General features: G+C 43.3%; 1 protein-coding gene across 4 annotated transcripts; it reads right to left on the bottom strand.

The window, feature by feature from the left end:
• Window positions 1-20,117: 20,117 nt before the first annotated feature.
• On the bottom strand, window positions 20,118-26,576 carry LOC109740848 (protein LAZ1 homolog 1). 4 transcript variants are annotated; one of them, XM_020299898.4, is made up of 9 exons: window positions 26,344-26,576; window positions 24,007-24,419; window positions 23,783-23,839; window positions 23,156-23,264; window positions 22,502-22,686; window positions 22,323-22,411; window positions 21,899-22,154; window positions 20,863-21,105; window positions 20,118-20,777 (listed from the first exon to the last, which is right to left on the bottom strand). In XM_020299898.4, the coding sequence occupies exons 2-9, from the start codon at window positions 24,220-24,222 to the stop codon at window positions 20,499-20,501; spliced, it is 1,434 nt and encodes a 477-aa protein (XP_020155487.1). In that variant the 5' UTR covers window positions 24,223-24,419; window positions 26,344-26,576; the 3' UTR covers window positions 20,118-20,498. The 4 variants fall into 4 exon arrangements, with proteins under 4 accessions (XP_020155487.1, XP_020155485.1, XP_020155488.1 ...); XM_020299896.4 differs by having other exon boundaries at window positions 24,811-26,567; XM_020299899.4 differs by having other exon boundaries at window positions 23,783-23,861; window positions 26,344-26,505.
• Window positions 26,577-72,089: the final 45,513 nt, after the last annotated feature.

Consider the following 72,089-nt stretch of genomic DNA (forward strand, 5'->3'; position numbering starts at 1 on the left):
GGCACCCTGCCGGAGGGGGGATCCCTCACCGGTGGCCATCTTCATCATCCCGGCAATCTCCATGACGAGGAGGGAGTAGTTCACCCTTGGGGCTGAGGGTATGTACCAGTAGCTATGTGTTTGATCTTTCTCTCTCTCGTGTTCTTGAGGTGATACGATCTTGATGTATCGCGAGCTTTGCTATTATTGTTGGATCTTATGATGCTTCTCCCCCTCTACTCTCTTGTAATGGATTGAATTTTCCCTTTGAAGTTATTTTATCGGATTGAGTCTTTAAGGATTTGAGAACACTTGATGTATGTCTTGCATGTAGGTATCTGTGGTGACAATGGGATATCACGTGATTCACTTGATGTACGTTTTGGTGATCAACTTGCGGGTTCCGTGACCTCATGAACTTATGCATAGGGGTTGGCACACGTTTTCGCCTTGACTCTCCGGTAGAAACTTTGGGGCACTCTTTGAAGTACTTTGTGTTGGTTTGAATAGATGAATCTGAGATTGTGTGATGCATATCGTATAATCATACCCACGGATACTTGAGGTGACATTGGAGTATCTAGGTGACATTAGGGTTTTGGTTGATTTGTGTCTTAAGGTGTTATTCTAGTACGAACTCTATGATAGATCGAACGGAAAGAATAGCTTCGTGTTATTTTACTACGGACTCTTGAATAGATTGATTAGAAAGGATAACTTTGAGGTGGTTTCGTACCCTACAATAATCTCTTCGTTTGTTCTCCGCTATTAGTGACTTTGGAGTGACTCTTTGTTGCATGTTGAGGGATAGTTATATGATCCAATTATGTTATTATTGTTGAGAGAACTTGCACTAGTGAAAGTATGAACCCTAGGCCTTGTTTCCTAGCATTGCAATACCGTTTACGCTCACTTTTATCATTAGTTACCTTGCTGTTTTTGTATTTTCAGATTACAAAAACCTATATCTATCATCCATATTGCACTTGTATCACCATCTCTTCGCCGAACTAGTGCACCTATACAATTTACCATTGTATTGGGTGTGTTGGGGACACAAGAGACTCTTTGTTATTTGGTTGCAGGGTTGTTTGAGAGAGACCATCTTCATCCTATGCCTCCCACGGATTGATAAACCTTAGGTCATCCACTTGAGGGAAATTTGCTACTGTCCTACAAACCTCTGCACTTGGAGGCCCAACAACGTCTACAAGAAGAAGGTTGTGTAGTAGACATCAATCACCGTGTTCAAATTTGGCATTTTTCGAGCTCATTTACCATATTTAGGAGATTATGTGCATTTTCTAGGAATTTAGCGCATATAAATCCAATCCAGCTATAGCTGCACGGGTGTGATGTGAGGGACGTGGATTGTCGTTCGATCATGGTGCATCCTACGGTGCACACGCGGGATCCGTGTGGCTGGGGTTTCGGCCAATCATAACGCAACACATAATAGGCTCAGCGCACATTGTTGCCAGAGGCGACGGAGATGAATCGTGTGCGATAATGAACGAGCAAAATTGTAAGGGAAGCCAAATTTCCTGCGTCGTTTGTCGTTGAGCTCTTAAAAACCACCGCACCGTACGGCTGTCCGGCCACTCCGTCCCAGATCTCTCTCCAAGCGTCATTAATGGCACCGCGGCGCACAGTAACTGGTAAGGAAGCGATGGCATCCCGCCACGCCGCGTTCCTCGCCGCCCGCGACCGCGCACATAGTAAGGAAGCGATGGCATCTCGCCGTGCCAAGTTCATCACCTCCGGCGGCCGCACAAGTACGTGGGCGGACTTGGTTGCTGCCATGGCCGAATGGGGGTGGATCTAGAGGCGGCCAAAGCCGCACAGAAGGAGCAGAAAAGGCAGAAAGCAGTCAAGAAAAGAGAGTCCCGCCGCCGCAAGAAACAAGAGGCCGCACACCATGCTGAGGAGAGCTCGACGGAGATCGAAGCACGGTGGGCTGCCGCCTACAAGGCGGGGAAGGAGAACGACGGCGTCTGGCCAGCATGCCCGGTGGCAGCATGTGAGAACTAGTTAGTGCATGTGTCGCCCGTAAGTTGTATAATTAATTACGAGCATCTACCAGTACTACATACGTACTAGTTTTAGAGCAAATTACCAGTAGTACTTTAAGTTGGTACTATCTATTATTAACGTACAATGTTGCTAAGCGCATCCTTTGAGGGCTTCGAGCGTTCATTAGCATGTGTTCACTGAAGTTTTGTAGCTGCACCCCGGCCCTAAATACTCCCAAAACGTCTGCCCGCAGCCACCAGAGACTAGAGCTGGCCGTAGCTGGTTTTTAGTCCCACCTCGCCGCGTGAGTTGGCCGCACCCTGGCTTAAATTGATGCGCCGGTGGATGGCAGCAAGCTTCTCTCTTGTTGCATAGGATCAAATCTGGCTATGCGAGCGAGGCAGGTTGACACTTGATTGCATTTCATAAACCGATGATTGCTCATCGGGTATCACCTTGCTTCGTTCAACTACATTGAATAATCCTGATACAATGAAAGAGATTTTTGAAATTAGGTGCGGTTGGAGATGTTGATAGATACAAGAATTATTAGAAGATCACAAAACATACGGTTTCTATGGCGTACCCGTGTGCGTTTTTTTGCGTTAATGATCCATTTGTCAGTTACCTGTGCGATGTTTCCTAATAAACCAAGCGTACCATTGACCGAAAAAATCAACTACACGTGTACATTTTTTTGGAGACGGGATCTGCCAGTTTTCTCTTTTCTCGCACACGAGTATTTTATGCGCTTCGTCTGTGTTGTGTGTTTCCCCCGCCCAAGTTTCAAGTTTCACAGCGAAATTTTCATTAGGCGCGCGATTTCAGAATTTATACCTCCCACCACATCCCCACCCATCAAATTTCCTCAGTATCTCCCCCCTCCCCCCTATCGGTAGCTCAAACCGCCGCCACCACAACCACAGCTTCAACCACATCTACATTCTGCCCGAGCATCGTCGATCCAGTCAAGTAACCCACCGATCTCTATCATGGCCCCGGCCTGATTGCTTAAATGGCGCCTGCGAAACATCCTCATGCCTCCAAATCCCCACCGCCCCTACCTCCAGAGCATCAACGCGCAAGCCCAACCACATATCACGTGGAGGTCGAGGAGCTGATGGCGGTCAATGGCACGATGGCCGCTGTGCGTGTTGACCCAGAGGAACACCCGCCTCCGCCGCTGCCGACTTGGTGAAGGCTCTGGCCTAGATGAAGTGCCCCAGCAACTACCTCTCAGGGCTTACCAGGTATGATCTAACCAGCTCAATCTTACCACTACCACTTGCAATGGTTATGTTATGTATGGTTGATGTATTAAGCATGTTCGTGCCTTGTTTATTTCAGTACTGCACACTGTGTGATGTTCAAGTATTAATTGTCTAGCTCAGTTTCACCAATACCAGCAACAAACTTACAATACATGACTCAGGATATCACTAGAGATGCTGCCTATTTGCTATTTTTGGTGGATGCTAACGTTGTTGTACTTAACATGCATGTTCATGTACTTACGCAGGGTCATAACAGGCGATGATGTTGTTTGCCATCGAGGTTAGCTGCATCCCATGTATTACAGTATTTCACATCATTTGTGCAATTGCAGTTTAACTTCTAACATTTACTGGTTGCCTGTAGGTACGCATGTCAGCAGCACTGATCCATGCTTCGACCCGGAGGAACAGCTCACCTCCGCCGCCGCTGACTTTGGGCGGGCTCTGGCCAAGATGAAGTGCCCCAGCAACTACCTCTTAGGACTTACCAAGTATGAACTCACCAGTTCAATCTTACCAATACCATTTGCAATTAATGGATATGATTTGTACGGTCAATGTGTTAAGCATGTTGTAGTAAACATGCCTAACACGTTTTAGCTATTTTCCCTACCTTTTTATAGACAACTGGGCCATTCTCTGCTTTGGCAGCACCTGCCTTGCGATGTTTAACTCTGCCAATTGCATTTTTATCAGTACCGGTTTCAATGGCTATTAAGCATGTTGCAATTAACAGTTGTATCCATTTTTAAACAATTGTATTTCAATGGCTACAAACTTACAAAACATGACTTAGGATGATGTTAAGCCTGTTGCAATTAACAGTTGTATCCATTTTTTAATCTATCCCTTTGCTACCGTTCTGCTCTCCGCAATGAAGATATACTAGAGATGCTGCCCATTTGCTATTTTTAGTGGATGCTAACCCTGTTGTACTTAACATGCCTTTCCATGTACTTACGCAGGGCCATAACAGGCGATGTTGTTGTTTGCTGTCGAGGTTAGCTGCATCTCATGTCTTACAGTATTTTACATCATTTGTGCAATTGTAGTTTGGCTTCTAACATTTACTTGCTTCTTGTAGGTACACATGTCGGCGACACTGATCCACTCTTCGATCCAGAGGAACACCTCGCCTCTGTTGCGGCCAACTTGGGGCGGGCTCTTGTCCATATGAAGTGCCCCAGCCACTACCCCTCAGGACTTACCAAGTACGAACTCACTAGTTGAATCTTACCAATACTAGTTGCAATGGCCATGTTTTGTACGGTTCATGTATTAACCATGTTGTAGTAAACACGCCTAGCCCGTCTTATCTATTTTCCCTACCTTTTAATAGACAACGGGGCCATTCTCTGCTCTAGTAGCACCTGCCTTGCGATGTTTAACTCGACAATTTCATTTCTATCAGTACCAGTTTCAATGGCTATACTAGGTTGTCTGTTGCAGTAAACAATTCTATCCATTTTTTAATCCGTCCCTTTGCTACCGTGCTACTCTTTCGCAATGAAGATATCACTACAGATGCTGCCGTTTTATTACCATTTGCCATTTTTTGTGGATGTTAACACTATTGTAGTTAACATTGGCTTTCCATGTACTTACACAGGGCTACAATGGGCGATGTTGTTGTTTGCCGTCGAGGTTAGCTGCATCCCATGTCTTATACACCATCTGTTCCTAAATATAAGTATTTTTAGAGATTCCAATATAGAATATATACGGACAAAAATGAGTGAATGTAGATTCTAATCTAAACTATATCTATAATTCTATATACATCCGTATGTAGTTCATATTGAAATCTCTAAAATACTTGTACTTAGGAACGTAGGTAGTTGTATTTTACATCATTTGTGTAATCTTGGTTTAGCTTCTAACATTTACTGGTTGCTTGTAGGTACATATATGAGCGGTACTGATCCACGCTTCGATCCCTTTTGCGTATGGGCAATGAGATATTCATGAACAAGCGTCAAGTGAGGAAACTAAGGAAGATTGTTAGGCAAAACAAACGGGTGATGGGAATTAAGCTCTTTACTTACACTTTGTCCAAGACAACAGTGAACTTTAGGATGGTAAGTAATGTGTTGCCTTTTCCCCTGCCCACAACAAGTTACTCTATTAAACCTCAGTATCTGAAATTTTTCTCTTTTTAGTGGTTTTCGAAGTTATTTACTGATGATTACCTGGCAAACTATATGACCAGAGTGGAGGCAACTAAGCTTAAAGTACATAATTCATGCTACCATGATAATGCTCTAGAAGTCTTCCTGAAGGCGGTGAAGGATAGGCGGGCGATCATCACAAGGGGTTGGACAAAAGTTGTTCGTGCCTATGGCATGCAGGAGGGCACATTATGGGCATTCTGCTTCTTCAACACCATCGACAGCCAAAATGATTTACACTTGTCTCTTCACCTTTACCGCCTCTAAATATTGAGGTTCATCATAATTAATTGTTGTCTAATCCTGTAATTACTGAACATATTGTACTGAGAATTTTATTTATGGATTCGTTGTTGAACCATTGTGCTGAGAATTTGAATTCCAAGTTTTATATTTCAAAATTTCCAATTCGAATAATAAATTACAGGGGTAAATAAAATTATACAGGAGCGAATAAAATAATGTGCACACGGTTAGAAACAAAACAACGTGTGTGATGAAAAATAGAGAACAAACAGTTCTTTGACGTGAAACATTTGCGATGCTCGACGGACGCACACACGGTTTTGGCTCATATGCGTGTGCGATTCATGGTAATACGGCAAACGTTTCAAACATGTGTGCGTGTGTGATAGGAATACACTAGCAGGGAAAAGCTTATAGCTAGGCAGACGCTTACTAGTAGCGCGGGTTTATACCCCTCGCTACTGCTACTTACTAGTAGCGCGGGTTTTTACCCCTCGCTACTACTAAGTTGATAGTAGTAGCGCGGGTTTTTACCCCTCGCTACTACTAAGCGGTCTCTACCGTGCCCCCCCCCCAGAACATGCCATAGTAGTAGCGAGGCGTATAAACACGCGCTACTACTAAGTTTATAGTAGTAGCGTGGGTTTATACCCCTCGCTACTACTATGTACGAGGTAGGTGAAGTCCTCATATCCTCGGCCGAATCCCTCCTCTCTCCCTCACTCTCCCCCTCTCTCCATAGGCTCTTCGGTGGTTAGGTGCTCCTGCCCAAGTACATCTCCTCCTCCATGGCGCCCAACAAGTCCGCCTCCTCGCGTCGCTGGCGTCCAGGAGCTCGCCCGTCTTCCCCCTCGCCTCCACGCCCCCACGAAGGAGCACCTCACCACCGGTGAGCAGCCCCGATGCGCCCTCCATCTCCTTCCTTTCTCCCTTGTTTCTATTTTTCCCTCTCCCTCTCCCTTCGATTTTACTCACCTCCCATGCCCATGCCTGCGCAGGTCGTCGACATGGCCAACCAGGAGCTCTCCGCCTTGACTGCCGAAGAGGATCCTCACACCGTTGTCTTGCTCTACACTTGATCTGGTCTGCCGCTACCCGTCCGCGCCTCCGGCGACCCCGGTCGTCGCTGGATCGAACCGTTGACACCATTGACAGCATGCACGGGGTCGAGATTTTTTTTGGTTTTTGAAATTAATAGTAGTAGCAAGGGTCACAAACACGCGCTACTACTAACACGTGTACTAGTAGCGCGGGATGCACCGCGCTACTACTACATGTTGGGGAACGTAGTATTTCAAAAAAAATCCTAAAATCACACAAGATCTATCTAGGAGAAGCACAGCAACAAGCGGGGAGAGTGTGTCCACGTACCCTCGTAGACCGAAAGCGGAAGCGTTTAGTAACGCGGTTGATGTAGTCGAACGTCATCGCGATCCAACCGATCAAGTACCGAACGCACGGCACCTCCGTGATCTGCACACATTCAGCTCGGTGACGTCCCTCGAACTCTAGATCCAGTTGAGACCAAGGGAGAGTTTTGTCAGCACGACGGCGATGATGAAGTTACCGACGCAGGGCTTCGCCTAAGCACTACGACAATATGACCGAGGTGGAAAACTATGCAGGGGGGCACCGCACACGGCTAAGAAATCAACTTGTGTGTCTATGAGGTGCCCCCCTCCCCCGTATATAAAGGAGGGGAGGAGGGGCCGGCCGGCCTCAAGGGGCGCGCCCAAGGGGAGGGAATCCTACTCCTACTAGGAGTAGGTTCCCCCCTTTCCTAGTCCAACAAGGAGGGGAAGGAAGGAGGAAGCGCAGAGAAGGAAGGAGGGGGGCGCCGCCCCCGCCCCTTGTCCAATTCGGACTCAGGGCGTGCGCCACCTCCTGGCCGGCCCTCTCTCCTCTAAGGCCCATGGTGGCCCATTAACTTCCCGGGCGGTTCCGATAACCCTCCAACACTCCGGTTTTATCCGAAACTCTCCCGAACACTTCCGGTGTCCGAACAACATGGTCCAACATATCAATCTTTATGTCTCGACCATTTTTAGACTCCTCGTCATGTCCGTGATCTTATCCGGGACTTCGAAAAACCTTCGGTACATCAAATCACATAAACTCATAATACCAATCGTCATCGAACGTTAAGCGTGCGGACCCTACGGGTTCGAGAACTATGTAGACATGAACAAGACACTTCTCCGGTCAATAACCAACAGCGGAACCTGGATGCCCATATTGGTTCCTTCATATTCTACGAAGATCTTTATCTGTCAAATCGCACAACAACATACATTGTTCCCTTTGTCATAGGTATGTTACTTGCCCGAGATTTGATCGTCGGTATCATCATACCTAGTTCAATCTCGTCACCGGCAAGTCTCTTTACTCATTCTGTAGTGCATCATCCCGCAACTAACTCATTATTCGCATTGCTTGCAAGGCTTATAGTGATGTGCATTACCGAGAGGGCCCAGAGATACCTCTCCGACAATTGGAGTGACAAATCCTAATCTCGATCTATGCCAACTCAACAAACACCATCGGAGACACCTGTAGAGCATCTTTATAATCACCTAGTTACGTTGTGACGTTTGATAGCACACTAAGTGTTCCTCCGGTATTTGGGAGTTGCATAATCTCATAGTCATAGGAACATGTATAAGTCATGAAGAAAGCAATAGCAATAAACTAAACGATCATAGTGCTAAGCTAACGGATGGGTCTTGTCCATCACATCATTCTCTAATGATGTGATCCCGTTCATCAAATGACAACACATGTTTATGGCTAGGAAACTTAACCATCTTTGATTAACGAGCTAGCCTAGTAGAGGCATACTAGGGACACTCTGTTTGTCTATGTATTCACACATGTACTAAGTTTCCGGTTAATACAATTCTAGCATGAATAATAAACATTTATCATGATATAAGGAAATATAAATAACAACTTTATTATTGCTTCTAGGGCATATTTCCTTTAGTCTCCCACTTGCACTAGAGTCAATAATCTAGATTACATAATAATGATTCTAACACCCATGGAGTCTTGGTGTTGATCATGTTTTGCTCGTGAGAGAGGCTTAGTCAACGGGTCTGCAACATTCAGATCCGTATGTATCTTGCAAATCTCTATGTCTCCCTCCTTGACTTGATCGCGGATGGAATTGAAGCGTCTCTTGATGTGCTTGGTTCTCTTGTGAAATTTGGATTCCTTTGCCAAGGCAATTGAACCAGTATTGTCACAAAAGATTTTCATTGGACCCGATGCACTAGGTATGACACCTAGATCAGATATGAACTCCTTCATCCAGACTCCTTCATTTGCTGCTTTTGAAGCAGCTATGTACTCCGCTTCACACGTAGATCCCGCCACGACGCTCTGCTTGGAACTGCACCAACTGACAGCTCCACCATTCAATATAAACATGTATCCGGTTTGTGACTTAGAGTCATCCGGATCAGTGTCAAAGCTTGCATCGACGTAACCATTTATGATGAGCTCTTTGTCACCTCCATAAACGAGAAACATATCCTTAGTCCTTTTCAGGTATTTCAGGATGTTCTTGACCGCTGTCCAGTGATCCACTCCTGGATTACTTTGGTACCTCCTTGCTAAACTAATAGCAAGGCACAAATCAGGTCTGGTACACAACATTGCATACATGATAGAACCTATGGCTGAAGCATAGGGAATGGCCTTCATTTTCTCTCTGTCTTCTGCAGTGGTCGGGCATTGAGTCTAACTCAACTTCACACCTTGTAACAAAGGAAAGAACCCTTTCTTTGCTTGATCCATTTTGAACTTCTTCAAAACTTTATCAAGGTATGTGCTTTGTGAAAGTCTAATTAAGCGTCTTGATCTATCTCTATAGATCTTGATGCCCAATATATAAGCAGCTTCACCGAGGTCTTTCATTGAAAAATTCTTATTCAAGTATCCTTTTATGCTATTCAGAAATTCAGTATCATTTTTGATCAACAATACGTCATCCACATATAATATCAGAAATGCTATAGAGCTCCCACTCACTTTCTTGTAAATACAGGCTTCTACAAAAGTCTGTATAAATCCATATGCTTTGATCACACTATCAAAGCGTATATTCCAACTCCGAGAGGCTTGCACCAGTCCATAAATGGATCGCTGGAGCTTGCACACTTTGTTATCACCTTTTGGATCGACAAAACCTTCTGGTTGCATCATATACAACTCTTCTTTAAGATATCCATTAAGGAATGCAGTTTTGACATCCATTTGACAAATTTCATAATCATAAAATGCTGCAATTGCTAACATGATTCGGACGGACTTAAGCATCGCTACAGGTGAGAAAGTCTCATCGTAGTCGACTCCTTGAACTTGTCGAAAACCTTTCACAACAAGTCGAGCTATGTAGACAGTAACATTACCGTCAGTGCCAGTCTTCTTCTTAAAGATCCATTTATTCTCTATGGCTTGCCGATCATCGGGCAAGTTAACCAAAGTCCATATTTTGTTCTCATACATGGATCCCATCTCAGATTTCATGGCCTAGCGCCATTTCGCGGAATCTGGGCTCATCGTCGCTTCCTCATAGTTCGTAGGTTCGTCATGGTCAAGTAACATGACTTCCAGAACAGGATTACCGTACCACTCTGGTGCGGATCTTACTCTGGTTGACCTACGAGGTTCGGTAGTAACTTGATCAGAAGTTTCATGATCATCATCATTAGCTTCCTCACTAATTGGTGTAGGAATCACTGGAACTGATTTCTGTGATGAACTACTTTTCAATAAGGGAGCAGGTACAATTACCTCATCAAGTTCTACTTTCCTCCCACTCACTTCTTTCGAGAGAAACTCCTTCTCTAGAAAGGATCCATTCTTAGCAACGAATATCTTGCCTTCGGATCTATGATAGAAGGTGTACCCAACAGTTTCCTTTGGGTATCCTATGAAGACACATTTCTCCGATTTGGGTTCGAGCTTATCAGGTTGAAGTTTTTTCACATAAGCATCGCAGCCCCAAACTTTAAGAAATGACAACTTGGGTTTCTTGCCAAACCATAGTTCATATGGCGTCGTCTCAACGGATTTAGATGGTGCCCTATTTAACGTGAATGCAGCCGTCTCTAAAGCATAACCCCAAAACGATAGCGGTAAATTAGTAAGAAACATCATAGATCGCACCATATCTAATAAAGTACGATTACGACGTTCGGACACACCATTACGCTGTGGTGTTCCGGGTGGCGTGAGTTGCGAAACTATTCCGCATTGTTTCAAATGAAGACCAAACTTGTGACTCAAATATTCTCCTCCACGATCAGATCATAGAAACTTTATTTTCTTGTTACGATGATTTTCCACTTCACTCTGAAATTCTTTGAACTTTTCAAATGTTTCAGACTTGTGTTTCATCAAGTAGATATACCCATATCTGCTCAAATCATCTGTGAAGGTTAGAAAATAACGATACCCGCCGCGAGCATCAACACTCATCGGACCACATACATTAGTATGTATTATTTCCAACAAATCTGTTGCTCGCCCCATTATTCCAGAGAACGGAGTCTTAGTCATCTTGCCCATGAGGCATGGTTCGCAAGCATCAAGTGATTCATAATCAAGTGATTCCAAAAGCCCATCAGCATGGAGTTTCTTCATGCGCTTTACACCAATATGACCTAAACGGCAGTGCCACAAATAAGTTGCACTATCATTATTAAACTTATATATTTTGGCTTCAATACTATGAATATGTGTATCACAACTATCGAGATTCAATAAAAATAGACCACTCATCAAGGGTGCATGACCATAAAAGATATTACTCATATAAATAAAACAACCATTATTCTCCGATTTAAATGAATAACCGTCTCACATCAAACAAGATCCAGATATAATGTTCATGCTTAACGCTGGCACCAAATAACAATTATTCAGGTCTAAAACTAATCCCGAAAGTAGATGTAGAGGTAGCGTGACGACGGCGATCACATCGACTTTGGAACCATTTCCCACGCGCATCGTCACCTCGTCCTTAGCCAATCTTCACTTAATCTGTAGCCCCTGTTTCGAGTTGCAAATATGAGCAACAGAACCAGTATCAAATACCCAGGCGCTACTACGAGCATTAGAAAGGTACACATCAATAACATGTATATCAAATATACCTTTCACTTTGCCATCCTTCTTATCCGCCAAATACTTGGGGCAGTTCCGCTTTCAGTGACCAGTCCCTTTGCAGTAGAAGCACTCAGTCTCAGGCTTAGGTCCAGACTTGGGCTTCTTCACTTGAGCAGCAACTTGCTTGCCGTTCTTCTTGAAGTTCCCCTTCTTCCCTTTGCCCTTCTTCTTGAAACTAGTGGTCTTGTTGACCATCAACACTTGATGCTCCTTCTTGATTTCTACCTCCGCAGCCTTTAGCATTGCGAAGAGCTCGGGAATTGTCTTATCCATCCCTTGCATATTATAGTTCATCACAAAGCTTTTGTGGCTTGGTGGCAGTGATTGAAGAACTCTGTCAATGACACTATCAACTGGAAGATTAACTCCTAGCTAAGTCAAGTGATTGTGGTACCAAGACATTCTGAGTATATGCTCACTGATAGAACTATTCTCCTCCATTTTGCAGTTGTAGAACTTATTGGAGACTTCATATCTCTCAATCCGGGCATTTGCTTGAAATATTAACTTCAACTCCTGGAACATCTCATATGCTCCATGACGTTCAAAACATCGTTGAAGTCCCGGTTCTACGCCGTAAAGCATGGCACACTGAACTATCGAGTAGTCATCAGCTTTGCTCTGCCAGACGTTCATAACATATGGTGTTGCTCCTACGGCGGGTTTGGCACCTAGCGGTGCTTCCAGGACATAATTCTTCTGTGCAACAATGAGGATAATCCTCAAGTTACGGACCCAGTCCGTGTAGTTGCTACCATCATCTTTCAACTTAGCTTTTCTCTAGGAACGCATTAAAATTCAATGGAACAGTAGCACGGGCCATTTATCTACAACAACATAGACATGCAAAATACTATCAGGTACTAAGTTCATGATAAATTAAAGTTCAGTTAATCATATTACTTAAGAACTCCCACTTAGATAGACATCCCTCTAATCATCTAAGTGATCACGTGATCCATATCAACTAAACCATGTCCGATCATCACGTGAGATGGAGTAGTTTTCAATGGTGAACATCACTATGTTGATCATATCTACTATATGATTCACGCTCGACCTTTCGGTCTTAGTGTTCCAAGGCCATATCTGCATATGCTAGGCTCGTCAAGTTTAACCCGAGTATTCTGTGTGTGCAAAACTGGCTTGCACCCGTTGTATGTGAACGTAGAGCTTATCACACCCGATCATCACGTGGTGTCTCGGCGCGACGAACTGTAGCAATAGTGCATACTCAGGGAGAACACTTATACCTTGAAATTTAGTGAGAGATCATATGATAATGCTACCGCCGTACTAAGCAAAATAAGATGCATAAAGGATAAACATCACATGCAATCAATATAAGTGATATGATATGGCCATCATCATCTTGTGCCTTTGATCTCCATCTCCAAAGCACCGTCATGATCACCATCGTCACCGGCTTGACACCTTGATCTCCATCGAAGCATCGTTGTCGTCTCGCGAACTATCGCTACCGCTTAGTGATAAAGTAAAGCAATTACATGGTGAATGCATTTCATACAATAAAGCGACAACCATATGGCTCCTTCCAGTTGCCGATAACTGTTACAAAACATGATCATCTCATACAACAATTTATATATCATCACGTCTTGACCATATCACATCATAGCAAGCCCTGCAAAAACAAGTTAGACGTCCTCTACTTTGTTGTTGCAAGTTTTACGTGGCTGCTACGGGCTTCTAGTAAGAACCGTTCTTACCTACGCATCAAAACCACAACGATTTTTCATCAAGTGTGTTGTTTTAACCTTCAACAAGGACCGGGCGTAGTCAAACTCAATTCAACTAAAGTTGGAGAAACAGACACCCACTAGCCACCTGTGTGCGAAGCACGGCGGTAGAACCAGTCTGATGAACGCGGTCATGTAATGTCGGTCTGGGCCGCTTCATCCAACAATACCGCCGAATCAAAGTATGACATGCTGGTAAGCAGTATGACTATAATCGCCCACAACTCTTTGTATTCTACTCGTGCATACAACATCTACGCAAAGACCTGGCTCTGATACCACTGTTGGGGAACGTAGTATTTCAAAAAAAATTCTACGATCACGCAAGATCTATCTAGGAGAAGCATAGCAACGAGCGGGGAGAGTGTGTCCACGTACCCTCATAGACCGAAAGCGGAAGCGTTTAGTAACGCGGTTGATGTAGTCGAACGTCTTCGCGATCCAACCGATCAAGTACCGAACGCACGGCACCTCCACGATCTGCACACGTTCAGCTCGGTGACGTCTCTCGAACTCTAGATCCAGTTGAGGCCGAGGGAGAGTTTCGTCAGCACGACGGCGTGGTGACGGTGATGATGAAGTTACCGACGTAGGGCTTCGCCTAAGCACTACGACAATATGACCGAGGTGGAAAACTGTGGAGGGGGGCACCGCACACGGCTAAGAAATCAACTTGTGTGTCTATGGGGTGCCCCCCTCCACGTATATAAAGGAGGGGAGGGGGCGGCCGGCCTCAAGGGGCGCGCCCAAGGGGGGGAATCCTACTCCTACTAGGAGTAGGTTCCCCCCTTTCCTAGTCCAACAAGGAGGGGAAGGAAGGAGGAAGGGGAGAGAAGGAAGGAGGGGGCGCCGCCCCCACCCCTTGTCCAATTCGGACTGGGGGGCGCGCGCCACCTCCTGGCCGGCCCTCTCTCCTCTAAGGCCCATGGTGGCCCATTAACTTCCCGGGGGGATTCCGGTAACCCTCCGGCACTCCGGTTTTATCCAGAACACTTCCGGTGTCCGAACAACATGGTCCAATATATCAGTCTTTATGTCTCGACCATTTCGAGACTCCTCATCATGTCCGTGATCTCATCCGGAACTCTGAACAACCTTCGGTACATCAAATCACATAAACTCATAATACCAATCGTCATCGAACGTTAAGCGTGCAGACCCTACGGGTTCGAGAACTATGTAGACATGACCGAGACACTTCTCCGGTCAATAACCAATAGTGGAACCTGGATGCTCATATTGGTTCCTACATATTCTACGAAGATCTTTATCGGTCAAACCGCACAACAACATACGTTGTTCCCTTTGTCATCGGTATGTTACTTGCCCGAGATTCGATCACCGGTATCATCATACCTAGTTCAATCTCGTTACCGGCAAGTCTCTTTACTCGTTCCGTAGTGCATCATCCCGCAACTAACTCATTAGTCACATTGCTTGCAAGGCTTATAATGATGTGCATTACCGAGAGGGCTCAGAGATACCTCCCCGACAATCGGAGTGACAAATCCTAATCTCGATCTATGCCAACTCAACAAACACCATTGGAGACACCTGTAGAGCATCTTTATAATCACCCAGTTATGTTGTGACGTTTGATAGAACACTAAGTGTTCCTCCGGTATTCGGGAGTTGCATAATCTCATAGTCATAGGAACATGTATAAGTCATGAAGAAAGCAATAGCAATAAACTAAACGATCATAGTGCTAAGCTAATGGATGGGTCTTGTCCATCACATCATTCTCTAATGATGTGATCTCGTTCATCAAATGACAACACATGTCTATGGCTAGGAAACTTAACCATCTTTGCTTAACGAGCTAGTCTAGTAGAGGCATACTAGGGACACTCTGTTTGTCTATGTATTCACACATGTACTAAGTTTCCGGTTAATACAATTCTAGCATGAATAATAAACATTTATCATGATATAAGGAAATATAAATAACAACTTTATTATTGCTTCTAGGGCATATTTCCTTCACTACCAGTTAGCTGCAGCGTCGTAGTAGTAGCGCGGGCACCCGCGCTACTACTAGCTGTTTAACCCGCGCTACTACTAGGCTTTTTCCTAGTAGTAATACCTATCGCACACAATTATGAAAATGGACACGTTGGCGTTAGTAGAGGCACCACACATATTTTACATTCTTGAACTGTGTGTGATAACGTACCTATCGCAAATATATGGGTAGATTAAATGTTGATGTCCACCTTTTTCACACGACTATAGCGGCGTAATCGTTTGGGATGTCTCTCGGATCAGAAACGTAACATCGAGAAATAACGTGTGGGACTGGGGCGACTTCTCATACGTTTATTCTATGGCGATCGTCAGTAGCCGCTCGCCTATCCCCGACAGTTCCTGGGTCGTGTAGGAAGGACCCCCTATCGCAGTCACTCACTTGGCGACGGTTCAAAATGTCGTCGCGGAAAGGGGTTAAAAACCATTTGTATAGCACGTTACGGTAGCAGTGTTGGTTCTCCTACTGGATTGATACATTGGTTTCATAACTGAGGGAAATACCTATCGTAGTTGTGCTACATCATCCCTTCCTCTTTGGGGAAATACCGACATAGTTCAAGCGACATCAGGGGGAGGGGGCTCAGAGCCGAAACAAGGGTTTGGTGCCTTCCATCCATGGCATAAAGTTCACTAAGGTCCTTTCTCATCCCGGTGGCGACTTCTGCGATGCCACTGGTGGGCTTGTGGAGGTTGGGTCCTTTGGATCCGATGTAGATCATGGAGTTCCTGTTGTTGGTGGAGTGCCCAAAAGCTTCAGTGGATCAGGAATAATCTGATACTTCAGCATGGCGCACTGGAATGAGTGAGCTGCTCTTGGAGGAGCAAGGAGTTCGTTGTTGGGGTCACGGGTACCGCGAAAGAGGGATCTGGCCATCTCGATGAAGGTGGAGTAGCGTGCCCCCAAATCTGGAATTGAAGAGGTTCAGAGAGCATTTTCGAGAGGAAAATCGCCTCTGGCCAAGGGACTCAAATGGTGTTTCAGATCCTAGCATGTTCGACGGTGACAGAGGGATTCCAAGCGTCGTGGAGCTGGCTCATGCGGAGGTACCCAAGACTTGCAATGTAGATCTTGTTTGGTTGCATGCATCACCCCCAAACATGCCCGGTAGATGAAATAAAAGTATGTTTGGTTGTGTACATGATGTGTTGGCCCATAGGCGCACAAAACTTAAAGCACTCCAAAGCCTGGCTCGCTAGGAACGCTCGAATCGGTCGTTTCCGCGAAGGCGGGCATAAGGTGGGGAACGACGTATGCGAGGGTGCAGACATGGAGATGGTAGGAGACCAAAATATGCAACATGGGATGGGGCAAAATCTAGCCTCACCCTCCCCCCTCTCCTGTACTTTCTTGCCTCTACCGACAAATTAGATCCAAACTCAGTTCTTGGCACCAGCAGTGACTTAGATTTGTGGTATCAATGACGACGATGGCTTATAAATCCGGCACTAGGACGTGCTCCTCCCCTCCATTAGCTGCTTGTCCACTTCATCTTCGTCTCCATCTCGTCTGCCTCGTCTCTGGCATGGGCGCGTCGTCGGCTGCAATGGAGGTAACCAGCATACATACACCCTCCAATGTTAGGTCGTTGGGTAAGGTGTAGGGTCAATTTCGCCCTTACTTACCACAACATTGATTTCACTAGGACGAGCAGATCAAGTTGCTTGTCACGCATCAACACTCATAGTTATGATTTAGGTCTAGGTCATGTTGGTCCACAAGAGAGCAATTCATCGCAATTCAAAGCATATACACGATGCATTGTCTAGGATCGCAAGTAGGTCTAAAAGGGGAGGTGATTAGACTACTTGACCAATAAAAAACTAGCATTTTCCCAATTTTAGTTTTTGACGGATTTTAGCAATTCTACCAAGTCTACTAGCACCCCGCACATGCAAGTCTAATATAGTGGTAGCAGAAAGTAATGACTTCGCATATGAAAGTAGAGGAAGGGTTTTGGAGATAATCAAACACAATGAAGACACGATGGTTTTTCTCGTGGTTCCGATAGGTTGTGCTATCGTACATCCACGTTGATGGAGACTTCAACCCATGGGAGTAACGGTTGCGGGATTCCACGAAGGGCCCACGAAGAAGCAACCTTGTCTATGTCATCATGGCTTACGCCCACGAAGAACTAGCCTCACTCGGGTAGATCTTCACGAAGTAGGCGATCTCCTTGCCCTTACAAACTCCTTGGTTCAACTCCACGAGCTTGGAGGCTCTCAGGTGACAGCTAACCAATCTAGGAGACACCACTCTCCAAAAGGTAATAGATATTGTTGTTGATGATGAACTCCTTGCTCTTGTGCTTCAAAAGATAGTCTCCTCAACACTCAAACACTCTCTCACATATTTTGGCTATGTGGTAGGGGAGGGATTGGAGTGGAAAACAATTTGGGGAGGCTAGAGATCAAGGATCAAAGGTTGGAGTGCAATCCTCTTGATCTCAACACAAGGGTAGGTGGTTCTCTCTCAGAAAATGGATATAAGAAGTAGTGGCTTCGAACTGGTTGCTCTCTAAGAGTTGGTGCAATGGGTGGGGGTTTATGTAGGCAGCACCAAAAATTCAACTGTTACAAACCTTTATGCACTATTCGATGGACCGGGTGAAACCACTCGGCGAGACCGACTAGTGCAAAAGATCTGAACTTTGGTTTTTCAGTGAGATCGTATGAAACCTCGTTGTGGGATCGAATGCTGATGAAATAATCACTTTCCACACTTTGGTATCATCGATTGAAACCACTCAAAAATTCTGAAGTGAAACCAATTGGTTATAGAAGGTTGGCAAATGTTCTTCGGTGGGACCGAATGGTCATCTCGGTGAGACCGAGACGCTAGGGTTTAGGGAGTGGCTATGTCAAGTGTATCTCGGTGAGTCCGGTTGTATGTGTTTCGATGGGACAAACTTTAGGGTTTTGGACATCGATGAATGTGAGAGTGTGACTGAGGGTTTTGGAGCGATATCTCTAAGCACTAGAGCAGTTAGACCATGATCAAAACCTCATCACCTTTTAATAGTATTGACTTTTCTATGGACTCAATGTGATCTTGGATCACTTAACAAAAAATGTAGAGTCTAGAAGCTGTGCCAACACATGTCATCTGCATTTTGAGGGGTCCACATTCACATCCCATTGTCATACCTAAATTGAACTTTCCTGAAACATTCTTTAAGTAGGCATTAGTTCAATGATGTATATGTTGTTATGAATTACGAAAACCATTCAGGGATTAGTTGTACTTTCACATTATTAGCTCCAGATAGGGAGAGGTCGGCGAATCTAAAACCATGCACAATGCATAGGACTACCCCCCCCCCTTTTCAAATTTTGCATTTTAAATACTTCAATTATTTTTTTAGTCCTTTTAATTGACATATTCTTAGAACAAACCCCTTTTATATATACAAGAAAAAAAAGTTTTGTTCAGTATACTATGTGCTAAGTCTTCTTTTTCCTATTCATAATTTTCATCTATAACAATAACAATGTATAGGTTGTGAACATGCTTGGAATGCTAGAGCACCTTTCGCCAAGCTTGTGGGCACGTTTAAGGAGAGGGAGTTGCTAGAAGATAGCATCCACACCTCCGTGGAAAGAGGAAGTACCAATGCTCCTTCATATTGTGGGTCATAACCAGCCCAGTGGGATTCACAACACGTTGAGGAGATCCAGTGAGACAATTTTCTAGTATTTCAAATAAGTCTTGTATGTGATTAAGGAGCTTGGAGGAGAGATGACCAAGTAACTTACTGGTCAAACTCATTCGAAGATACACAAGAGCCCTAGATGCTATCCATATTTCAAGGGGAACAATACTCTTAGTTCATTCTATGACATGCTTGTGTTCTTGTGAGCTATAACTGTTCTTTTTATGCCATCACATGATTATATTGGCACAATAGATGATGCTCATGTGACTGCTAGATTGCCGATGTCACAAACTGCAACATACATAGGTAGAAAACACTACACAATGCTAACATTTTTGACAACAATATAAGATCAATATCCCCGATGATCTACCTAGGATATGTTGGATATGCATGTCGGTCTAGTGTTCTTGCATCCTTCAAGAAAATTCTTGACAACAATATAAGATCAATATCCCCGATGGTCTACCTAGGATATGTTGGATATGCATGTCGGTCTGGTGTTCTTGTATCCTTCAAGAAAATTCTTGACAACAATATAAGATCAATATCCCCGATGGTATGTTCTACCTAGGATATGTTGGATATGCATGTCGGTCTGGCGTTCTTGCATCCTTCCAAGAAAACCAAGTACCATGTCAACTTCCAAGAAAACCAAGTACCATGTCAACGAGTTCTCTTCTAGGAATTATCATAGAACTGCCGCCGAATTGTTTCACTCTTAACTTCACAATTGAGAGGGCATTTGGTTAAACAATAATTTTTAAGATCCATGATCAGAAGGACAGTTTACGCCTTACGAATGACAATATGAATCACTTCAAAACCAAAGGTGCTTTAAGGATTTCATTGAAAAATGTTCATCCAGTCGTACAAATATCTTCCTTCAGTGTTCTCCCTTCAGTGTATGTTAATCCAAAGAAGCTTGGGGGTTGGTTACATCAGTAATTATCGGAGCCTAATTTTTTTGCCTGTACCAAACAAGGCCACTCCCATAGAAAAACCCATGTAACAGCACCTCCTGAAACTGAGCCAGGGTCAGCTATTAAACAGAAGGAACCAGGGAAGCTCCGAAGCCATCCTGCAAACTATTAGTCACCGGAATTGCCTTTCTTTTGCCTCAGTGTGTCCTAAATGATGTATAAACTTCTACTTCTGGGTAAAGGTTAGCCGCCGTGGTTAAAACCCACCACCAGACTGCTAGAACCACCTGCGGAGTCTGCGAAATTTGTTGTACCTTCTCCTAGCTAATCCACTGTCACTAAAACTACCACCTTGAACCTGATCTTGAGCTTCTGAAAATTCCTCTGACCATGATTCCAGCGGAATAAGATGGCTGTCGTCCTTTGCCTTCCTCTTCTGCTTCTCAATCTGCTTCACATTCTCAGATATTTGGTGGAGTGTCTTATTTATCTTCGTGAAACTCCTTTCCATGGGCTCGACGACATGGGAGACTGTGTATCTGACATCATCGACCATCTGAGAACGTACCATAACACAAGTGAGACGAATGTGAGAGAATGATAAAGGAGGTACAGAAAACTGACCACTATTAGAAACTTACAATTTCACCACTTCCTAACACAACATCACGAACACTCTGAGGAAAACTCAACCGCCTGTCTCTGGAATCAGGGCGAGAGGTTTCCATGATTGTTAAATTATCAATCTCTCGTTCTTCTTCAGGATCTGGAGCCCCCAGGGATGCATAATCAGACATGACAGCAGCATTATAAACACTTCTCTCGCCACGCCTGTAGGGCTTAGCTGGGAATACTTTCATATGAACCACTGCCGCCACCCCCATCTGTCATGCAAGGGACACAAAACGTTGTGGGAATAAACTTAAACAGAGACTCTTCTTCTTAAACAATTAGAGAGCAGAGTAGCATCGTTGTCTGCAGTAAATCCATCATCGGTTGTGAACACAAGTTCACATACAAAATCACTGGTACAACAAGCGCATTGTATATAAACTTCTGATAGTACAAGACAATTCAAAGCAACACATGAACCAACCAATATTGGAAAAGGGATATGGGAACTTCCCATAACAATAACCTCCACATTTGTGAACATGTAACATAAAAAATGTAACTCAGAAACAATCTACAGTAAAACCATTCACTAATATGCAAACTACGAAGGCACTCTAGGCATAGGCAATACATGGGTTAAGAGGTTAATATGGATGAACAGAACTGTACTTCTATAGTGCAAACTATCAGAGCTAACTTGTTTCCAAAGTAAACTACATCGTGAATGAAAAAAAATGAAGCATAGGCATGTAACAGTTGGACAAATGTTTTGCATGTACTCCCTCCGTTCCTAAATATAAGTCTTTGTAGAGATTTCACTATGAACTACATGCGGATGTATATAGATGTATTTTAAGTGTAGATTCATTCATTTTGCTCCGTATATAGTCCACCTAGTGGAATCTCTACAAAGACTTATATTTAGGAACGGAGGAAGTATTCTGCATGCTCCTATGAGGGTAGATAAAGCATAGAGGTGACTTGCTGAGAAAACAAGTAAAAGCAAGTGAATCAACCCAAGACTAGAAACTGTAAAAAAAAAACATAATGGATAAAACATACCTCCAGACATATTATATAATCCTGGATACGTGTTTGCAAACTTTGTGCCAGATGTCCATTAAAAAGCCCAGTTGAAAACAGAAATGCAACAGCAATACCTTGCCACCATGTCAAAAATATAATAGATTTGAAAGTTAGAAACTTGGACAGGGGCTTAATAGGTTCCAGCTTCTCCTTTGTAGCAGTGTAGAACTGTACAAGACAGTACAATGCCCATGTCTGGCTGAAATTTAGGACAACAGCCAAATATGGGTACCTGCAAAGGGATTGACTGACACTGAGAACGCCAAACTTGAAATATTTTGCTCATTCCCCAATGCAGAATCAGATTAATTATGCATAAAACAATGAGCATCTTTAAGTTTGCGACCAATATTCAAGAGATTGCTCAGGAAAAACTACAGGCAAAGGAAACGACTCCTACCCATATCTCCATGCAAATTTTCCTTCTCCATAGATACCCAGAAGTTCTAGCAAAATTGCCAAGATAGCACAAATAGGCTTGAGTATCATCTACAGAAAATCATAAACTACATCAGAGCTATTACATACATGAAGCAAAGAGGCACAAAGGTAAAAAGCTTGTCACCATAAAATACGTACGTATTGCACAATCCCAATCTTCACGGCATAATAAAAGTCAGGACCGAGGTACCAGTTTCTCATAAACCAGTTCAATGGGAATGGATGTTTCACAATACCATAATCATAATCAACGTCTAGCAGAGGAGAACTATCACTGGGTTGAAACTGATCCTCCATGTATCTGATGGTACTTTCCTCCCCGCCTAAAATGATAAAAGATAAAATCAAATGAACAGTATAGAAAATAAATAAGGAAACCTGAGAGCTGTAGGCTAAAAAACTAGGTATTTGGCATATTGGCCCTCACTCCAATATAACAGGTCTTATGCACTGACCAAACTAAAGCAGCAAACAGAATAAGGTGCTTCATCAGCATCGACATTCTTATGATTAAAAACTGAAAATGTAACTCCAAAGTCAGAAAGGCAATGCCAACTCAAATTGTAACTTTTCTTATAATTAAATTCCTCTTTTGACGATTGATATTTCTGCATTACCAGAAAAAAAAAACATGTATTACCCGAAATAAGATTAATCAAGTAATCAATCCAATAACTAAAAGGTTAGTTGAAAAAACAGGTTAAAAGTCACAACCGTGTACAATTTGACTTCCAACTATTGGTAAAGAAGACAATTTCTTATAGGAAGGATCCAAATGGAGAAAGTACCAACCTAAGCATGCTATCAGATATCTCTCAAAGCAATACATTGCGAATGCCTCATAACAATCCCGCATCATCTCACAGATGAAAGCAACCTTTGAATTCAGTAATGAGAAGAACTACAAAAAAATAAGAAAGATCTGTTGGCATTGAAGGAAATAAAATCATAGTAACCACATACACAGAAAAATAAGTTGGTGAAAGCCAAAAGGAGGTACAAGAAAGGAACAAAAGCACTAAAGAGTAATATAACTTATCCTCAATAAGCACATTTTAAAATGGAATTACAGGGTGTTATATTAAATATAAAAAGAATATCTAGACTTACTAGAGTACAAACACTCACAGGGCATACTTAAAATAGTGGAAGTATGTAACAATGCTACCAGGTATATGTTTATAAACTATACACATGAATTATGATTACAGAATTATACTAGCAAAGTATCGTTAGAAAACGGTCACAAACATGATATGGTGAGCACAACATTGATGCTGTCAGTTTCCAAAATATTGATTGTCCATATGCTCACTCCAAGTATCAGCAATGTGACATCGACACTGAACTAAGAAGTGCAATAGCAGCTCATTGTACAAAAAACTGGAACAAAAAACAAGAACAGACAGGTCTACTTACTGATTGAACAGCATATACTGGAACCATCATAATGAGACCGATCAAGAACTTCTGCTCCTGCAATGGACAAAGTAGACAACTGAAATTGAAAGTGCAGCAGTCGAAAAGAACAGGGTAGATAGTTGAAAACTTAGAACAAATGCAGCCCAGGGAGGTATGAAATCTTTCATATCAGAATATATTCTTCTAATAAACCGAAAACTGAAATTCTGATAGAAAGCTACCTCAGGTTGATGGTACGCGCAGAGATGCTCGAAAGTTAGAAACAAGGACAGAACAAGTGCAACAGTTACAGATATCCCTGCACTGAAAATTGGCCAGCTTGACAATGACTGCGCCACTGAGATAAAGCTAGGAGAAAACATTTTCCCTGATCTACCCAAACAACTGCTCACATGGATCAGCACCAAGATGAAACGGATCACGTTTTTCGGAGCCATACTGCCAAAGACTGTATTTAGGTGGGCAACTTGCTTGTGGTCTGTCCTCTATCTGTAATTCCGGCTTTCTTCTTCTACAAGCTAGAGAATTCAGGATTCAAAAACTGAGGGGTAAATCTTCTTTTGTGCTTCTTCGATATGCTCAAGCTCTCTTTAGTCTTCTGCAAAACTTTGCTGCGGAGCATACTGGTCCTTCCCTACAGATTGACAACGATTGTAAGATAAACACACAAATATTTGCTCTTAAGATATAGTGACAGAACTTATGGCAAAGGAAGGCATGCAAGATAAGAGCACTTTTAGCTTATAAGTATCAGCAATTGTACTTATAGCACCAACGACATGAAAAAACCAACGGCATGAACAACACCCAGGAAATCACAAGAGACCCATCTTTTTCTAATAATTACGCCATGGAAGGTCGCACGTCTTAGATGCCCATCTCCATTGTGGAAAAAATGGCAATAATGAATTAATAAATTTCTTCCTTTTAGTGTCATGTTCCCTTTGATTCAGTAGGGCATACCCAGTGCTGAAAGCTCCCACACAAGGTGGGGCCTGGAGAAGGGAATTTCTAGATAGCCTTACCCTTGCATAACATTCTGCAAGGAGGTTGGTTCGAACCCAGGACCTCCAAGCCACAAGTGGACAGATTCTACTACTGCACCAGGCCCGCCCTTCATTCCCTTTGATTCAGTAGAGGTAACAAATAATCCAAGGAAAACTACTCAACCTTACACAGATACAACCGTTCAATTACTCTGTGAATGACAAGCCATCCCTCTTGCTAAATCTTCTACATATTCATACAGAACTTCGTATAAATAATTGACAACAATCATCATTATTGGAACCAATCTGTTTTAGCTACAAGGTGGTAAGAAGCCAAAATCGTCAATAATAAATCATTTCCATCGTAGTAAAACAAAATATGAATGTAATTTTCCTCGAAGAAAAGTAGCAATGCGGCACAGAATTCCAAATAACTCGCTTAAAATAAAATTTTAGGCTATTTGCCCCAATTGTGAAGACCATAGTTAAACCCTGAAATTAATGTAAGATCTATTCCAACAGACATAGGCAATCAACCCAGGAATCAATAGAACTCTCTTTCAGTTCAGCAATGGTCGCACAAGGTTATGGTAGCTTTTACTGAGGGGCTAAGTCCTTTTACTCTTGTACAATGGAGTGGAAACACAGTTCTGGGGATACATCACGACGAAATGTTAAGAGGGCATAGCACGGGTAGAACAGGAGAGATAGGTGTTTCCTGCTACAATGACTGGAGTGCAATTGTATTTGCTTGATTGCTTGATCTTTTAACGTGTGGGAAGATAAAGAGTTATTCCGTCCACAAGTCAAAACTAAGATAGAACGGGAGACTCGAACCTGGGCCGATGGGCAGGGTCATAAGAGAAAGACAATGCTGGCTGCTCTCCTTGGCCCTTGGGTATATTGAGTGACAGAAAAACACACTGCCAATTACATGACACGATGTGATGCATGTATAGCATGAAAAACTCGCATAAGGTCCACCTACCCTTCCCAACAACCAGTCGAAAGCTGAACCACCAACCAATTTATCCACATCACGAATTAGGAAACAACACAGGCAGCCGCAGATCAATGGGATACCCAGTTTCCAGACTCTGCACTGCTAAGTGCGCAGAGTAGCAATCTAGCGAGCGACTCGTCAGTAATAATATAACAGCAGCAATAGAACGGGGTCAAACATCCCCGCCGACTAGAATGGATAATTAATTACTACTCGTAGTTCAGTCATCTCACCGGGTGGAAGCAGTTCGTAATAAAACAAAAATTAATAATAGCAGAACCGAGTAAAATAAAAGTGAAGCAACCGGAACCACCCAGAACTACAGCGACGCACCTCGCGATTTACCCCCCACCACAACCGCGCGGACCACCCAGCATTGACGGGAAGTATGGATTAGCGCAACCTGGTGCCCCCTTCCCCGCCGCCCAGATCATCATACTCCAGAGTCCATACAAACAACACCGATTTCTCGCAGCAGAACAACTAGCGCATCTATGGTATGAAATCAACCGCCTCCGACGGGTCAAACTGGAGGGGGAATCGCACTAAGACGAGGGATTCGGGACCTTTGGAGTGGGAGGGGGGCGAGCAGATCGCGCCCAGGCGGCTAGGCCCCTCGGCCTCGGGCGTGGAGAAGGGGCCTCGCCTCGCCTCGCCTCGGGCTCGGCTCCCGCTTCCGCTTCGCTTCCAACGAGACGAGAGAGACGAGACGTGTACTTGTTTTTGTTGGAAGAAGAAAAGAAAAATCTCTGGGTTGGCCTCGACTGGGACTAGGGGAGTCGAGAGCGACGGGGTTTTTGCACTTGCACGCCTCCGCAGCTGTTTGTATCTGCGTGCCTGTGGGGATATGGGCCCGCATGCCAGTGGGAACAACAGATGACGCTTGGGGCCCCTCCGAGCAGGTGGTGGTGCTGGTTGACTCGTGGATGTGCCTACTGCGGATGCGCACAAGCGGTGGCGGTGGTGGCGTGAATAGGCGGCCATGTCGTGGGCCCATCAGCCAGCCGCGGGAGACCTGGACCCGGATCGGATCGTCACTCACAAATTTCTCCTCTTTTTCTTTTCTTTTTCTTTTTCTTTTTTTATGGAATAATTTCTCCTCTTTAAAAAACGAGACCAACCCGGGCTAGACTAGTCTGTTGGCATTTTTTATAGAAAAAAACTCCGTGAACACCAAGCGTCCGAGCCGAGACTCGAACCCTGGTAGGCTGGCTGCGAACTCCCGCGCCTTGTCAACTAAGCTACGCTTCGTTCTTATTTCTCCTCTTTTTCAAGGAACAAGATATCAAGAGATCCAGGCTCCGAGATGTTTACCCTACCCACCCATAAGAACAAGGGAAATCTGCCGCCCGATTAAGCGCGGGGTGTCCGCCGCCTCCCTTGCTCAATACGTGGCCTACTGGACCACGTCTCATTCATTTTATCTCTGCAACGATGGTGGTGTTGCAGAACGGTGACAGCGAACGACTACTGCGCAAGTACGCGACATGGTGAGAGATGTTTCAAATTTTGCAATATGGATCTTGTTGTAGAAATTTAGATGCGTCAGATATGCGTTTGTAACATTTACAATAAGGTTTTGCAATATGGGTCTTGTTGCAGAAAATTGAAGAAGAGGTTTGTGTAACATGGGTCTTATTGCAGAAATTTAGATAAGAAGAGGTTTGTCTAACATGGGTCTTATTGCAAAAAATTAGAGAATAAAATGTTTTGCAACAAAAGTCTTATTACAGAAAATTAAAGAAATAAAGGTTTTGTGTTGCAAGAGGAACGATACATACAACTTGCATCAACACATCCGACGGCTCGCTGACAGCCAACGCGTAGCACGCCTCTAAAAACAAAACATATGACTCCTTGTTTTGCTTCTCTAACCCCACATAAATGATCTCTCAAACTGTTAGAGGTGGAAACAAAAAATAACAGCCCGCGGCAAAAGGTAGCCAACTCTCTCAAATATACTCGACCAATCCCTCTCAAAGTAAAACTTCAGGTCCTCTGCCTTCCCGCCCAAATGGCCACCACTTTCTGCCCGCTGCCGCTGCCAACATTGATGCCTTCGATTTTGGTCGTAATGGAACCGCAAGATCCTTCCGCCACCCCGCCAGTCAGCACTGACACGATGTCATCGAAAACAACCCACGCGCCGTCGCCCACACCAAATAAGAGGCTGGGAAACAAAAACCTCTTTCGGGGCAACCACATTAGCAACAAAGGCCCGTGGCAAGGTCGATGCAAGGCCACAAACGACTTCGGGCGACAACTGGTAGTCCTCCCGCTGCTCCAACCGTCAGCAACCGCGATGGTGCTCGTTGAGGAGGAGGAGGAGGAGGAGGAGAAGAAGAAGAAGAAGAAGAAGAAGAAGGTAGCTCCGATGCCTCGTTCTCGCCGACATCTCGTACCCTGTCTCCGTCCACCCCTACGCCCGCTCGTCCGGCGCGACCGACCGTCGCTGCCATCACCGTATGTGACCACCAACTGGTCAATGAAATGCCATTAAGGTAAAAAAAATGTCTTTTTATTTCCGCTGGTGCGGTGTCCCGGCTAAGGGGTCTCTCACCATGTCAACTCCCTGCCTAGTGGGCGGGGTTGAGGACCCCTTGTCGGTACCTTCTTGGGCCGCATTGAGCAGCACATGAAGCGTAAAAGGAAGATCCAAAGACTTGGCGTATACTACTATATGCTAGATTCATGGAGGTTTCTATGTCCTCGTAAGTAGCCGACGGTTTCCTGGCCTAGCTGGTCTAGTCCATGGGCCAGACCGACAACCCGTTGATGAGGAAGGACTCCGGAGGCTTCTAACCTATGGCGTTAGCATATCGGGCTTCACTGAGGACTTGGTGTGTACTCCAAGTATATCTATTAGGATTGGCGTGTAACCCTTAGATGGCAACCGACGATGTGTAATCCTAGATACCCCTGGTGCCTATATAAGCCGGAGGGTTTAGTCCGTAGAGACACATTGATCATCGTCACCATTACCCTTAGGGTTTAGTCCACAACTTATGTTGTCGAGGTAGATCAACTCTGTACTTTGATACATCCACAATATAAACAAGAGCAGGACGTAGGGTTTTACCTCTTCAAGAGGGCCCGGACTGTTGGGGATCGTAGCAGAAATTAAAATTTTCTACGCATCACCAAGATCAATCTATGGAGTTTACTAGCAACAAGAGGGGAGGAGTGCATCTACATACCCTTGTAGATCGCGAGCGGAAGCATTCAAGAGAACGGGGTTGATGGAGTTGTACTCGTCGTGATCCAAATCACCGATGATGCAAGCGCCGAACGGACGGCACCTCCGCGTTCAACACACGTACGGAGCGGTGACGTCTCCCACGCCTTGATCCAGCAAGGAGGGGGGAGAGGTTGAGGAAGAAGGCTCCAACAGCAGCACGACGGCGTGGTGATGGTGGAGTGACAGTTCTCTGGCAGGGCTTCGCCAAGCACACGCGGAGGAGGAGAGGTGTTGGGGAGGGGAGGGGCTGCGCCTTGGATGTGGTGCTGCAGCCCTCCCCTCACCCCTCTATTTATAGGGAGAAGGGGGAAGGGGGCCGGCCCCTCTAGATGAGATCTAGAGGGGGGGCGGCGGCCAAGGGGGGAGGGAGCTTGCCCCCCAAGCAAGGGGGGCGCCCCCCTTTAGGGTTCCCCCCCCCCAAACCCTAGGCGCATGGGCCCTAGGGGGGTTGGCGCCCAGCCCACTAAGGGCTGGTTCCCTTCCACCTACAGCCCATAAGGCCCTCCGGGGCAGGTGGACCCCCGGAACCCCTCCGGTGGTCCCGGTACAATACCGGTATACCCCCGAATATTTCCGGTGACCGTATGGTGACTTCCCATATATAAATCTTTACCTCCAGACCATTCCGGAACTCCTCGTGACGTCCGGGATCTCATCCGGGACTCCGAACAACATTCGGTAATCACATACAAACCTTCCTTATAACCCTAGCATCATCGAACCTTAAGTGTGTAGACCCTACGGGTTCGGGAATCATGCAGACATGACCGAGACACCTCTCTAGCCAATAACCGACAGCGGGATCTGGATACCCATGTTGGCTCCCACATGTTCCACGATGATCTCATCGGATGAACCACGATGTCGAGGATTCAAGCAATCCCGTATACAATTCCCTTTGTCAATCGGTACTTTACTTGCCCGAGATTCGATCGTCGGTATCCCAATACCTCGTTCAATCTCGTTACCGGCAAGTCACTTTACTCGTTCCGTAATGCATGATCCCGTGACTAACTACTTAGTCACATTGAGCTCATTATGATGATGCAATACCGAGTGGGCCCGGAGATACCTCTCCGTCATACGGAGTGACAAATCCCAGTCTCGATCCGAGCCAACCCAACAGACACTTTCGGAGATACCTGTAGTGCACCTTTATAGCCACCCAGTTACGTTGTGACGGTTGGTACACCCAAAGCATTCCTACGGTATCCGGGAGTTGAACGATCTCATGGTCTAAGGAAATGATACTTGACATTAGAAAAGCTTTAGCAAACGAACTACACGATCTTGTGCTATGCTTAGGATTGGGTCTTGTCCATCACATCATTCTCCTAATGATGTGATCCCGTTATCAATGACATCCAATGTCCATGGTCAGGAAACCGTAACCATCTATTGATCAACGATCTAGTCAACTAGAGGCTCACTAGGGACATGTTATGGTCTATGTATTCACACATGTATTACGATTTCCGGATAACACAATTAAAGCATGAACAATAGACAATTATCATGAACAAGGAAATATAATAATAACCATTTTATTATTGCCTCTAGGGCATATTTCCAACAGTCTCCCACTTGCACTAGAGTCAATAATCTAGTTACATTGTGATGAATCGTACACCCATAGAGTTCTGGTGTTGATCATGTTTCGCTCGTGGAAGAGGTTTAGTCAACAGATCTGCGACATTCAAATCCGTATGCACTTTACAAATATCTATGTCTCCATTTTGAACATTTTCACGAATGGAGTTGAAGCGACGGTTGATGTGCCTGGTCTTCTTGTGAAACCTGGGCTCCTTGGCAAGGGCAATAGCTCCAGTGTTGTCACAGAAGAGAGTCATCGGCCCCGATGCATTGGGAATAACTCCTAGGTCGGCAATGAACTCCTTCATCCAGATTGCTTCATGTGCTGCCTCCGAGGCTGCCATGTACTCCGCTTCACATGTAGATCCCGCCACTATGCTTTGCTTGCAACTGCACCAGCTGACTGCCCCACCATTCAAAATATACACGTATCCGGCTTGTGACTTAGAGTCATCCAGATCTGTGTCAAAGCTAGCATCGACGTAACCCTTTACGACGAGCTCTTCGTCACCTCCATAAACGAGAAACATATCCTTAGTCCTTTTCAGGTACTTCGGGATGTTCTTGACCGCTGTCCAGTGTTCCATGCCGGGATTACTTTGGTACCTTCCTACCAAACTTACGGCAAGGTTTACATTAGGTCTGGTACACAGCATGGCATACATAATAGACCCTATGGCCGAGGCATAGGGGATGACACTCATCTTTTCTTTATCTTCTGCCGTGGTCGGGCATTGAGCCGTGCTCAATCTCACACCTTGCAATACAGGCAAGAACCCCTTCTTGGACTGATCCATATTGAACTTCTTCAATATCTTATCAAGGTATGTGCTTTGTGAAAGACCTATGAGGCGTCTCGATCTATCTCTATAGATCTTGATGCCTAATATGTAAGCAGCTTCTCCAAGGTCCTTCATTGAAAAACACTTATTCAAGTAGGCCTTTATACTTTTCAAGAATTCTATATCATTTCCCATCAATAGTATGTCATCCACATATAATATGAGAAATGCTACAGAGCTCCCACTCACTTTCTTGTAAACACAGGCTTCTCCATAAGTCTGTGTAAACCCAAACGCTTTGATCATCTCATCAAAGCGAATGTTCCAACTCCGAGATGCCTGCACCAGCCCATAGATTGAGCGCTGGAGCTTGCATACCTTGTCAGCATTCTTAGGATCGACAAAACCTTCCGGCTGCATCATGTACAATTCTTCCTTAAGGAATGCCGTTTTGACGTCCATTTGCCATATCTCATAATCGTAGAATGCGGCAATTGCTAACATGATTCGGACGGACTTCAACTTCGCTACGGGTGAGAAGGTCTCATCGTAGTCAACTTCTTGAACTTGTCGATAACCCTTAGCGACAAGTCAAGCTTTATAGATGGTAACATTTCCATCCGCGTCCATCTTCTTCTTAAAGATCCATTTATTTTCTATCGCTCGCCGATCATCGGGCAAGTCTGTCAAAGTCCATACTTTGTTTTCATACATGGATCCTATCTCGGATTGCATGGCTTCAAGCCATTTGTTGGAATCTAGACCCGCCATTGCTTCTTCATAGTTCGAAGGTTCACCGTTGTCCAACAACATGATTTCCAGGACAGGGTTGCCGTACCACTCTGGTGCAGAACGTGTCCTTGTGGACCTACGAAGTTCAGTGGTAACTTGATCATGATCGTCATCATTAACTTCCTCTCTAGTCGGTGCAAGCACCACAGAAACATTTTCTTGTGCTGCGCTACTTTCTGGTTCGAGAGGGGTCATCTCATCAAGTTCCACTTTCCTCCCACTTACTTCTTTCGAGAGAAACTCTTTCTCCAGAAAGGACCCGTTCTTGGCAACGAAGATCTTGCCTTCGGATATGAGGTAGAAGGTATACCCAATGGTTTCCTTAGGGTATCCTATGAAGACGCATTTTTCCGACTTGGGTTCGAGCTTTTCAGGTTGAAGTTTCTTGACATAAGCATCGCATCCCCAAACTTTAAGAAACGACAGCTTAGGTTTCTTTCCAAACCATAATTCATACGGTGTCGTCTCAACGGATTTCGACGGAGCCCTATTTAAAGTGAATGCGGCAGTCTCTAAAGCATAACCCCAGAATGATAGCGGTAGATCGGTAAGAGACATCATAGATCGCACCATATCCAATAGAGTGCGATTACGACGTTCGGACACACCATTACGAGGTGTTCCAGGCGGCGTGAGTTGTGAAACAATTCCACATTTCCTTAAGTGTGTGCCAAATTCGTGACTCAAATATTCCCCTCCACGATCTGATCGTAAGAACTTTATTTTCCTGTCACGTTGATTCTCAACCTCACTCTGAAATTCCTTGAACTTTTCAAACGTCTCAGACTTGTGTTTCATTAAGTAGACATACCCATATCTACTCAAGTCATCAGTGAGGGTGAGAACATAACGGTAGCCACCGCGAGCCTCAACGCTCATTGGACCGCACACATCAGTATGTATGATTTCCAATGAGTTGGTTGCTCGCTCCACTGTTCCGAAGAACGGAGTCTTGGTCATTTTGCCCATGAGGCATGGTTCACACGTGTCAAATGATTCATAATCAAGAGACTCCAAAAGTCCATCTGTATGGAGTTTCTTCATGCGTTTGACACCAATGTGACCAAGGCGGCAGTGCCACAAGTATGTGGGACTATCATTATCAACCTTGCATTTCTTGGCATTCACAATATGAATATGTGTAACATCACGTTCGAGATTCATTAAGAATAAACCATTGACCAGCGGGGCATGACCATAAAATATATCTCTCATATAAATAGAACAACCATTATTCTCGGATTTAAATGAGTAGCCATCTCGCATTAAACAAGAATGTTCATGCTCAAAGCTGGCACTAAATAACAATTATTGAGGTTTAAAACTAGTCCCGTAGGTAAATGTAGAGGTAGCGTGCCGACGGCGATCACATCGACCTTGGAACCATTCCCGACGCGCATCGTCACCTAGTCCTTCGCCAGTCTCCGCTTATTCCGCAGCTCCTGCTTTGAGTTACAAATATGAGCAACCGCACCGGTATCAAATACCCAGGAGCTACTACGAGCGCTGGTTAGGTACACATCTATAACATGTATATCACATATACCTTTGGTATTGCCGGCCTTCTTATCCGCTAAGTACTTGGGGCAGTTCTGCTTCCAGTGACCGTTTCCCTTGCAATAAAAGCACTCAGTCTCAGGCTTGGGTCCATTATTTGTCTTCTTCCCGGCAGCTTGCTTACCGGGCGCAGCAACTCCCTTGCCGTCTTTCTTGAAGTTCTTCTTACCCTTGCCTTTCTTGAACTTAGTGGTTTTATTCACCATCAACACTTGATGTTCCTTTTTGATCTCCACCTCCGCTGATTTCAGCATTGAATATACCTCAGGAATGGTCTTTTCCATCCCCTGCATATTGAAGTTCATCACAAAGCTCTTGTAGCTAGGTGGGAGCGACTGAAGGATTCTGTCAACGACCGCGTCATCCGGGAGATTAACTCCCAGCTGAGACAAGCGGTTGTGCAACCCAGACATTTTGAGTATGTGTTCGCTGACGAAACTATTCTCCTCCATCTTACAACTGTAGAACTTGTCGGAGACTTCATATCTCTCGACCCGGGCATGAGCTTGGAAAACCATTTTCAGCTCTTGGAACATCTCATATGCTCCGTGCTGCTCAAAACGCTTTTGGAGCCCCGGTTCTAAGCTGTAAAGCATGCCGCACTGAACCAGGGAGTAATCATCACTACGTGACTGCGAGGCGTTCAGAACGTCTTGAGTTGCTGGGAAAACAGGTGCATCACCTAGCGGTGCTTCAAGGACATATGCTTTCTTGGCAGCTATGAGGATAATCCTCAGGTTACGGACCCAGTCCGTGTAGTTGCTACCATCGTCTTTCAGCTTGGTTTTCTCTAGGAACGCGTTGAAGTTGAGGGCAACATTAGCGTGGGCCATTTGATCTACAAGACATATTGTAAAGGTTTTTTAGACTAAGTTCATGATAATTAAGTTCATCTAATCAAATTATTAACGAACTCCCACTCAGACAGACATCCCTCTAGTCATCTAAGTGATACATGATCCGAGTCAACTAGGTCGTGTCCGATCATCACGTGAGACGGACTAGTCATCATCGGTGAACATCTTCATGTTGATCGTATCTGCTATACGACTCATGTTCGACCTTTCGGTCTCTTGTGTTCCGAGGCCATGTCTGTACATGCTAGGCTCCTCAAGTCAAGCTAAGTGTATTGCGTGTGTAAATCTGGCTTACACCCGTTGTATGCGAACGTTAGAACCTATCACACCCGATCATCACGTGGTGCTTCGGAACAACGAACCTTCGCAACGGTGCACAGTTAGGGGGAACACTTTCTTGAAATTTTAGCGAGGGATCATCTTATTTATGCTACCGTCGTTCTAAGCAAATAAGATGTAAAACATGATAAACATCACATGCAATCAAATAGTGACATGATATGGCCAATATCATTTTGCTCCTTTTGATCTCCATCTTCGGGGCGCCGTGTTCATCATCGTCACCGGCATGACACCATGATCTCCATCATCGTGTCTTCATGAAGTTGTCTCACCAACTATTACTTCTACTACTATGGCTAACGGTAAGCAATAAAGTAAAGTAATTACATGACGTTCCAGTTGAACGCAGGTCATAAATAAATTAAGACAACTCCTATGGCTCCTGTCGGTTGTCATACTCATCGACATGCAAGTCGTGATTCCTATTACAAGAACATGATCAATCTCATACATCACATCCTTCTGGCCATATCACATCACATGACACTTGCTGCAAAAACAAGTTAGACATCCTCTTATTGTTGTTGCAAACTTTTACGTGGCTCCTATAGGTTTCTAGCAAGAACGATTCTTACCTACGCCAAAACCACAACGTGATATGCCAATTTCTATTTACCCTTCATAAGGACCCTTTTCATCGAATCCGATCCAACTAAACTGGGAGAGACAGACACCCGCTAGCCACCTTATGCAACTAGTGCATGTCAGTCGGTGGAACCTGTCTCATGTAAGCGTACGTGTAAGGTTGGTCCGGGCCGCTTCATCCCACGATGCCGCCGAATCAAGATAAGACTAGTAACGGCAAGTAAATTGACAAAATCGACGCCCACAACAACTTGTGTTCTACTCGTGCATAGAAACTATGCATAGACCTAGCTCATGATGCCACTGTTGGGGATCGTAGCAGAAATTAAAATTTTCTACGCATCACCAAGATCAATCTATGGAGTTTACTAGCAACGAGAGGGGAGGAGTGCATCTACATACCCTTGTAGATCGCGAGCGGAAGCGTTCAAGAGAACGGGGTTGATGGAGTCGTACTCGCCGTGATCCAAATCACCGATGATCCAAGCGCCGAACGGACGGCACCTCCGCGCTCAACACACGTACGGAGCGGTGACGTCTCCCACGCCTTGATCCAACAAGGAGGAGGGAGAGGTTGAGGAAGAAGGCTCCAACAGCAGCACGACGGCGTGGTGGTGGTGGAGTGACAGTTCTCCGGTAGGGCTTCGCCAAGCACACGCGGAGGAGGAGAGGTGTTGGGGAGGGGAGGGGCTGCGCCTTGGATGTGGTGCTGCAGCCCTCCCCTCACCCCTCTATTTATAGGGAGAAGGGGGAAGGGGGCCGGCCCCTCTAGATGAGATCTAGAGGGGGGGCGGCGGCCAAGGGGGGAGGGAGCTTGCCCCCCAAGCAAGGGGGGCGCCCCCCTTTAGGGTTCCCCCCCAAACCCTAGGCGCATGGGCCCTAGGGGGGTTGGCGCCCAGCCCACTAAGGGCTGGTTCCCTTCCACCTACAGCCCATAAGGCCCTCCGGGGCAGGTGGACCCTCCCGGTGGACCCCCGGAACCCCTCCGGTGGTCCCGGTACAATACCGGTATACCCCCGAATATTTCCGGTGACCGTATGGTGACTTCCCATATATAAATCTTTACCTCCGGACCATTCCGGAACTCCTCGTGACGTCTGGGATCTCATCCGGGACTCCGAAAAACATTCGGTAATCACATACAAACCTTCCTTATAACCCTAGCGTCATCGAACCTTAAGTGTGTAGACCCTACGGGTTCGGGAATCATGCAGACATGACCGAGACACCTCTCTAGCCAATAACCGACAGCGGGATCTGGATACCCATGTTGGCTCCCACATGTTCCACGATGATCTCATCGGATGAACCATGATGTCGAGGATTCAAGCTATCCCGTATACAATTCCCTTTGTCAATCGGTACTTTACTTGCCCGAGATTCGATCGTCGGTATCCCAATACCTTGTTCAATCTCGTTACCGGCAAGTCACTTTGCTCGTTCCGTAATGCATGATCCCGTGACTAAGTACTTAGTCACATTGAGCTCATTATGATGATGCAATACTGAGTGGGCCCAGAGATTCCTCTCCGTCATACGGAGTGACAAATCCCAGTCTCGATCCGAGCCAACCCAACAGACACTTTCGGAGATACCTGTAGTGCACCTTTATAGCCACCCAGTTACGTTGTGACGTTTGGTACACCCAAAGCATTCCTACGGTATCCGGGAGTTGCACGATCTCATGGTCTAAGGAAATGATACTTGACATTAGAAAAGCTTTAGCAAACGAACTACACGATCTTGTGCTATGCTTAGGATTGGGTCTTGTCCATCACATCATTCTCCTAATGATGTGATCCCGTTATCAATGACATCCAATGTCCATGGTCAGGAACCGTAACCATCTATTGATCAACGAGCTAGTCAACTAGAGGCTCACTAGGGACATGTTATGGTCTATGTATTCACACATGTATTACGATTTCCGAATAACACAATTAAAGCATGAACAATAGACAATTATCATGAACAAGGAAATATAATAATAACCATTTTATTATTGCCTCTAGGGCATATTTCCAACACGGACCTGGGTAAAAAGACGGTGTCCCTTGTCTCATGTTACCCATCGATCCGATCTCACAGCTCGGGCCCCACTACCTGAGGTCTGCCGGTTTTGACACCGACATTGTTGCTTTCATTGAGAGCTCGTTGTTGGATCGCCGAGGATTGATGGCTCGCTTGCAGATTGATAGTAGTATTGGTTGCGGTGACATCTTTGTCCCCGGCCAGCTTTTCGCCTTTGGCAGCATCGTGTTGCACGCTGATCCGCCCGGCCGCTTGGGTCGTGTTGAGAATTTCGCCCTAAACCAGGTCGTCGTGTTCGGAAGCCTGGAGTACATCACGGACACCCGAGGTGATCTAGTCCTCTCGGGATGGATCTTAGATCGGCTCAAAGATCCCTCCAGCGCAGGAACTCCGGAATAGATTTCCGACATGGTCCTCGAATCCAACCTCCCAATGGAACCAACCCTGGAGATAGATCCGGTAGTCACCACCACTGACCTAACCCCTACCTCCTAGGATGACGACCTTGAGCCGAACCTGTCCTCGGACCCGGCAGCGGCCTCTGATGCAGCTTCTCCGCCTGTTGACCAGGGGTCAGCCCTGAGCGACCGAGATGATGGGCCTGCATCAAGTGGCCCGAACAAACTGTTTCAGATTATCCCGACTTATAGCCAGGTCCTTGACACCAAGGATCTCTCGCAGATAAATGAGGTGCTGGATCGAATCCAAAATCTGGCTATCTCGTCTGTTGTTTATGATCAGATCGGATGTAAAGCCGATGACTGGGAAATTTTCATCCCGCCCACCACCCACCTAGTCGCCACGGTCGAAGACCTGACCGATACACTTGACTACGGCTCTGACGAAGCCACTGGCATGGAAGAGGATGTCAATGGCGACACCGGAACAAAACCATCCACGGTCATATCTTGTATGGGGAATTGGCCCGCAACGTCTACCTATGACGTCTACATGGTCGACACTCCTAAGGATAATTCCTAGGAGAAACCCAAGGAAATCCCTAAGTATCGTCGCCCTAAGAGGCGACCGAAGGGCAACAACGGAAGCAGAAGTACGACCAACACCACTGGCGCTGCCGATAACAGTGTTGCCCCCGACGCTGCTGAGAACCTAGGCGAAGACGATCAAGCCTTGCCCGCCCAATGGAATGGGCCCGTAGGGACACCCGTGGAGGATGATCCCGAGGACATGGGCACCTTCGATGATGGGTCGGACAAGGATTACCTCCCCTAGTTCGAGGACGATGTCAGCCTCAGACCCAAAGACTTCGTGGTGCCCATAAACCCATCCGAGCAAGCACGGTTCCAACGGAAGCTAATCGCAATTGTGCAGAGCATGAAAAAGAAGCAACAAGAGCTGTACACTCACAAAAACATATCTCAATGAAAAATGGACAAAAGTCCTCACGGCCGAGGTAGGTCTCTAAGCTCGATGTGCGGCAGCCAGATCATTTCCACGACGACGGCTGCTGTCCGACTTCGACGACGAGGCAGCAGATAATGAGCTGTGAAAGTGCAACTAATCCCTGGGTGGTTTTGGTAATTCATAACAACATATAGCTCATTGAACTAATACCCATTCAAGTCTAATATTTCCGAAAGTTCAATGAATGGCATGGAATGGATCCCTCAAAATGCTAAGGACACATATTGGCAAAAGCTCAAGACTCTTCATTTATATTTTAGTGATCCAAGATCACATTGAGTCCATAGGAAAGCCAATACTATTAAAAGGGGATGAGGTGTTGCTTAATGGTCTACATGCTCAAAATGCTTAGTGGCATTGCTCCAAAGCCCTCAACCATCTTCTCATTCCAAATATGTCCAAAACCCAAAGTCAAACTCAGCCCCATCGAAATCTTCTATCCGGTGCCACTGAGTTCATATGATATAGCCACTGCCAGAAACCCTAACACTTCGGTCACACCGATACGGATCTCAGTATCACCGAGATGTGCTACTTCTTGAGCTTGCGTTGGTTTTTCCCTTGAAGAGGAAAGGTTGATGAAGCAAAGTAGAGATAAGTATTTCCCTCAATTGAGAACCAAGGTATCAATCCAGTAGGAGAAACAAGCAAGTCCCCAATCTATGTACCTGCACAAACAATCAAACACTTGCACCCAACGCGATAAAGGGTTGTCAATCCCTTCACGGTCAGTTGCAAAGGTGAGATCTGATAAAGATAGATATAAAAGATTACTAAAACATAAAACAAAAGTAAATAAATTGCACCAAGGTATTTTTGGGTTTTTTGGTTTATAGATCTGAAAACATATGATGGAAAATAGACCCGGGGGCATATATTTCACTAGAGGCTTCTCTATTAAAGGAAAATAATATGGTGGGTGAACAAATTACTGTCGAGCAATTGATAGAAAAGCGCAAAGTTATGACGATATCTAAGGCAATTATTATGAATATAGGCGTCACGTCGGTGTCAAGTAGACTGACTCCTACCTGCATCTACTACTATTACTCCACACATTGACCGCTATCCAAACATGCATCTCGAGTATTAAGTTCATAAGAACAGAGTAACTCCTTAAGCAAGATGACATGATGTGGAGGGATAAACTCAAGCAATATGATGAAAACCCCATCTTTTTACCCTTGATAGCAACAATACAAATACATGCCTCGCTAACTGATACATCTCCAACGTATCTATAATTTTTTTATTGTTCCATGCTATTATATTATCAATCTTGGATGTTTTATATACATTTATATGTTGTTTCATATGATTTTTGGGACTAACCTATTAACCTAGAGCCCAGTGCCAGTTTCTGTTTTTCCTTGTTTTTGAGTTTTACAGAAAAGGAATACCACACGGAGTCCAATTGATGTGCCAATTTTTGATAATTTTTTATGGACCAAAAGAAGCCCCCGGAGTAAAAGAGTTGGGCCAGAAGAGTCCCGGGCCATCCACGAGGGTGGGGGCGCGCCCTACCCCCCTGCGCGCGTCCCCCTATCTCGTGGACGACTCGGAGACCCCCCCTGACGTGAGACCTACGCCAAAAATTCCTATAAATACATAAACCTCCAGAAAATAACCTAGATCGGGAGTTCCGCCGCCGCAATCCTCTGTAGCCACCAAAAACCAATCGGGACCCTGTTCCGGCACCCTGCCGGAGGGGGGATCCCTCACCAGTGGCCATCTTCATCATCCCGGCGCTCTCCATGACGAGGATGGAGTAGTTCACCCTCGGGGATGAGGGTATGTACTAGTAGCTATGTGTTTGATCTCTCGCTCTCTCTCTCTCTCTCGTGTTCTTGATTTGGCACGATCTTGATGTATCGCGAGCTTTGCTATTATAGTTGGATCTTATGATGTTTCTCCCCCTCTAGCTACTCTCTTGTAATGGATTGAATTTTCCCTTTGAAGTTATCTTATCGGATTGAGTCTTTAAGGATTTGAGAACACTTGATGTATGTCTTGCGTGGGATACCCGTGGTGACAATGGGATATTCACGTGATCTACTTGATGTATGTTTTGGTGATCAACTTGCGGGTTTCGTGACCTTGGGAATCTATGCATAGGGGTTGGCACACGTTTTCGTCTTGACTCTCCGGTAGAAACTTTGGGGCACTCTTTGAAGTACTTTGTGTTGGTTTGAATAGATGAATATGAGATTGTGTGATGCATATCGTATAATCATACCCACGGATACTTGAGGTGACATTGGAGTATCTAGGTGACATTAGGGTTTTGGTTGATTTGTGTCTTAAGGTGTTATTCTAGTACGAACTCTATGATAGATTGAACGGAAAGAATAGCTTCGTGTTATTTTACTACGGACTCTTGAATAGATTGATTAGAAAGGATAACTTTGAGGTGGTTTCGTACCCTACAATAATCTCTTCGTTTGTTCTCCGCTATTAGTGACTTTGGAGTGACTCTTTGTTGCATGTTGAGGGATAGTTATATGATCCAATTATGTTATTATTGTTGAGAGAACTTGCACTAGTGAAAGTATGAACCCTAGGCCTTGTTTCCTAGCATTGCAATACCGTTTACGCTCACTTTTATCATTAGTTACCTTGCTGTTTTTATATTTTCAGATTACAAAAACCTATATCTATCATCCATATTGCACTTGTATCACCATCTCTTCGCCGAACTAGTGCACCTATACAATTTACCATTGTATTGGGTGTGTTGGGGACACAAGAGACTCTTTGTTATTTGGTTGCAGGGTTGTTTGAGAGAGACCATCTTCATCCTATGCCTCCCACGGATTGATAAACCTTAGGTCATCCACTTGAGGGAAATTTGCTACTGTCGTACAAACCTCTGCACTTGGAGGCCCAACAACGTCTACAAGAAGAAGGTTGCGTAGTAGACATCAAGAAATTTATGGCGCCGTTGCCAGGGATGTGAGTGCTTGAAGGTATATATTTAGATCTTGCAATCAAATCTTTTAGTTTCTTGTTTTATCACTAGTTTAGTTTATACAAGAAAACTACAAAAAAATGGAATTGAGGGTGCCTCATATGCTTCATCTTTTAATGTCTTTCGTGAAAATGACGGAAAGGAAAATTGTGCCCAAGTGTTAGAAGAAGAAATCTATAAGATGTTTGGCACTAAATTTTTGAATGATGAGCATGATTGCTATTTTGTTAGTATGAATTCTATGAATATCCATGATGCTAATAATATGCAAAGCCGCAAGCTTGGGGATTCTATGTTTGATGAAGATGATATTTTTTATCCCCCAAGTTTTGATGAGCAAATTTACCATGATGAAAGCATGCCTCCTATCTATGATGATTATTGTGATGACACGTATGCTATAAAGAATAATGATAAGCATGAAACTTGTCATCTTGATCTTAATTTTCAATCACATGATAGTTATTTTGTTGATTTTGCTCCCACCACTATTCATCAGAATAAATTTGCTTATGTGGAGAGTAATAAAATTTCTATGCTTGTTGATCATGAAAAGAATGCTTTATGTGATAGTTATATTGTTGAATTCATTCATGATTCTACTGAAAATTATTATGAGGGAGGAATATATGCTTGTAGGAATTGCAATAATATCAAATTTCCTCTCTATGTGCTTAAAGTTTTAAAGTTATGCTTGTTTTGCCTTCCTATGCTAGTTGATTATTGTTCCCATAAGTTGTTTGCTCACAAAATACCTATGCATAGGAAGTGGGTTAGACTTAAATGTGCTAGTCATATTCTTCATGATGCTCCCGCTATGTTTCAATTCTTATCTTTTATGCGAGCATCATTGAAATCATCATGCCAAGCTAAAAAGGCAATAAAGAAAAGCGCTTGTTGGGAGACAACCCAATATTTACCTTTACTGTTTTTGTGTGTTCACATGATTATGCTACTGTAGTAATCATGTTCTATAGCTTTTGTTTCAATAAAGTGCCAAGTAGAACCTTTAGGAGAGCTTACGGTGATAGTTGTGTTGATCCTGCTGAAAATCAGAAACTTTTGCGCCCAGTCAATTAGTTTTGATAATTCACAGAAACGTGCTTTTGATATGATTATTTTTGCTCTGGATTGGTACACAAATTGCTCAGGTTTTCCTAATTTGGTAGAATTCTTGGAGTTAAAGAAGTATGGTAAGTTATCAGATTCCTACAGACTGTTCTGTTTTTGACAGATTTTGTTTTCTTTGTGTTGTTTGCTTATTTTGATGAATCTATGAGTAGTATCGGAGGGTATGAACCATAGAGAAGTTGGAATAGAGTAGATATTACACCAATATAAATAAACAATGAGTTCACAACAGTACCTAAGTGGTTATTTATTTTCTTATACTAACGGAGCTTACGAGTTTTCTGTTGAGTTTTGTGTTGTGAAGTTTTCAAGTTTTGGGTAAAGATTCGATGGACTATGGAATAAGGAGTGGCAAGAGCCTAAGATTGGGGATGCCCAAGGCCCACCAAGGTAATATTCAAGGACAACCAAGAGCCTAAGCTTGGGGATGCCCCGGATGGCATCCCCTCTTTCGTCTTCATTCATCGGTAACTTTACTTGGAGCTATATTTTTATTCACCACATGATATGTGTTTTGCTTGGAGCATCATTTTATTTTCTTTTGTTTTGCTTGCTGTTTTAATAAAATACCAAGATCTGAAATTCTTAAATGTTAGAGAGTCTTCGCATAGTTACATGATTATTCGACTACTCATTGATCTTCGGTTATATCTTTTGGAGTAGTTTGTCGTTTGCTCTAGTGCTTCACTTATATCTTTTAGAGCACGGTGGTGGTTTTATTTTATAGAAATTATTGATCTCTCCTGCTTCACTTATATTATTTTGAGAGTCTTTTACAACAGCATGGTAATTTGCTTTGGTTGTAAATTTAGTCCTAATATGATAGGCATCCAAGATGGGTATAATAAAAACTTCCATATAGAGTGCATTGAATACTATGAGAAGTTTGATACTTGATCATTGTTTTGAGATATGAAGATGGTAATATTAGAGTTGTGCTAGTTGAGTAATTGTGAATTTGAGAAATACTTCTGTTGGAGTTTGCAAGTCCCGTAGCATGCACGTATGGTAACCGTTGTGTGACAAATTTGAAACATGAGGTGTTCTTTGATTGTCATCCTTATGAGTGCGGTCGGGGACGAGCGATGGTCTTTTCCTACCAATCTATCCCCCTAGGAGCATGCGTGTAATGCTTGGTTTTTGATGACTTGTAGATTTTTGTAATAAGTATGTGAGTTCTTTATGACTAATGTTGAGTCCATGGATTATACGCACTCTCACCTTTCCATCATTGCTAGCCTCTTCGGTACCGTGCATTGCCCTTTCTCACTTTGAGAGTTGGTGCAAACTTCGCCGGTACATCCAAACCCTGTGCTATGATACGCTCTATCACACATAAACCTCCTTATATCTTCCTCAAAACAGCCACCATACCTACCTATTATGGCATTTCCATAGCCATTCTGAGATATATTGCCATGCAACTTTCCACCGTTCCGTTTATTATGACACGCTTCATCATTGTCATATTGCCTTGCATGATCATGTAGCTGACATCGTATTTGTGGAAAGGCCACCATGCATAATTTTTCATACATGTCAGTCTTGATTCATTGCCCATCCCGGTACACCGCCGGACGCACTCATATAGAGTCATATTTTGTTCTAGTATCGAGTTGTAAATAAATAGAAGTGTGATGATCATCATTAATAGAGCATTGTCCCATGAAAAAAGAAGAGAAAGGCCAAATAAAAAAAGGGGAAGGCCAAACAAAAAAAAGAAAAAAAAGAAAGGCCAAATAAAAAAGGGAGGCCCAAAAAAAGAAGGGACAATGCTACTATCCTTTTTCCACACTTGTGTTTCAAAGTAGTACCATGATCTTCATGATAGAGAGTCTCTTATTTTGTCACTTTCATATACTAGTGGGAATTTTTCATTATAGAACTTGCCTTGTATATTCCAACAATGGGCTTCCTCAAATGCCCTAGGTCTTCGTGAGCAAGCAAGTTGGATGCACACCCACTTAGTTTCTTTTGTTGAGCTTTCATACATTTTTAGCTCTAGTGCATCCGTTGCATGGCAATCCCTACTCCTCGCATTGACATCAATTGATGCGCATCTCCATAGCCCGTTGATTAGCCCCATCAATGTGAGACTTTCTCCCTTTTTGTCTTCTCCACACAACCTCCATCATCATATTCTATTCCACCTATAGTGCTATGTCCATGGCTCGCGCTCATATATTGCGTGAAAGTTGAAAAAGTTTGACAATACTAAAGTATGAAACAATTGCTTGGCTTCTCATCGGGGTTGTGCATGATGGGAGCATTTTGTGTGACGAAAATGAAGCATGGCCAAACTATATGATTTTGTAGGGATGAGCTTTCTTTGGCTATGTTATTTTGAGAAGACATAATTGCTTGGTTAGTATGCTTGAAGTATTATTGTTTTTATGTCAATATTAAACTTTTGTCTTGGATCTTTCGGATCTGAACATTCATGCCACAATAAAGAAAATTACATTGATAAATATGTTAGGTAGCATTCCACATCAAAAATTCTGTTTTTATCATTTACCTACTCGAGGACGAGCAGGAATTAAGCTTGGGGATGCTTGATACGAATCCAATGTATCTATAATTTTTTATTGTTCCATGCTATTATATTATCAATCTTGGATGTTTTATATACATTTATATGCTGTTTTATATGATTTTTGGGACTAAACTATTAACCTAGAGCCCAGTGCTAGTTTCTGTTTTTCCTTGTTTTTGAGTTTTACAGAAAAGGAATACCAAACGGAGTCCAATTGACGTGCCAATTTTTGATGATTTTTATGGACCAAAAGAAGCCCCCGGAGTAAAAGAGTCGGGCCAGAAGAGTCCCGGGCCATCCATGAGGGTGGGGGGCGCGTCCCCCTATCTCGTGGATGACTCGGAGACCCCCCCTGACGTGAGACCTACGCCAAAAATTCCTATAAATACAGAAACCTCCAGAAAATAACCTAGATCAGGAGTTCTGCCGCCGCAAGACTCTGTAGCCACCAAAAACCAATCGGGACCTTGTTCCGGCACCCTGTCGGAGGGGGGATCCCTCACCGGTGGCCATCTTCATCATCCTGGCGCTCTCCATGATGAGGAGGGAGTAGTTCACCCTCGGGGCTGTGGGTATGTACCAGTAGCTATGTGTTTGATCTGTCTCTCTCTCGTGTTCTTGATATGGCACGATCTTGATGTATCGCGAGCTTTGCTATTATAGTTGGATCTTATGATGTTTCTCCCACTCTACTCTCTTGTAATGGATTGAGTTTTCCCTTTGAAGTTATCTTATCGGATTGAGTCTTTAAGGATTTGAGAACACTTGATGTATGTCTTGCGTGGGATACCCGTGGTGACAATGGGGTATTCTATTGATTCACTTGATGTATGTTTTGGTGATCAACTTCGGGTTCCGTGACCTTGGGAATCTATGCATAGGGGTTGTCACACGTTTTTGTCTTGACTCTCCGGTAGAAACTTTGGGGCACTCTTTGAAGTTCTTTGTGTTGGTTGAATAGACGAATCTGAGATTGTGTGATGCATATCGTATAATCATACCCACGGATACTTGAGGTGACATTGGAGTATCTAGGTGACATTAGGGTTTTGGTTGAGTTGTGTCTTAAAGTGTTATTCTAGTACGAACTCTATGATAGATTGAATGGAAAGAATAGCTTCGTGTTATTTTACTACGGACTCTTGAATAGATCGATCAGAAAGGATAACTTTGAGGTGGTTTCGTACCCTACAATAATCTCTTCGTTTTGTTCTCCGCTATTAGTGACTTTGGAGTGACTCTTTGTTGCATGTTGAGGGATAGTTATATGATCTAATTATGTTATCATTGTTGAGAGAACTTGCACTAGTGAAAGTATGAACCCTAGGCCTTGTTTCGAAGCATTGCAATACCATTTACGCTCATTTTACCACTTGCTACCTTGCTGTTTTTATATTTTCATATTACAAATACTCATATCTATCATCCATATTGCACTTGTATCACCATCTCTTCGCCGAACTAGTGCACCTATACAATTTACCATTGTATTGGGTGTGTTGGGGACACAAGAGACTCTTTGTTATTTGGTTGCAGGGTTGTTTGAGAGAGACCATCTTCAACCTACGCCTCCCACGGATTGATAAACCTTAGGTCATCCACTTGAGGGAAATTTGCTACTGTCCTACAAACCTCTGCACTTGGAGGCCCAACAACGTCTACAAGAAGAAGGTTGTGTAGTAGACATCACTACCCCTACTTTGTCACTGGGTGAGGACACCACAAGATTGAACCCAAAACTAAGCACCTCTCCCATTGCAAGAAAAACCAATCTAGTTGGCCAAACCAAACCAATAATTCGAAGAGAAATACAAAGATATCAAATCATGCATATAAGAATTCAGAGGAGACTCAAATAATATTCATAGATAATCTGATCATAAATCCACAATTCATCGATCTCGACAAACACACCGCAAAAGAAGATTACATCAGATAGATCTCCAAGAACATCGAGGAGAACATTGTATTGAAGATCAAAGAGAGACAAGAAGCCATCTAGCTAGTAGCTATGGACCCGTAGGTCTGTGGTAAACTACTCACGCTTCATCGGAAGGGCAATACAGTTGATCTAGATGCCCTCCGTGATCGAATCCCCCTCTGGCAGGATGCCGGAAAAGGCCCCAAGATGGGATCTCACGGGAACAGAAGGTTACGACGGCGGAAAAGTATTTTGGTGGCCGCTTCTATTGATATTGGAATATTTGTGAATTTACAGAGTAGAGAGGGAGGTCGGTGGACTCCCCGGGGGGGCCACAAGCCAGGGGCGCCCCCCTAGGGCGCGCCCTGAGGGCTTGTGGTGCCCTCGGGACTCTTCTGACTTCATCTCCAACTTCCATGGGTGTCTTCTGGTCCAAGAAAAATCATCGGGAAATTTTTACTCCATTTGGTATTCCTTTTCTGTAAAACTCAAAAACAAGGAAAAAACAGAAGCTGACACTGGGCTCTAGGTTAATAAGTTAGTCCCAAAAAAATATAAAATAGCATATTGATGCATATAAAACATCCAAAACAGATAATATAATACCATGGAACAATCAAAAATTATAGATACGTTGGAGACGTATCAAGCATCCCCAAGCTTAATTCCCACTCGTCCTCGAGTAGGTAAATGATAAAAATAGAATTTTTTATGTGGAATGCTACCTAACATATTTATAAATGTAATTTGTTGGGAAACGTTGCATGGAAAAACAAAAAAATTATACGCACACGCAATGATCTATCCATAGAGATGCTTAGCAACGAGGGGGAGAGTGTGTCTACGTACCCTCGTAGACCATAAGTGGAAGTGTTTATTCAACGTGGTTTATGTAGTCGTACACCTTCGCGATCCGCCCGATCAAGTACCGAGCGCACGACACCTTCATGTTTTGCACACGTTCAGCTCGATGTCGTCCTCGCCATCTTGATCCAGCAAGCGGGGCAAGGTAGTAGATGAGTTCCGTCAGCACAACGGCATGGTGACGGTGGTGGTGAATCAATCCCGCAGGGCTTCGCCTAAGCACTGCGACGATCTAGAGTGGAGGTGTAAACTAGAGGCGGAGGGGTGCCGACACACGGCGTGGAATAAGTTGTGTATTGTGTGGCACCCCTCCCCACATATATATAGGTGTGGGAGGAGAGGAGGCAGCCCCTAGGGCACCCCAACAGGTGTGGCGGCAGCCCTAGGGCTCCTCCCTTTGGTGCGCCCCCTGCCATATAATGGCACAAGGGGGAAGGAAAGGGGGGAGGCGCCCCCTTCTTTCCTTCCTCCCTTCTCCGGGGTATGGTAAGAGGGGGTGCCCCCCTTTACCATGTATTAGGTGTGGCTGCCCTAAAAGGGGGCGCACCAGCCCATGTGGGCTCATGTGTTCCCTTCCACTTCGCCCACTAAGGCCCAATACTCTTTCGGCGCCTCCGGAACCCCTTCCGGTATTCCGATATGTACCCGATATCCTCCAGAACACTTCCGGTGTCCGAATACCATCGTCCTATACATCAATCTTTACCTCTCAACCATTTCTAGACTCCTCGTCATGTCAGTAATATCATATGGGACTCCAAACAACATTCGGTCACCAAAATACATAACTCATATAATACCAAATCGACATCAAACGTTAAGCATGCGGACCCTACGGGTTCGAGAACTATGTAGACATGACCGAGACATCTCTCCGGTCAATAACCAATAATGGAACCTGGATGCCCATATTGGCTCCTACATATTCTACGAAGATCTTTATTGTTCGAACCATTATGAAAACATACGTTATTCCCTTTGTCTATGGGTATGTTACTTGCCCGAGATTCGATCGTCGGTATCTTTATACCTAGTTCAATCTCGTTACCGGCAAGTCCCTTTACTCGTTCCATAATACATCACCTCATGACTAACTCCTTAGTCGTTTTCTTGCAAGCTTGTGATGTGTATTACCGAGAGGGCCCAGAGATACCTCTCCGATACTCGGAGTGACAAATCCTAATCTCGATCTATGCCAACTCAACAAACACCTTCGGAGATACTTGTAGAGCATCTTTATAATCACCCAGTTACGTTGTGACGTTTGATAGCACACAAGGCATTCCTTCGGTATTTGGGAGTTGCATAATCTCATAGTCGATGGAATATGTATTTGACATGAAGAAAGCAATAGCAATAAAACTGAACGATCATAATGCTATGCTAACGGATGGGTCTTGTCCATCAAATCATTCTCCTAATGATGTGATCCCGTTATCAAATGACAACTCATGTCCATGGTTAGGAAACCTTAACCATCTTTGATCAACGAGCTAGTCAAGTAGAGGCTCACTAGGGACACGGTGTTTGTTTATATATTCACACATGTATTTAGGTTTCCGAGCAATACAATTCTAGCATGAATAATAAACCTTTATCATGAATAAGGAAATATAAAATAACAACTGTATTATTGACTCTATGGCATATTTCCTTCATAATTTTCTTTATTGTGGAATGAATGTTCAGATCCATAAGATCCAAAACAAAAGTTTAATATTTACATAAAACAATAATAATTCAAGCATCTTCACCAGCACCATATCCTCTCAAAACCTAGTTCATCTCTTGTATCTGGTCTTTGTCTCAAAACCTCAGATTGGTACCTGTGGGTTGCTAGTAGTGTTGATTACTCCTTGTACGTAGTTGATGCTAGTTGGTTTATTTGGTGGAAGATCATATGCTCAGATCCTTAATGATAATTAATACTCCTCTGATTATGAACATGAAAATGTTTTTTGAGTAGTTACGTTTGTTCCTGAGGACATGGGAGAAATCTTGTTATAAGTAATCATGTGAATTTGGTATTCGTTCGATATTTTGATGAGATGTATGTTGTCTTTCCTCTAGTAGTGTTATGTGAACGTCGAATACATGACACTTCACCATGGTTTGGGCCTAGGGGAAGGCATTGGGAAGTAATAAGTAGATGATGGGTTGCTAGAGTGACAGAAGCTTAAACCCTAGTTTATGCGTTGCTTCGTAAGGGGCTGATTTAGATCCATATGTTTCATGCTATGGTTAGATTTACCTTAATTCTTCTTTCGTAGTTGCAGATGCTTGCGAGAGGGGTTAGTCCTAAGTGGGAGGATTGTCCAAGTAAGGTCAGCACCCAAGCACCGGTCCACCCACATATCAAATTATCAAAGTAACGTACGTGAATCATATTAGCATGATGAAAACTAACTTGACAACAATTCCCATGTGTCCTTGGGAGCGCTTTGTATTATATAAGAGTTCGTCCAGGCTTGTCCTTTGCTACAAAAAGGATTGGGCCACCTTGCTGCACCTTGTTTACTTCTATTACTTGTTAGCTGTTATGATTTATCTTATCACAAAACTATCTGTTACCGATAATTTCAGTGCTTGCAGAGAATACCTTGCTGAAAACCACTTGTCATTTCCTTCTGCTCCTCGTTGGGTTCGACACTCTTACTTATCAAAAGGACTATGATAGATTCCCTATACTTGTGGGTCATCAAGACTCTTTTCTGGTGCCGTTGCCGGGGAGTGAAGCGCCTTTGGTAAGGAAACATTTATATAGCATGCTGAAATTTACTGTCACTTGTTACTATGGAAAATAATCCTTTGAGGGGTTTGTTCGGGGTATCTTCACCTTGACTGGAACCACAATTAGTTGCTCCTCAATCCACTGCACCTACTAAAAATATTTATTATGAAATTCCTTCGGGTATGATAGAGAAACTGCTAGCTAATCCTTATGCAGGAGATGGAACATTACATCCCGATATGCACCTAATCTATGTGGATGAAGTTTGTGGATTATTTAAGCTTGCAGGTATGCCCGAGGATGTTGTCAAGAAGAAGGTCTTCCCTTTATCTTTGAAGGGAAAGGCATTGACATGGTATAGGCTATTGGATGATATTGGATCATGGAACTACAACCGATTGAAATTGGAATTTCATGAGAAGTTTTATCCTATGCATCTGATTCATTGTGATCGGAATTACATATATAATTTTTGGCCTCATGAAGGAGAAAGTATTGCTCAAGCTTGGGGGAGGCTTAAGTCAATGTTATATTCATGCCCCAATCATGAGCTTTCAAGAGAAATTATTATTCAAAAAATTTATGCTCGGCTTTCTCATAATGATCGATCCATGCTCGATACTTCTTGTACTAGTTCCTATATGAACAAGGATATTGGATTCAAATGGGATTTATTGGAAAGAATTAAACGCAACTCTGAAGATAGGGATCTCGATGAAGGTAAAGAGTCAGGTATAAACCTTAAGTTTGATTGTGTTAAATCTTTTATGGATACCGATGCTTTTCATGATTTTAGCACTAAATATGGACTTGACTCTGAGATAGTAGCTTCTTTCTGTGAATCATTTGCTACTCATGTTGATCTCCCTAAGGAGAAGTGGTTTAAATATCAGCCTCCCATTGAAGTTAAAGTAGCTGAACCTGTTAAAGTTGAAGAAGAAACTATTACTTATAATGTTGATCCTATTATTCCTACTGCTTATACTGAGAAACCGCCATTCCTTGTTGGAATAAAGGATCATGCTAAATCTTTAACTGTGGTCTGATACGTCTCCAATGTATATATCTATAATTTTTTATTGTTCCATGCTATTATATTATCCATCTAGGATGTTTTATATGCATTTATATGCTATTTTATATGATTTTTGGGACTAACCTATTAACCTAGAGCCCAGTGCCAGTTTTTGTTTTTTCCTTGTTTTTGAGTTTTACAGAAAAGGAATACCAAACGGAGTCCAATTGACGTGCCAATTTTTGATGATTTTTTATGGACCAAAAGAAGCCTCCGGAGTAAAAGAGTTGGGCGAGAAGAGTCCCGAGCCGTCCACGAGGGTGGAGGGCGCGCCCTACCCCCTGGGCACGCCCCCCTATCTCGTGGACGACTCGGAGACCCCCCTGACGTGAGACCGACGCCAAAAATTCCTATAAATACAGAAACCCCCAGAAAGAAACCTAGATCAGGAGTTCCGCCGCCGCAAGCCTCTATAGCCACCAAAAACCAATCGGGACCCTGTTCCGGCACCTTGCCGGAGGGGGGATCCATCACCGGTGGCCATCTTCATCATCCCGTCGCTCTCCATGACAAGGAGGGAGTAGGTCACCCTCAGGGCTGAGGGTATGTACTAGTAGCTATGTGTTTGATCTCTCTCTCGTGTTCTTGATATGGCACGATCTTGATGTATCGTGAGCTTTGCTATTATAGTTGGATCTCATGATGTTTCTCCCCCTCTACTCTCTTATAATGGATTGAGTTTTCCCTTTGAAGTTATCTTATCGGATTGAGTCTTTAAGGATTTGAGAACACTTGATGTATGTCTTGCATGTGTTTATCTGTGGTGACAATGGGATATTCACGTGATCTACTTGATGTATGTTTTGGTGATCAACTTGCGGGTTCTGTGACCTTGTGAACTTATGCATAGGGGTTGGCACACATTTTCGTCTTGACTCTCCGGTAGAAACTTTGGGTCACTCTTTGAAGTACTTTGTGTTGGTTTGAATAGATGAATCTGAGATTGTGTGATGCATATCGTATAATCATACCCACAGATACTTGTGGTGACATTGGAGTATCTAGGTGACATTATGGTTTTGGTTGATGTGTGTATTAAGGTGTTATTCTGGTACGACCTCTAGGATAGATCGAACGGAAAGAATAGCTTCGTGTTATTTTACTACAGACTCTTGAATAGATCGATCAGAAAGGATAACTTTGAGGTGGTTTCGTACCCTACAATAATCTCTTCGTTTGTTCTCCGCTATTAGTGACTTTGGAGTGACTCTTTTTTGCATGTTGAGGGATTGTTATATGATCCAAACTTGCACTAGTGAAAGTATGAACCCTAGGCCTTCTTTCCTAGCATTGCAATACCGTTTACGCTCACTTTTACCACTTGCTACCTTGCTGTTTTTATATTTTTAGATTACAAAAACCTATATCTACCATCCATATTGCACTTGTATCACCATCTCTTCGCCGAACTAGTGCACCTATACAATTTACCATTGTATTGGGTGTGTTGGGGACACAAGAGACTCTTTGTTATTTGGTTGCAGGGTTGTTTGAGAGAGACCATATTCATCCTATTCCTCCCACGGATTGATAAACCTTAGGTCATCCACTTGAGGGAAATTTGCTACTGTCCTACAAACCTCTGCACTTGGAGGCCCAACAATGTCTAGAGAAGAAGGTTGTGTAGTAGACATCAAGCTCTTTTCTGGCACCGTTGCTGGGGAGGCTAGGTAAGCGGCACTAACACCCCGTCAACTAAGCTCTTTTCTGGCGCCGTTGCCGGGGAGGTTAGTGCTTGAAGGTATATCTTTAGATCTTGCAATTGAATCTTTTAGTTTCTTGTTTTATCACTAGTTTAGTCTATAAAAGAAAACTACAAAAAAATGGAATTGAGTGCCTCATATGCTTCATCTTTTTAATATCTTTCGTGAAAATAAGGATTCCGGTAATTGTGCCAAAATGTTAGTGGAAGAATGCATTAGAATGTTTGGCACTAAATATTTGAATGATGAGCATGATTGCAATGTTGTTAGTATGAATTCCTTGAATATCCACGATGCTAATGATATGCAAAGCCACAAGCTTGGGGAAGCTATGTTTGATGAAGATGATATTTCTTGTCCCCCAAGTTTTGATGAGCAAATTTATTATGATGAAAGCACGCCTCCTATTTATGATGATTATATTGATGAAAGTGGATTTGGAGAGGTCATGACTTTATTTAGTGATGAATCCACTATTTCGGAAGAGGTTCCAATTGATTATGGGAACAAAGTTGCTATCTATGATGATTATTGTGATGACATGTATGCTATAAAGAATAATTATAACCATGAAACTCGTCACCATGATTTTAATTTTGAATTGGATTATGCCTCACGTGATAGTTATTTTGTTGAGTTTGCTCCCACTACTATTCATGAGGAGAAGTTTGCTTATGTGGAGAATAATAAAAATTCTATGCGTGTGCATCATGAAAATAGTGCTTTATGTGATAGTTATATTGTTGAATTCATTCATGATGCTACTGAAAATTATTATGAGGGAGGAATATATGCCTGTAGGAATTGCAATAATATCAAGTTTCCTCTCTATGTGTTGAAAATCTTGAAGTTATGCTTGTTTTGCCTTCCTATGCTAGTTGATTATTGTTCCTATAAGTTGTTTGCTCACAAAATCCCTATGCATAGGAAGTGGGTTAGACTTAAATGTGCTATTTATATCCTTCATGATGCTCTCTTTATGTTTCAATTCTTATCTTTTATGCGAGCATCATTGAAATCATCATGCCTAGCTAAAAGGCATTAAAGAAAAGCGCTTGTTGGGAGACAACCCAATTTTATTTTTGTTCTTTGCCTTTTGCTCCTGTTTAGTAATAAATAATATATCTAGCCTCTGGTTATATGTGGTTTTATGTTTTAATTAGTGTTTGTGCCAAGTAGAACCTTTGGGAAGACTTGGGTGAAAGTTTATGTGATGTTGCTGTAAAAAACAGAAACTTTGCGCTCACGAGATTAGCTGTCATTTTTTACAGAAGAGTTATTTTAAGTTGATTCTTTTTGCAGAAGATCAATATACAAATTATCCAGGTTGTCCTAGTTTTTCAGAATTTTTGGAGTTCCATAAGTATTCGAACAAATCAGATTGCTACACACTGTTCTGTTTTTGACAGATTCTGTTTTTGTGTGTTGTTTGCTTATTTTGATGAATTTATGAGTAGTATCGGAGGGTATGAACCATAGAGAAGTTGGAATACAGTAGATATTACATCAATATAAATAAAGAATGAGTTCACAACAGTACCAAAACTGGTGATTTTATTTCCTTATACTCGGAGCTTACGAGTTTACTGTTGAGTTTTGTGTTGTGAAGTTTTCAAGTTTTGGGTAAAGATTCGATGGACTATGGAATAAGGAGTGGCGAGATCCTAAGCTTGGGGATGCCCAAGGCATCCCAAGGTAATATTCAAGGACAACCAAGAGCCTAAGCTTGGGGATGCCCCGGAAGGCATCCCCTCTTTCGTCTTCGTTCATCGGTAACCTTACTTGGAGCTATATTTTTATTCACCACATGATATGTGTTTTGCTTGGAGTGTCATTTTATTTTCTTTTGTTTTGCTTGGTGTTTGAATAAAATACCAAGATCTGAAATTCTTAAATGTTAGAGAGTCTTCACATAGTTGCATAATTATTCGACTACTCATTGATCTTCACTTATATCTTTTGGAGTAGTTTGTCATTTGCTCTAGTGCTTCACTTATATTTTTTAGAGCACGGCGGTAGTTTTATTTTGAAGAAATTGTTGAACTATCATGCTTCAATTATATTATTTTGAGAGTCTTAAATATCATGGTAATTTGCTTGGGTTATAAAACTAGTCCTAATATGATGGGTATCCAAGAGGGATATAATAAAAACTTTCATATAAAGTGCATTGAATACTATGAGAAGTTTGATTCCTTATGATTGTTTTGAGATATGAAGATGGTGATATTAGAGTCATGCTAGTTGAGTAATTGTGAATTTGAGAGATACTTGTGTTAAAGTTTGTGAATCCTGTAGCATGCACGTATGGTGAACCGTCATGTGATGAAGTTGGAGCATGATTTATTTTTTGATTGTCTTCCTTATGAGTGGCGGTCGGGGACGAGCGATGGGCTTTTCCTACCAATCTATCCCCCTGGGAGCATGCTTGTAGTACTTTGTTTCGATAACTAATAGATTTTTGCAATAAGTATGTGAGTTCTTTATGACTAATGTTGAGTCCATGGATTATACGCACTCTCACCCTTCCACCATTGCTAGCCTCTCTTGTGCCACGCAACTTTCGCCGGTACCATACACCCACCATATACCTTCCTCAAAATAGCCACCATACCTACCTATTATGGCATTTCCATAGCCATTCTGAGATATATTTCCATGCAACTTTCCACCATTCCGTTTATTATGACACGCTTCATCATTGTCATATTGCTTTGCATGATCATGTAGTTGACATTGTATTTGTGGCAAAGCCACCTTTCATAATTCTTTCATACATGTCACTCTTGACTCATTGCACATCCCGGTACACCACCGGAGGCATTCATATAGAGTCATATTTTGTTCTAAGTATTGAGTTGTAACTAAATAAAAGTGTGATGATCATCATCATTAGAGCATTGTCCAAGTGAGGAAAGGATGATGGAGACTATGATTCCCCCACAAGTCGGGTTGAGACTCTGGACAAAAAATAAAAAATAAAAAAAAGAGGCCAAAAAAAGAGAGGGCCCAAAAAAAGAGAGTAAACAAAAAAATGAGAGAAAAAGAGAGAAGGGGCAATGCTACTATCCTTTTACCACACTAGTGCTTCAAAGTAGCACCATGATCTTCATAATAGAGAGTCTCCTGTGTTGTCACTTTCATATACTAGTGGGAATTTTCCATCATAGTACTTGGCTTGTATATTCCAACGATGGGCTTCCTCAAATGCCCTAGGTCTTCATGAGCAAGCAAGTTGGATGCACACCCACTTAGTTTGTTTTTGAGCTTTCATACACTTATAGCTCTAGTGCATCCTTGCATGGCAATCCCTACTCACTCACATTGATATCTATTGATGGCATCTCCATAGCCCGTTGATACGCCTAGTTGCTGTGAGACTATCTTCTCCTTTTGTCTTCTCCACAACCACCATTCTATTCCACCTATAGTGCTATGTCCATGGCTCACGCTCATGTATTGCGTGAAAGTTGAAAAAGTTTGAGAACATCAAAAGTATGAAACAATTGCTTGGCTTATCATCGGGGTTGTGCACGACTTAAATATTTTGTGTGATGAAGATAGAGCATAGCCAGACTATATGATTTTGTAGGGATAGCTTTCTTTAGCCATGTTATTTTTGGAAGACATGATTGCTTTATTAGTATGCTTGAAGTATTATCGTTCTTATGTCAATATTAAACTTTTGTTTTGAATCTTATGGATCTAAATATTCTTTCCACAATAAAAAAGATTACATTGATAAATATGTTAGGTAGCATTCCACATAAAAAATTCTGTTTTTATCATTTACCTACTCGAGGACGAGCAGGAATTAAGCTTGGGGATGCTTGATACGTCTTCAACGTATCTATAATTTTTGATTGTTCCATGCTATTATATTATCCATCTAGGATGTTTTATATGCATTTATATGCTATTTTATATGATTTTTGGGACTAACCTATTAACCCAGAGCCCAGTGCCAGTTCCTGTTTTTCCTTGTTTTTGATTTTTACAGAAAAGGAATACCAAACGGAGTCCAATTTACGTGCCAATTTTTGATGCTTTTTTATGGACCAAAAGAAGCCTCCAGAGTAAAAGAGTTGGGCCAGAAGAGTCCCGAGCCATCCACGAGGGTGGAGGGCGCGCCACCCTATCTCGTGGATGACTCGGATACCCCCCTGACGTGAGACCGACGCCAAAAATTCCTATAAATACAGAAAACCCCAGAAAGAAACCTAGATCGGGAGTTCCGCCGCCGCAAGCCTCTGTAGCCACGAAAAACCAATCGGGACCCTGTTCCGGCACCCTGCCGGAGGGGGGATCCATCATCGGTGGCCATCTTCATCATCCCGGCGCTCTCCATGATGAGGAGGGAGTAGTTCACCCTCGGGGCTGAGGGTATGTACCAGTAGCTATGTGTTTGATCTCTCTCTCTCTCGTGTTCTTGATATGGCACGATCTTGATGTATCGCGAGCTTTGCTATTATAGTTGGATCTTATGATGTTTCTCCCCGTCTACTCTCTTGTAATGGATTGAGTTTTCCCTTTGAAGTTATCTTATCGGATTGAGTCTTTAAGGATTTGAGAACACTTGATGTATGTCTTGCATGTGCTTATCTGTGGTGACAATGGGATATTCACATGATCTACTTGATGTATGTTTTGGTGATCAACTTGCGGGTTCTGTGACCTTGTGAACTTATGCATAGGGGTTGGCACACGTTTTCGTCTTGACTCTCCGATAGAAACTTTTGGGAACTCTTTGAATTACTTTGTGTTGGTTTGAATAGACGAATATGAGATTGTGTGATGCATATCGTATAATCATACCCACGGATACTTGTGGTGACATTGGAGAATCTAGGTGACATTAGGGTTTTGGTTGATGTGTGTCTTAAGGTGTTATTCTAGTACGAACTCTAGGATAGATCGAATGGAAAGAATAGCTTCGAGTTATTTTACTACGGACTCTTGAATAGATCGATCATAAAGGATAACTTTGAGGTGGTTTCGTACCCTACAATAATCTCTTCGTTTGTTCTCCGCTATTAGTGACTTTGGAGTGACTCTTTGTTGCATGTTGAGGGATTGTTATACGATCCAATTGTGTTATCATTGTTGAGAGAACTTGCACTATTGAAAGTATGAACCCTAGGCCTTGTTTCCTAGCATTGCAATACCGTTTACGCTCACTTTTACCACTTGCTACCTTGCTGTTTTTATATTTTCAGATTACAAAAACCTATATCTACCATCCATATTGCACTTGTATCACCATCTCTTCGCCAAACTAGTGCACCTATACAATTTACCATTGTATTGGGTGTGTTGGGGACACAAGAGACTCTTTGTTATTTGGTTGCCTGGTTGTTTGAGGGAGACCATCTTCATCCTACGGCTCCCACGGATTGATAAACCTTAGGTCATCCACTTGAGGGAAATTTGCTACTGTCCTACAAACCTCTGCACTTGGAGGCCCAACAACGTCTACAAGAAGAAGGTTGTGTAGTAGACGTCATGGTCAACAAAAGTAATATTAGAACACCCAAACCATCTGAGCAAATTAAAGTTGAACCTAGTATCGCTATGGTTAAAGATCTCTTGGTTGATAATATTGGTGGGCATGTTATTTATTTCTGCGATGAGCTGCTAGAATTGCTAAACCCAATATGAAAGATAAACATAGACCTGTTGTTGGCATGCCTGTTGTTTCTATTAAAATAGGAGATCATTGTTATCATGGCTTATGTGATGTGGGTGCTAGTGTGAGTGCAATTCCTTATACCTTATATAAAGAAATTATGAATGATATTACACCTGCAGAGATAGAAGATATTGATGTTACTATTAAGCTTGCTAATAGAGATACTATATCACCAATTGGGATCGTTAGAGATGTTGAAGTCTTGTGTGGAAAGATAAAATATCATACTGATTTTCTTGTTCTCGCTTCCCCACAAGATAAGTTTTGTCCCATTATATTTCGTAGACCTTTCTTGAATACTGTTAATGCTAAGATAGACTGCAAGAAAGATATTATTACTGTTGGTTTAGGAGATATGTCTCATGATTTTAATTTATCTAAATTTCATAGACAACCCCATGATAAAGAATTTCCTCGTAAAGATGAAATTATTGGTCTTGCTTCTATTGTCATGCCTCCTAATGATCCTTTAGAACAATATTTGCTAGACCATGAAAAATGATATGTTTATGAATGAAAGAAGAGAAATAGATGAAGTATTCTTTAATCAGGGACCTATTTTGAAACACAATTTGCGTGTTGAAATCCTTGGGGATCCTCCCCCACCTAAGGGTGATCCCGTGTTTGAGCTTAAACAATTACCTGATACTCTGAAATATGCTTATCTTGATGAAAAGAAGATATATCCTGTTATTATAGTGCTAACCTTTCAGAGCATGAAGAAAAGAAAGTATTGAAAACTCTGAAGAAGCACTGTACCGCCATTGGATATTAGTCCCACTTTATGTCAGCACAAAATAAAATTGGAGAAAGACGCTAAACCAGTTGTTGATCATCAATGACGGTTAAATCCTAAGATGAAAGAAGTGGTAAGGAATGAAATACTAAAGCTTCTGGAGGCAGGTATAATTTATCCTATTGCTGATAGTCAATGGGTAAGTCCTGTTCATTGTGTCCCTAAGAAGGGAGGTATTACTATAGTTCCTAATGATAAGAATGAATTGACCCCTCAAAGAATTGTTACAGGTTATAGAATGGTAATGATTTCCGCAAATTGAATAAAGCTACTAGAAAAGATCATTACCCTCTACCTTTTATTGAACAAATGCTAGAAATATTATCCGAACATACTCATTTTTGCTTTCTAGATGGCTATTCTGGTTTTTCTCAAATACCTGTGTCAAAAGAAGATCAAGAGAAAACCACGTTTACTTGCCCTTTCGGTACCTTTGCTTATAGACGTATGTCTTTTGACTTATGCAATGCACCTGCTACCTTTCAAAGATGTATGACTGCTATATTCTCTGATTTTTGTGAAAAGATTGTTGAGGTTTTCATGGATGATTTCTCCGTTTACAGAACTTATTTTGATGAGTGCTTAAGCAACCTTTATCGAGTTTTGCAGAGATGTGAAGAAACTAATCTTGTCTTGAATTGGGAGAAGTGCCACTTTATGTTTAATGAAGGTATTGTCTTGGGGCATAAAATTTCTAAAAGAGGTATTGAAGTTGATAAAGCTAAAGTAGATGCCATTGAAAATATGCTGTGTCCTAAAGATATTAAAGGTATAAGAAGTTTCCTTGGCCATGCGGGTTTCTATAGGAGGTTTATTAAAGACTTCTCTAAAATTTCTAGGCCTCTCACTAATCTCTTACAAAAATATATGCCTTTTGTTTTTGATGATGATTGTGTAGAAGCATTTGAAATACTTAAGAAAGCCTTGATTTCTGCACCTATAGCTCAGCCACCTGATTGGAACCTACCCTTTGAAATTATGTGTGATGCTAGCGATTTATGCTGTTGGTGTTGTTCTAGGACAAAGAGTTGATAAGAAATTAAATGCTATTCAGTGTGCTAGTAAAAATCTAGACAGTGCCCAGAGAAATTATGCTACTACTGAAAAAGAATTTTTAGCAGTTGTTTTTACATGTGATAAGTTTAGACCTTATATTGTTGATTCCAAAGTAACTGTTCACACTGATCATGCTGCTATTAAATATCTTATGGAAAAGAAAGATGCTAAACCTAGACTTATTAGATGGGTTCTGTTGCTACAAAAAATTGATTTGCACATTATTGATAGAAAGGGAGCTGAGAACCCCGTTGTAGATAACTTGTGTAGGTTAGAAAATGTTCTTGATGACCCACTACCTATAGATGATAGCTTTCCTGATGAACAATCAAATGTCATAATTGCTTCTCGTAATGCTCCATGGTATGCTGATTATGCTAATTATATTGTTGCTAAATTTATACCACCTAGTTTCACATACCAGCAAAAGAAAAAGTTTTTCTATGATTTAAGACATTACTTCTGGGATAACCCACACCTTTATAAAGAAGGAGTTGATGGTGTTATTAGACGTTGTGTACCTGAGCATGAACAGGAACAGATCCTACACAAGTGCCACTCCGAGTCTTACGAAGGACACCACGCTGGAGATAGAACTGCACACGAGGTATTGCAATCCGGGTTCTATTGGCCCACTCTCTTTGAGGATGCCCGTAAGTTTGTCTTATCTTGTGATGAATGCCAAAGAATTGGTAATATTAGTAGACTTCAGGAAATGCCTATGAACTATTCGCTTGTTATTGAACCATTTGATGTTTGGGGCTTTGATTATATGGGACCTTTTCCTTCCTCTAATGGGTATACACATATTCTAGTTGCCGTTGATTACGTTACTAAGTGGGTAGAAGCTATTCCAACTGGTAGTGCTGATCATAACACTTCTATTAAGATGCTTAAAGAGTTATTTTCCGAGGTTTGGAGTTCCTAGATATTTAATGACTGATGGTGGTTCACATTTTATTCATGGTGCTTTCCTAAAAATGCTTGCTAAATATGATGTCAACCATAGAGTTGCATCTCCTTATCATCCTCAGTCTAGTGGTCAAGTAGAATTGAGCAATTGGGAGATTAAGTTAATTTTGCAAAAGACTGTTAATAGATCTAGAAAGAATTGGTCTAAGAAACTTGATGATGCTTTGTGGGCTTATAGAACTGCTTATAAGAATCCTATGGGTATGTCTCCTTATAAAATGGTTTATGGAAAAGCATGTCATTTACCTCTTGAGCTAGAACATAAGGCATATTGGGCTATTAAAGAGATCAACTATGATTTCAAACTTGCCGGTGAGAAGAGGTTATTTGACATTAGCTCACTTGATGAATGGAGAACCCAAGCCTATGAGAATGCCAAGTTGTTTAAATAAAAAGTTAAAAGATGGCATGACAAAAGGATACAAAAGCGTGAGTTTAATGTAGGTGATCCTGTTTTGCTATACAAATCTCCTTTAATATTTTTTTGCAGGAAAGCTTCTCTCCAAATCGGAAGGCCCTTACATTATCAAGGAGGTCTATCGTTCCGGCGCCATAAAAATCAACAATGCCGAAGGTAAAAATACAAAGGTGGTAAACGGTCAAAGACTCAAACATTATAACTCAGGTACTCCCATAAATGTTGAGACTAGTATAATTGATACGTAACACCGGAGGAGTACATAAGGGACACTTTCTAGAATGCTTCGGACTCCAAAAAGGAATAGGTATGTGGTACGATAAGTAAACCGACTCCAAAACGTTTCCAATGATAAACTTTCTCCATTTTGGAATATTAAAAAAATTAGGAAAATTAAAAGTAGTCCGAAAGAGACACGAGGCCAGCACAAGGGTAGAGGGCGCGCCCTACCCCCCTGGGCGCGCCCCCGACCTTGTGGCCACCTCGTGTGCCCTCCGGACTCCGTTTTCTTGCAGGATACTTCTTATGGTCGGTAAAAATTCATTATATAATCTCCCGAAGGTTTTGACCACCGTACCACGACAATACCTCCTGTTTTTGTTTCGAGCTGTTTTTCTGACAGATCTAGATCACCATGACGTCTCCAAGCGCCCCCAAGGACAAGTTTTTCGAGAAGGTCATCAACCCCTACCTTGCGGAGGTGCTGCGACACCCTCAAGCCATTGAGATGCGTGAGGGGTGCTGCACATCCATGATGTTGAGGGACCAAAGAAGACCGGAAGCATGGAGGCAAAACTCGAAGCAATGGAGCAGCAAGTTTTCAAGTGTCAAGGGATGATGGAACGTGGACTCAACGCCAACCACATGATGATCGTGGAGTTCATCAACAAGCACAAGCTGGACCCCAACAACATTGAAGAGGCTATCTCCAGGCTTCATGAGAAAATCGAGCATCTCCATGCCCAGATCTATGACCTGCAGAACCAAAACTGTGAGTATGAATATAGATTCAAGAGAATGAGTTTGGCTGCAGATTCGAGGATCCCGGAGACCCGCTCATCTTTCTATGATGGTGAGCCTATGCCTTGGAAGATGGACGACAAACCTGCTTCACCAACAACTCCATCATCACCACCTCCGAAGAAAGAGATCTAAATACATGCTTTGCTTTCTTGCTATGATCTTGAGGGAATTAAATAAAAGAAAGAACAAAAAGAAATAAAAAGATCATATATTGATCTTATGGAGAGTAATGACTTCACATATAAAGAGTATGATGAATAAAAGTTGTTGAGAGTTGACAAACTTAGTTTTGGTCATTGTTGCAATTAATAGGAAGTAATAAAGAAAGAGAGGCCTCACATATAAATATACTATCTTGGACATCTTTTGTAATTGTGAGCACTCATTAAAATATGACAGGCTAAAAAGTTGATGTTGGACAAGGAAGACAACATAATGAGTTATGTTTGCTTATATCCGAATAGAAGTTATATTGTCTTGGATCATCCAACATGTTGAGCTTGCCTTTCCCTCTCATGCTAGCCAAATTCTTTGCACCAAGTAGAGATACTACCTGTGCCTCCAAACATCCCTAAACCCAGTTTTGCCATGCGAGTCCACCATACATACCTATGGATTGAGTAAGATCCTTCAAGTAAGTTGTCATCGGTGCAAGCAATAAAAATTGGTCTTTAAATATGTATGATCTATTAGTGTGAAGAAAATAAGCTTTATACGAACTTGTGATTTGGAAGAAATAAAAGCGACCGACTGCATAATAAAGGTCTTTATCACAAGCAGCAATATAAAATGACATTCTTTTGCATTAAGATTTTGTGCATCCAACCATAAAAGCGCATGACAACCTCTGCTTCCCTCTGCGAAGGGCCTATCTTTTATTTTTATCTTCTACCCTTATACAAGAGTCAAGGTGATCTTCACCTTTCCTTTTTACACTTTTTCCTTAGGCAAGCTCTATGTGTTGGAGAGATCCAGATATATATCCACTCAGATGTAGGTTTTCATAAAGTATTATCGTTGACATTACCCTTGAGGTAAGAAGTTGGGAGGCGAAACTATAAGCCCCTATCTTTCTTTGTTTCCGATTGAAACTTCCTACCCATAAGTATTGCGTGAGTGTTAGCAATTGTGAAAGATTAAATGATAGTTGAGTATGTGGACTTGCTGAAAAGCTCTTATATTAACTCTTTCCGAAGTTATGATAAATTGCAATTGCTCCAATGACTAAGATCATAGTTTGTTAGTTTTCAATAGAGTTTCTGATTCATACTCTACCTTGTGAATGAATTGTTACTTTAGCATAAGAAATTATATGACAATATATGTTTCTGTTCTAAAGATGATCATGATGCCCTCATGTCCGTATTTTATTTTTATCGACACCTCTATCTCTAAACATGTGGACATATTTATCGATATCAGCTTTCGCTTGAGGACAAGCGAGGTCTAAGCTTGGTGGAGTTGATACGTCCATTTTGCATCATGCTTTTATGTTGATATTTATTGCATTATGGGCTGTTATTACACATTATATCACAATACTTATGTCATTTCTCTCTTATTTTACAAGGTTTACATGAGGAGGGAGAATGCCGACGGCTGGAATTCTGGACTAGAAACGGAGCAAATATTAAAGACCTATTCTGCACAACTCCAAAAGTCCTGAAACTTCACGGAGCATGTTTTTGGAATATAAAAAAAATATTGGGCGAAGAAAGAACTAGAGGGGGGGGGGGCACCAGCCAGCCAAAAGGGTGGAGGGCGCGCCCCCAACCTTGTGGGCCCCCTGGCAGGCCTTCGGTGCCCATCTTCTGCTATATGGTGTCTTTTACCCTGCAAAAAAATCAAGAAGAAGCTTTCGGGACGAAGCGCCGCCGTCTCGAGGCAGAACCCGGGCATAACCAATGTAGGGCTCCGGTGGAGCTGTTCTGCCGGGGAAACATCCCTCCCGGAGGGGGAAATCATCGCCATCGTCATCACCAACGATCCTCTCATCGAGAGGGGGTCAATCTCCATCAACATCTTCACCAGCACCATCTCCTCTCAAACCCTAATTCATCTCTTGTATTCGATCTTGGTCCCAAAACCTTGGATTGGTACCTGTGGGTTGCTAGTAGTGTTGATTACTCCTTGTAGTTCATGCTAGTTGGTTTATTCAGTGGAAGATCATATGTTCAGATCCTTAATGATAATTAATACTCCTCTGATTATGATTATGATTATGAATATGCCTTGTGAGTAGTTATGTTTGTTCCTGAGGACATGGGAGAAGTCTTGTTATAAGTAATCATGTGAATTTGGTATTCGTTCGATATTTTGATTAGATGTATGTTGTCTTTCCTCTAGTGGTGTTATGTGAACGTCGACTACATGACACTTCACCATTACTTGGGCCTAGGGGAAGGCATTGGGAAGTAATAAGTAGATGATGGGTTGCTAGAGTGACATAAGCTTAAACCCTAGTTTATGTGTTGCTTCGTAAGGGGCTGATTTGGGTCCATATGTTTCATGCTATGGTTAGGTTTACCTTAATTCTTATTTCATAGTTGCGGATGCTTGCGAGAGGGGTTAATCATAAGTGGGAGGATTGTCCAAGGAAGGGCAGCACCCAAGCACCGGTCGACCCACATATCAAATTATCAAAGTAACGAACGCAAATCATATGAGCATGATGAAAACTAACTTGACAACAATTCCCATGTGTCCTCGGGAGCGCTTTGCATTATATAAGAGTTTGTCCAGGCTTTTCCTTTTCTACAAAAAGGATTGGGCCGCCTTGCTGCACCTTGTTTACTTGTATTACTTGTTACCCATTACGATTTATCTTATCACAAAACTATCTGTTACCGATAATTTCAGTGCTTGCAGAGAATACCTTGCTGAAAACCACTTGTCATTTCCTTCTGCTCCTCATTGGGTTCGACACTCTTACTTATCGAAAGGACTGATAGATCCCCTATACTTGTGGGTCATCAGTTTTCATCTCGGTGCCACCGATTAGAATAATCCAGTCTCACCAAGTTGCAGCAACTGCTAGCAGTTTTGCATCTCGGTGCCACTGAGACGTTCCACTCGGTGCCATCGACAGCGTCAGGGTATATATACCGCGGCTCGAAGTTTGGAAATTTCTTCAAACACTCTCGCCCGCGCCTCCCCAGCACTGCCACCCCTTGGTCTCTAGATCGTCGTCGTCTTCGCCAGTGAGCATCCGCCGCTGGTCTCCGCCGCTGTCAACGGGTTTCTTCACTGTTGTTGCCGCCGTAGCAAACCGTCACCGAGTTAGGGTACGAATTCCACCCCTGTGTACAATCCTTTACTCAGATTCTTGTACAAAGTACATTTCCTGTAATCTTCCCACGTATGAAATCAATCTATCCAACAAAGAAATCCTTTAGAATAGATTTGATGCAAAAAAACTTAGGGTTAGGTTTCCGCCGAACCCATCTCGGACCGACCGATCTAAAGATTTCGGTCACACTGATTGGCCCTGGCATTGCACTAAGTACAACTCGGTCTGATCGGAGTGTACTAATCGGTGAGACCAAAATACTTTCTCTGTGAAACCCTAGCATCTCGGAGTCACTGAACTGCGTCTTGGTCTGATCGAAACTGCATGTTAGACTCTGTTAGTGCTTTGGTGTCACCGAGTTTGTCAAATTGGTAGCTCTGAAATGCTTTCTGTAGAAAACAAAAGTTAAGTTCTTGTCTCGATTTTTGCAAAAACAAGTTGTATTTTGTGATGCTCATCTACTCTACCCACACCCATCTATTCACAGGGTCAGTTGCAGCAATGTCAGAAGCCAGTGACAGCCAGAATAAGTCTGAAGAGCAGGTCAATCTCAGTCACGACACTAGTCCCTCTAGTAGCTATGATGAGGGAAGCAGAAGCACTCCCAACAACTTGCCTAAGGCGGCTACTAGGCAAAGAAAGAAAAGAACTTATGAGAGTGAAGATGAAGACTTTGTGATTGAGGAGGAAGTGACCTCCAAGAAAAAGGTGCTCAAGAAGGAGTATGTTGTTGCTGCTACCAAGCCAGGCCTTTCCAAAAAGGGTCCTACAAAGAGGACTCCAATGTCCAAGGCCAGAGCTTCAACTCAAGAGACAATGCAGTTTACTATTGAGCCCAGAGAAGAAGAAGAAGTTGCTGCTGGTGGAAAGAAAAGGAAAGAAAGGGTCAGAAAGACCATTGCAAGAGTGACTGGAAGACTATCCATGATGAGGGATGAGGAGGAAGAAGAAGAGGAGGAAGAGCATGTTGCACCTCCTGCCAAGACACAAAAGCTGATGGCAGATGCTATCAAGACTGGGGCTGCTCCTTCAAATCCCAAGTCTGCCCCCAAGTCAACAGCTCCAAAGAGATCAACAAGGAATATCTCACCTGCAGAGAAGAACAAGGCCCCAGTGCCTGAAGTTCAGGAAGATGATGAGCCACTAGTGCTCAGGAAACTGAAGCCCAAGATCCCAGATCATAATGATGATCATCCTGTGGTAGAGAATATGAAATTGAGAAAGGATCATGGCCTGAGACCGTGGAGGCAGAATGATCCATATGCCACAAGGAGAAGGACTGATGTGGACTATCGCTTTCATACCGAAGAACAGTAGGACTTCTATGAGACTATCTTGTTGGACAAGAAGCCCATAGTTCGTGACATGAAATGGGTTGATTGGGATTACATCAATGACAATGAAGATTATTTTCCCCATGTGCATGAGAGCTTCAGGGTGAATGGTGTTGACAAGTTTGTTGGTCAGAAATTGACAAAGTGCAATGATGAGATGATCATGCAGTTCTACTCCACTACCCACTTCTACCCTGATGATAAGATAGTGTGGATGACTGAGGGCACCAGATACCAGTCATCAATCTCTGAGTGGGCCAAGCTGATCAATGCTCCCAAGGAAGAAGAAATTGATCTTGATGTGTATGGTAAGCCTAGGAAGGATCACAACTCCATGGCTAACATGTACAAGTCCATACCTGTTGCAGCCTTGGAGACACACAAGCTTGGATCTATTTATTATCTTGTTGGCTTGACCATGATGAACACTATCTTGAGGCACACTCTACTTCCCAAGTCTGGAGATCACAGGATGATACGTGGTCACTCCATCAATTTGCTTTATTTGTTTGATGTCCCACAGAAATTCAAAGTCATGAGCTTGATTGTTGAGACAGTGAAGAGGACAGCAGCAGACTAGAAGAGGTCTTGTGGATATGCCCCACACATCCAGACATTTATCAATTCCAAGGTGGGAACCGAGACATATCTGATGGACAGAGAGCTAATACGTCTCCAACGTATCTATAATTTTTGATTGTTCCATGTTGTTATGTTATCATTCTTGGATGTTCTACAATCATTTTATAGCAACTTTATATCATTTTTTGGGACTAACCTATTGACATTGTGCCCTGTGCCAGTTGCTATTTTTGCTTGTTTTTTACTTCACAGAAAATCAATACCAAACGGAGTCCAAACGCAGCGAAACTTTTTGGAGATTTTTTCTGGACCAGAAGACACCTGTTGGGCCAAAGAAGTACCAGAGGGGGGCTCCGAGGGGAGCACAACCCACCAGGGAGCACCTGGGGGCCCAGGCGCGCCCAGGTGGGTTGTGCCCACCTCGGTGGCCTCCCGCACCGCCTCTTTGGTCTATAAATACCCCAATATTCCAGAAACCCTAGGAGAGTCGACGAAAATCAATTCCAGCTGCCGCAAGTTCCAGAACCACCAGATCCAATCTAGACACCATCACGAAGGGGTTCATCATCCTCATTGGTGCCTCTCCAATGATGCGTGAGTAGTTCATTGTAGACCTACGGGTCCGTAGTTAGTAGCTAGATGGCTTCCTCTCTCTCTTTTGATTCTCAATACAATGGTCTCTTAGAGATCTATTTGATGTAACTCTTTTTGCGGTGTGTTTGTTGGGATCCGATGAACTTTGAGTTTATGATCAGATCTATGTTTTTATCCATGAAAGTTATTTGAGTTTCTTTGATCTCTTATATGCATGATTACTTATAGCCTCGTATTTCTTCTTCGAATCTTTGGTTTAGTTACGCCAACTAGATCGATTTTTCTTGCCATGGGAAGAGGTGCTTTGTGATGGGTTCGATCTTACGGTGCTTGATCCCAGTGACAGAAGGGAAACCGACACGTATGTATCGTTGCTATTAAGGATAACAAGATGGGGTCTATTTCTACATAAATAGATCTTGTCTACATCATGGCATCGTTCTTATTGCATTACTCCGTTTCTCCATGAACTTAATACACACTACAAAAAAAGACACATCCGTGACATTTTGGGCTGAATGAAAATCTTTTCTGTCATACTTATGACACTTCTATGACGATAATTGTGACAAAACCCGGTATCATCATAGATGTGGTGGGGTCCTACTTCTATGACAAAAAATCATGACAGAAAATGGGCTTTTCATCCTGGGCGGGCCGGAGACGCAGCTGCATGACATTCTTTGGGCCGTCCATGACGGAAAAAACTGTGGTAGAAGCGAGGGCGCGGAAAATCCGGGGAGTCCCCGGTTATGGTGGGTGGTCGGGGGCCGAGCGATGCGCGTTTCTCTTGTACGTACGTGCGTGTGTGCGAGGCATTGGGCTCTAACTGAACCCGAGCGAGGCGTTGGGCTCTAACTGAACCCGAGCGATTGCACTGCAGGCTACGCGTTACTGAACCCGAGCGATCGATCGATGGCTGTTAACTGAACCCGATCGAGCGATTCCTTCGCTATTGCTGCTAACTGAAGCCGATCGATGCTGCCTCTGGATGAACTGTGAGCGTTGCGGGGGGGGGGGGGTGGATGAACAGTTCTCGGTGGGGGTGGATGAACAGGACCCCGTGGTGTTGCCTCTGGATGAACAGTACCCCGATCGATCGAGCCGGTTGGGGCTGGATGAACAGGACCCCGTGGAGGGCTGGATGAACAGGACCACCCCGTGGAGGGCATGATGAACAGTAGATGGTGGAGGGCAGGATGAACAATAGCCCGTGGAGGGGTGGTTGAACAGGAGCCCGTGGAGAGGGCTGGTTGAACAGTAGCCGGCGGAGTAGCGCGCGGTGGAGGCTGGATGAACAGGAGCCCGTGGATGAACAGTCGCAGGTGTAGGCCGGAGGAGGTCGACGGTGGATGAATAGTAGCCCGTCGAGGCTGGAGGGGGTCGACGGTGGAGATGAACAGTATCCCGTGGAGTCCCGTTTTGCGGTACGCCACACCCCTCCCGATGAACAGGACCCCCGTTTCGACTGTAGCGCTCCAACACAAGTCCGTTTCCTCTGTTTTGCGGTATGCCACACCCCTCCCGATCAACAGGACCCCCGTTTCGACCGTAGGAGGTCTGTTTCCTCCGTTTTGCGGTACGCCAGACCCCTCCCGATGAACAGGATCCCGTTTCGAACGTGGCCGGTCGAACACAAGGCCGTTTCCTCCGTTCTGCGGTACGCCGAGCCTCGTTTCCATCGGCTGTTCCGTCCAAGCCCTCCCGATGAACACGACGATGCATTCCGTTCCGACCTAGCCGGTTGGCTCCCCATGAACACGACGACGACGTTGTTTCTCCCTTCCGACCCAGCCATGTACACAAGCCCTGGCCGTACGTATGCGCGAGTAGGCGTTCGAGACCCTGCCCGTATGTACGTAGTGGCCGTATTTTCTTTCTTGCACACTGGCCGATGTACGTACGTGTACATGCTACGTGCATGCCTCTACTACGACACGTGCGCGCCTCTACATCGACCAGTATGTACGTACATGTTCGTGACCAGAATGACAACACTACGTACGCTTCGACTAGGTGGGTCCCGACTGTCAGGCACTTCCTTGCGTGTGAAGATGTAGCTGGTGGGTCCCAGCAGTCAGGGGGGCGAATCATTTTTTTTGCCCGGACGCACTTCCTTGCATGCGAAGATGTAGCTGGTAGGTCCCAGCAGTCAGGGGGAAACTTTTTTTCATGAAATACAGTTGCCCGTCCGGTGGGTCCCTACTGTCAGGTGGAGGAATAATTATTTTGCCGTAATAAGGAGGCACTTCCTTGCGGCCGCCGTGGACCCAGCTGTCAGCCTCTCCAGGTACAGTACTCTTCTGATGGAAGTCGTTCCTTGACCCACGTTGACCACGCCGCGCCGAGAGCACCAGGGCGGTGGACGACGGCGAGGCCTAGGAAGGGGACAACGCGGAGCCGGGGAAGATGCAGCGGTGGAAGCCAG

This window comes from Aegilops tauschii, chromosome 4 (assembly GCF_002575655.3).
Source record: "Aegilops tauschii subsp. strangulata cultivar AL8/78 chromosome 4, Aet v6.0, whole genome shotgun sequence".
In the NCBI taxonomy this organism is placed as follows: domain Eukaryota; kingdom Viridiplantae; phylum Streptophyta; class Magnoliopsida; order Poales; family Poaceae; genus Aegilops; species Aegilops tauschii.

What these genes read in the sequence shown, in the direction of transcription:
- LOC109740848 (XM_020299898.4), bottom strand. Translation starts at nt 24,222, where the DNA reads ATGGCTCCGAAAAACGTGATCCGTTTCATCTTGGTGCTGATCCATGTG. An exon ending in GCGCGTACCATCAACCTGAG is followed by an intron (nt 23,840 to 24,006) that starts GTAGCTTTCTAT and finishes TGTCCATTGCAG; the next exon opens with GAGCAGAAGTTCTTGATCGG. An exon ending in CAGTATATGCTGTTCAATCA is followed by an intron (nt 23,265 to 23,782) that starts GTAAGTAGACCT and finishes ATTTTTTTGTAG; the next exon opens with TTCTTCTCATTACTGAATTC.